At 40.3% G+C, this 72,089-nt stretch overlaps 1 protein-coding gene, 1 long non-coding RNA gene and 1 pseudogene across 2 annotated transcripts; 1 reads left to right on the forward strand and 2 right to left on the reverse strand.

Annotated features, from left to right (window-relative positions):
• Window positions 1-10,814: 10,814 nt before the first annotated feature.
• Window positions 10,815-30,084, reverse strand: GOT2 (glutamic-oxaloacetic transaminase 2). The gene is made up of 10 exons (XM_077132615.1): window positions 29,862-30,084; window positions 23,678-23,834; window positions 22,062-22,190; window positions 19,666-19,725; window positions 18,970-19,131; window positions 18,655-18,759; window positions 17,336-17,486; window positions 15,655-15,820; window positions 12,604-12,754; window positions 10,815-12,026 (listed from the first exon to the last, which is right to left on the reverse strand). The coding sequence occupies exons 1-10, from the start codon at window positions 29,948-29,950 to the stop codon at window positions 11,904-11,906; spliced, it is 1,293 nt and encodes a 430-aa protein (XP_076988730.1). The 5' UTR covers window positions 29,951-30,084; the 3' UTR covers window positions 10,815-11,903.
• LOC143659537 (uncharacterized) lies at window positions 29,633-47,728 on the forward strand. The gene is made up of 3 exons (XR_013163598.1): window positions 29,633-30,302; window positions 35,093-35,268; window positions 46,976-47,728. It is a non-coding gene; the product is annotated as an uncharacterized LOC143659537 (long non-coding RNA).
• Window positions 47,729-54,718: 6,990 nt separating this feature from the next.
• Window positions 54,719-55,980, reverse strand: LOC143658439 (Fanconi anemia group B protein pseudogene; annotated as a pseudogene).
• Window positions 55,981-72,089: the final 16,109 nt, after the last annotated feature.

Here is a 72,089-nt window from a genome sequence, read left to right on the forward strand (position 1 = left end):
AAGAACACTGGCAAAATTTTCCAAAATCAACTTTTTCAGAATCCTGGAAATCAAAAAAAAAAAAAAACCTTGGAACAATCTGATAAGCATTTATTAAAGAAAAATGATTGAATCTCAGAACAGTAAGCTTCATGGCATTTTAATTTGCCCTATTTTCATCCCCCTCCCCAGCTCTGTAGTATCCTTGGAAACAGCCTCATAACTACAGCATCTGTGTCAACTAACAGCCTCCAGCCACTAGAAGAGACAGAATGATTTTGTAACTTCCTTACAAGCCTCATTCCCAAAGAACTGTCATTATTTTACCTTGGAAATTGCCACTCTCGGGATCATCTTTGACAGAACTTACAGCTCCTTAACTGTGAATAGCCTTTTTCCTAGGATATTTGTTGAGAACAGTCAGCAGCAATTATGCATCGTTGCAGCCGCCTGAGGCAGGGATAACAGTTGGGACTAGAGAATGAGATGTCCATAGGGGGCTTTGAAAAGTTCTGACATATTGCTGGGAAGCTAGAAGGTCAAGCCCGCGTACAGGGTGTGCACATGCGCAGGAAAGACCTGAGAAGGCTGTAATTTCTCACTTCTGAATGTCCTCGAGGCTCTGCACAAACAGGAGATGAAGGCTAAGAGAGTTGTAAACTGCCTACCAGAACACAGAAATCATGCCCTGATACACAGAACTCTTCAGCAAATGTTGGGACACTTGATGGCTCAAGAAATCTCTATCTAATCATTAGCTGACATTTTAGTTTCCAAGATGCTAAAACAAATATCGTTAGGGTTGGCTTAACAACAGGTATTTATTAGCTTATGTTTCAGAGGCTAGAAGGCTTGCTTCCTCCTGAGGTCAGTATCTTCTGGCTGGACAGCCATCTTGCGGTTCCTTGGCTTTTCTGTCACATGGCAATGCTTATGGCAGCATCCTCTTTCTTTTCCAGCTTCTGGCTGCTCCCCATGACTTCTTTTCCATGTCTAATTTCCTTTGATTATAATGACTATAGATGGCTTTGGATTAAGATTGACCTACATTGAAAGTTTGGGCACACCTTAACTAATAACACCTTCAAAGGTCCTATGTACAAAAGGTTCTGCACCTACAGGACCAAGGGTTGGGATCTGAACATGTCTTTTGTAGGGAAAATGATTCAATTTCCAACGGCTGACCACTAAGCTAACCCAGTAGCCTTCACAGACAACATCAAAAAAGAATAGACATTTCACAAAATTAGTCCAAGAAAGTCATAGACTACAACAACAACAAGCAATAACAGCAACATCCTCTGGAAAGGTGAAAAATAGGACTTCCATAGTTACCACCTTACATTATTTTAAATGTCTAGTTTCAACAAAAAATTATGAGACATGAAAAGAAACAGGAAAGCATGGCACATATAGGAAGTGAACAGTCAATAGAATCTGTATCTGAGGAAACTGGGATGTTGGATTTCTTAGTCTAAATCAGCTACTTTATACACGCTCAAAGAATAGAAGGAAACCATGCCTAAAGAACTAAAGAAAAAAATGAGAATGTTGTCTCACCAAATAGTGAATATCAATAAGAAGAAATTATTTAAAAGAATCAGATAGACACTCTGTAGTTAAAAAGTAGGTTCTAGTTTGCTAGCTGTTGGAATGCAATATACCAGAAACAGAATGGTTTTTAAAAAGGGGAGTTTAATAAGTTGCTAGTTTACAGTTCTAAGGCTGAGAAAATGTCTCAATTAAAACAAATCTATCGAAATGCCCAATCTAAGGCATCCAGGGAAAGATACCTTGGTTCGACAAGGCCGATGAAGTTCAGGGTTTCTCTCTCAAGTGAGAAGGCACATGGCAAACACAGTCAGGGTTTCTCTCTCATTTGGAAAGGCACATGGTGAACACGATCAGGGTTTCTCTCTCATATGGAAGGACACATGGCAAGCAAGGCGTCATCTGCTAGCTTTCTCTCCTGGCTTCCTGTTTCATGAAGCTCCCTGGGAAGCATTTTCCTTCTTCATCTCCAAAGGCTATGTCATTCTTCTCTGCTCTCTCTGAATCTCTATCATTCTCCAAAATGTTTCCTCTTTTATAGGACTTCAGAGACTAATCAAGATGTACCCAAATGGGTGGAGACACATCATCACCTAATCCAGTTTAACAACCACTCTTGATTAAATCACATCTATAGGGAGATGATCTAATTACAGTTTCAGGCATACAATACTGAACAGGGACTAGAAGAAACAGCTGCCTTTACAAAAATGGGATTAGGATTAAAACATGGCTTTTCAAGGGTACCTACATCATTTCAAACCAACACAAAGTATAATAACAATAACTGAAATAAAAAATTCAATAGAAGAGCTCAACAGCATGTTTGATCTGGCAGAAAAGATCCAGTGAACTTGAGTGTAGGTCAGTAGAGACCATCCAGTCTGCAGAAGAGAAAGAAAAAGGATGAAGATAACTGAACAGAGCCTTAGACCTGTAGGACACCATCAAGCATGCCAATATATACATAATAAAGTCCCATAAGAAGAGTGAGAAAAAGCAGCAGAAAGAATATTTGAAGAAATAATGGCCCCAAACTTCTAGAACTTCATAGGTTAAATTGTGTCTCTCCCAAACAGACATGTTCAAATCCTAATCCCCAATCCTATGAATATGATCTTATTTGGAAATAGGGTCTTGAAGATGTTATTATTTAGGATGAGGTCAAAGGGGACTTGGGTGGGCCCTAATCCACTATGACTGTTATTTTAATTTGCTAAAGCTGTCAAAATGCAATATACCAGAAATGGACTGGCTTTTTAAAAAAAATTTATCTATTTATTAATTAAAAAAATTAAGAACAAACAAAAACATTAACATATCATTCTATTCTACATATATAATTAGTAATTCTCAATATCATCACATAGTTGCATATTCATCATTTCTTAGAACATTTGCATCAGTTCAGAAAAAGAAAGAAAAAGACAACAGAAAAAGAAATAAAATGATAACAGAGAAAAAAAAAAGATTATACATACCATACCCCTTACCCCTTGCTTTCATTTATCACTAGCATTTCAGACTAAATTTATTTTAACATTTGTTCCCCCTATTATTTGTTTTTTTTCCATATGTTCTACTCATCTGTTGATAAGGTAGATAAAAGGAGCATCAGACACAAGGTATTCACAATCACACAATCACATTGTGAAAGCTATATCATTATACAATCATCATCAAGAAACATGGCTACTGGAACATAGCTCTATATTTTCAGGCAGTTCCCTCCAGCCTCTCCATTACATCTTGGTTAACAAGGTGATATCTATTTAATGCGTAAGAATAACCTCCAGGATAACCTGTTGACTCTGTTTGGAATCTCTCAGCCATTGACACTTTGTCTCAATTCAGTCTTCCCCCTTTTGGTTGAGAAGGTTTTCTCAATCCCTTGATGCTGGGTCTCAGCTCATTCTAGAATTTTTCTCAAACCCTTGATGCTGAATCTCAGCTCATTCTGGGATTTCTGTCTCACGTTGCCAGGAAGATCCACACCCCTGGGAGTTATGTTCCATGTAGACAGGGGAAGGGTGGTGAGTTTGCTTGCTGTGTTGACTGGAGAGAGAGGCCACATCTGAGCAACAAAAGAGGTTCTCTTGGGGGTGACTCTTAGGCCTAATTTTAAGTAGGCTTGACCTATCCCCTGTGGGGTTAAGTTTCATATGAACAAACCCCAAGACTGGGGGCTAGACTGGCTTTTAACAATGGGGATTTGTTAGTTTACAAGCAGTTCTGAGATTGTGAAAATGTCCAAATCAAGGCATAATGAAGACAATACCTGGACTCTGAAGTGAGACTGCCAGTGATCCTCAGCTCCTCTGCCACATGGCAAAGGAGCATGGCAGGTCTGCCCTCTCCCTTCTCTCCTGGGTTTCGTTGCCTTCAGCTTCTGGCTTCTCTATCTGTGGGTTTCTTTCTCAGTTTCTGTGTGCTTCTCCGGATGTCATCTCTTATAAAAGACTCCAGTAAGAGGAGTAAATCCATCTGGGGCACACCTCAACAATGAAAAGGTTTCACTCAAAACAGGTCTACACATACAGTAATGGATTAGCTTTAAGAACATGGATCTTCTGGGGTCCATAAAACCACCAGACCATCACAACTGATGTCTTAGTTTCCTAGCTGGTAAAACAAATATGATACAACGGGTTGGCTTGAAAAACAGGAATTTTTTGTCTCACAGTTTTGAGGCTAGGAGAAGTCCAAAATTGAAGTGTCAGATAGGCAATGCTTTCTCCCCTAAAGACTATGGATTTCTGGGGCTGGCTGCTGGTGATCCTTCAGACCATGGCTTTTCTGTCACATGGCTAAGTCCTTTCCTTTCTCTTCCAGGTTCCACTGATTTCCAACATCTGCTCCTCCATTTGGCTTTTTCTTTATAGCCTCTAGTAATAGGACTGAGACTCAACCTCATTCAGTTGGGCTACAACTAAACTAAAAATAACATTTTCAAAAGTTCCTATTTACAATGAGTTTACACCCACAGGAATGGATTAAGATTATGAACATATCTTTTTCTGGGGCATATAATTCAAGCTGCACTTGGCATCATTATAAGAAGCAGAGAGAAGACAGACACAAGGGAGAACTCCATGTGATGACTGGGGCAGAGACATAAGCCCAACGACTTCCGCAAACTACCAGAAGCTAGGAAGATGCAAGAAAGGATCTTTTCTTCAGATTTTGGTCTTCTGGCCTCCAGAACTGTGGGACAACAAATTCCTGTTATTTTTAAGTCATCTAGTTTGTGGTACTTGTTATGGCAATTTTAGGAAACTACACCATATTTGATGAAAAACATTAATCTACACATCTAAGAAGTTCAACAAACTCAAATAAGGTAAACTCAAAGAGATCTACACTTAGAAACATCATCACCAAACTGTCAAAAGATAAAGTAAAAGAGAGAATATCGAAAATAGCAAGAGAGAGGCAGCTCATCACATACAAGGGATCTGCAGTAAGTTGACAGCTAAGCGCTCCTAAGGATACACATATATAGATCATAAAATACAAGTGAGAGTCCAGAAATAAACACTCACAATTACAGCCAATTGCTTCTTCAACAAGGGTCAGAAAAAATAATCTTTTCAACAAATGATGCTAGGACAAAAAACTCGCTGGGTCAAATTGGACCTTTATACACACCACATACAAAAATTAACCCTAAATTGGTCACAGACCTAAATGTGAGAGCAAAAACTATAAAACTCCTAGAAGAAAACATAGGCATAAATTTTCATAACCCTGGATTAAGTGATGATTCCTAGATTTAATACCAAAAGCCAAGTGATAAAAGAAAAATATAGATGAGACAATCAATTAATTTTTTTGGCTTTAAGGTATACTATCAAGAAAGTGAAAAAAAACAACCCACAGTATAGGAGAAAACATTTTCAAATCATATATATTATAAGGTACTTGTATGCAGAATATATATAGAACTCTAACAATTCAATAACTAAAAGACAAATAATGAAATCCAATCTCACCAGTCGTTTGAGATAGCAGCTTAAGACATTTCAGGGTGTCATTCTCCTGTAGAACCTTTGAACAACTTAGCAAAAACTGGCAGTGGCATTTTCCTTAAAACTCTGGAAGACGGTTAAAGAGTTGTAATAACTGTGAAAGAGCCAAATCAAGAAAAAGCAGTGTGAAAAAAGGTAGGCAGAGCTCGTAGTGACCTTGCTAGCCTCTTCTCCATCCCCTCCCCAGCATGGTGTGGAACCAGCCTGAGCCCCACCAAGGGTCCCTGGCCCTGTTCCACAGAAACAGAATCACCCCTGTGCATATAATTGTGCATAATAGTTGACTTTGTTTCAGTATCACTCTATCAGGTGGAAGCTTAATGAGTGACCCAGCAAATTTTTCTCTGGCTCACCCTCCCAGAATTTGTCCTGAAGGCAGAGAAGCAGCTTGCAGACAGCTAAAGCGATGTAACAAACAATTAAGTTGAAACAGCTTGGGCAAAGGACTACCTGCATTAATACAATAGAGCAGGCAGGAGGGAGTAAAAATCTGTTTCAAAGGGATTAGAGGGGGCATTGGAACGCCTGTAAACTGTAAATGGGGGAGCTCCTCAGGCTATAAGCAAGAACAAGCTGAGGAAAAGAAGCAGGCTCTATCCAGATGCAGATAAAACAGAGAGAAACCTGTACTTTTTATTTGCCTCAGGCTGATCTTTTTGATAGGGGGTAAAGATCTGAATAAAACTACCAGCAAAGCAGAGCAAATATGCAAAGAGGCCTCTTGTTTTCATTAGCTCTGGTACTCAAGGCAGTCTATCATATCATCAGCAGGATACAAACTTAAGGGACAGACAGTTCAGGGACTAAATCCCAGAGTTAACACTTTAAAATATCAAAAGGTACAGTATACAAAATGAAAAAAAAAATCACAAGAGAAAAAAAACAGGAAATTATGATCCATCCAAAAGAACAAAATAAAAATTCAGCAACCATCATGAAGACCAGACCTGGACATGCTGGGCAAAGACTGCTCCTCCCCAAGCTCCTCGTTCCTTTGGACTCATCACTGGATCTGTGCCTGTGTTGTGTTGGAGAGGACTAATGGCTTTGGTTTTTATTCTGTGAACACTTAAAAAAATTCCCTAGAGGGTTACAGCAGCAGATTTCAACTGGAGAAAGGAAGAATCAGTGAACTTGAATACAAGATGAGTGAAATGATTCAGGCTAAGGAGCAAAAAGAAAAAGGCATGAAAAGAAGTGAACAGACCTGAGAGATCTGTGGGATACCACTGGGCATACCAATATACCCATTATGGGAGTCTCAAATGAAGAAGAAAGGGACAGAAGGAATATTCAAAGAAATGATGGCAGAAAACTTCCCAAATTTAGCAAAAGATATACATATTCGAGAATCCTGGGAACCCCAAACAAAATCAACATAAAAGAAATATGTCTCGTCACATAGTAGTCAAATTGTTGAATGCCAAAGACATAGAGAGAGAGTTCTGAAAGCTGCAAGAGAAAAGCAATGTGTTATGTTCAAGTGAGCTTCAGTAATATTGAATGCCAATTTCTCATCAGAAACCATGGAGGCAAGGAGGCAATGGAACAAATATTTAAAGTGCTGAAAGAAAAAAATTGCCAGCCAAGAATTTTATGTCTAGTGAGACTGTCTTTCAAAAATGAGGGAGAGATTAAGACATTCCCAGATAAACAAAAGCTGAGGGAATTCATCACCATTAGACCTGTCCTACAAGCAATGTTAAAGGATGTTCTTCAGATTGAAGCAACATAAAGAAATAGAGATCTCTGGAAAAGGTAACCACATGAGAAATTATAAATGCTGTACTACGGTATTTTTTGACATGCAAATGAACCTTTTACTTCTTACAGATTCTAAAATGCAAATACATAAAATGATAAATCTAAGTTTTTGGATATATGGTTTTGCATTTTCTATAAACTTACATCTCTAATTTAAAAAATAGTGGTTGAGATGGCAGTTTATTTGTAAAAATTGTTCCACAAAAACAAAAAAAAAGAGCATAAAGAGATAATAATAATGAAATATAATACATGATCCTGGATAGAATCTAATAATGGAGGAGAAATGGCTCAAAAGGCCATTGTTTGGACACATAAAGAAATTAGAATATAGACTGTAAACTCTAGCTCAATATTAAATTTCTTGAATAACTGTTTAAGTGGTTAAAAGTGAAAATCCTTGTTCTTAGGAAATATACATGGCAATATTAAGTGCTTAAGAAGCATGATGTACATAACCTACTCTCAAAGATTCACAAGATAGATAGACAAATAAACAGATAGATGGATAGAATGATATGGAAAAGGTAGCAAAATGCTAAAATTGGTGGATCTGGGTATCTGGGGGAGGGGAGTGTTCTAGTTTGCCAGCTGCCAGAATGCAACACACCAGAGACGGATTGGCTTTTAATAAAAGGGGATTTATTTTGTTAGTTCTTCAGAGGAAAGGCAGCTAAACTTTCACCTGAGGTTCTTTCTTATGTGGGAAGGCACAGGATGATCTCTGCTGGCCTTCTCTCCAGGCCTCTGGGTTCCAACAACTTTCCCTGGGGTGACTTCTTTCTGCATCTCCAAAGGCCTGGGCTGAGCTGTGAGTGCTGAGATGAGGTATGGTGAGCTACTTGGGCTGTGCTACGTTGAGCTCTCTCATTTAAGCACCAGCCAATTAAGTCAAACATCATTCATTGCAGCAGGCACACCTCCTAGCAGACTGCAGATGTAAATCAGCAACAGATGAGGTTGACATACCATTGGCTCATGTCCGCAGCAACAGAACTAGGTGCCTTTACCTGGCCAAGTTGACAACTGAATCTAACTACCACATGTCCACCCCTTGTCAACTTGGCAACTACACGCATCACCTTAAACAATATTAAGGTACAAAAAATTCTCTTTTGGCTGCGGACCTGTGAATCTCAAAACAAGTTGTCTGGTGCCAATATGCAAAGGAGGATATTCACAGGATACAGGTTTTCATTTCCATAGGGAGAAATTGGAAGAACACAGATGTAAAACCTGCAGGGCAAACACCATTGGATTTCAAAGTCTGAAAGTCATTCATCCTTCAGCTTTAGAAAGTGGCAGTCCCTCCCTTTCCAAGGGCCTATGCAGTGGCATGCCTCTTTCCAAATCAACCTCGAGGAACATCGAGGAGACCACCTTTTCCTCGGCTCTACTCTCTCCAGGCATCAGACCCCTGGGCTCTCTGCCATTTCTGGGGCACATGCTCAACCCCTCCATGTGGTGGCAGCCAGGCTCTCCCCAGTCCCCCAAGGAACATGCTGCACCTTCTCCAAGGCCTGAGGCTGTACAACTCTTCCACTGCAACAAGGTGGGAGACACATTCTTGTCCTTCAGGGTATAAACTTACCCTCTCCACATATATGGGTGGGTCCACTCTCTTGGCTGAGGTGTCTTGGCTTCAGACCTGAGCTTCCAGGGCTCTCACTCTGCAAACTCCAATTTTTTCCCTTTTGTGTCCTCCTTTGTCAGGATTGGCAGTAGTTCTGTTTACATCAACAGTCTCTTCAAGCACTCCAGGACTTCTCCATCATTCTCTTCACAGTTCCTCCAAAATCTTCCCCATAGCCATCCAAAATTGTTCCAACATATCTGGTATTTGCAAACCGCAGCAGCACTCCACTTCTCTGGTACCAAATCTGTTCTAGTCTGCTAGCTGCCAGAACGCAACACACCAGAGACAGATTGACTTTTAATAAAAGGGGATTTATTTTGTTAGTTCCTCAGAGGAAAGGTAGCTAACTTTCACCTGAGGTTCTTTCTTACGTGGGAAGTCTCAGGGTAATCTCTGCTGGCCTTCTCTCCAGGCCTCTGGGTTCCAACAACTTTCCCTGGGGTGATTCCTTTCTGCATCACCAAAGGCCTGGGCTGAGCTTCAAGTGCTGAGATTAGGTATGCTGAGCTGCTTGGGCTGTGCTACGTTTTGTGCGCTCTCATTTAAGAACCAGCCAATTAAGTCAAACATCATTCGTTGCAGCAGGCACCCCTCCTAGCCAACTGCAGATGTAATCAGCAACAGATGAGGTCCATGTACCATTGGCTCATGTCCACAGCAACAAAACTAGGTGCCTTCACCTGGCCAAATTGACAACTGAATCTAACTACCACAGGGAGGTAGAGTGGAGTTCTCTGTATGAGGTTTGCAATTACTTTTGCAAATGTCCTTTAAGTTTTTTTTTTTTTTTTCAGGGGTTCTGAAGCTTGAGTTTACTTCAGACAGACTTCAGACAATTTTATTCTTAACCAGATCCTGGTTATATACCACAGGTTGACAATAGGCATGCATGCATTTCCTGAGGGAACAAAGTTCTTATCTTTCAGTGTTCTTCCTTCATACTTAATATAACCATTTGGGGTAAACAAACATTCTCTTCCTCCTAGACTGTCTTACATAAATCAGATAACATAAAGCAGCTTACTGCCGCCACCACCCTAATGCCATCTACTCCCAAGTAGTTCCACAGGTCTTATGTTAATCCTATTTTAAATAAAATTTTAAGGAAAAAACAGCCAGCCCTATGAATGTCTCTGGGCCTGTCCCCTGCTCCACTGCCTATCTGGCCAATAGCCATCCCATGTTCAGTGGCCCCTAGCACTAACCAGTGGGGGACAGAAAGGATTGGCAGGACTGACACCAAGCACCAAGTGGACTGGATGTCCACTAGAGTGCATCCTCTTATGCTAGAGGTCCCAGTCTAGCAATGTACTGTTCGCATCTTGCTTGTCAATCATTTCTCAAGAACACTGAGTATATTGCCAACTTTTAAGCATCGATAAACTCACTATAAAAATTAAGATTTCCATTTTTCTTAAAAATTTAAGACCTGCTATCATGGGCTTTCATTCCCACAGGGCCCACTATTTCACTAGTCCTTGACATTGTGGATGGGGATTGGTCCTCAATGATCATCTTAAATCCAGTTCATTTCAGTATTTTATTTTATTTTTTACTTTATATTCCCTTTTTACTTACATTACCAACTTGGCTCCTGTAAACATCTGAAGTTGTGAACCTCCTATCCTCTGCCTATGTCCAGAGGATCCTTTGTGGGCTCCCTGTGTCCTTCAGTCCTTTGGATTATACAAGCCGAATGGCGAGATGAATGAGTTAGGTGTTCACGTGTGCATTTGGAAAAGCCAACACATCTTCTGGCTATGGTCAGCTGAACATGATTCCAAATGTTTGGGATATACCTCCACTTCTTCCCCCTTCCTCCCTTTCAAAATAAAAGACTTCTTAGAAGACAGTGGTTGGGTCTACGGTAATTTTATTGTAACAGAGAAACCAAGCTGTAATCTTAACATGATTGGAGCAGATGGTGGTTATCTTTCCAACGGGTGAGGCCTGATTCTAGCTGGCAGCACACACAAGGTTATAGCCCAAGTTCAGAATATGCTCTTTCCTGGTACTGCCCAGCATTGCCTGACTCACACTGAATAAAAGAGGTCAACTGGACAGAGGCAACATCCCAACAGGAGACAAACAATCCTTAAAGAGGATAATGAAATTCAAGTGCAGTTATCTACTCTCCCCTATTCTTGACTGCAAAAGGTGAGGGACTGGGATGTGCATTAAATTATGCTCATCATTCTTATAACAAGTAAATCATGACAGGATGAGGCTGATGGTCAATCGAGCAGTAGAATGACAGGATAATTTATGGTTATTTTAGATCTTTGTGCTTAAGGAAAAGAAGGACAATAAGGATGAAGAGGGGAATGTTATAATGCCTGCAAGTGGTAAAAAGAAAAGCCTATTTCTTTTTTTCTTAAATAAGACTGGAAATAGCATCTTTTCCTTACTGTACAGGCAGCAGTAGCAGGCTCAATTGTTTTCATAAAACATGAGTCTTACGATATATTCCATTGATACCGGTGCTCAATAATGGAAGGACAAACAGAGGCCAACTATTAGTGTTAAACTAGTCTTCTCACAATAGCATAGTGCTATTTTTCATGTGAGATGAATAGAGGAACCCCTCACCATAGTAAGGTGTTTCAGTTAAAGCTTCTGAAATATTGCCATGGTTGTGATTGACAGTTTTTTTGGCTCTGAGTTTCTCGCACATGTAAAACTCTTTTGGAAAAGCTGGAGACAAAAGGATGGGGGAGAGTTTGGTTTTGAGCCACAAAGTTCCAGACACCAGCCACGGATTCCTCTGCCCTACTTCTCTACAAGTTCTTTTCTGAGAAACACATTTAGTGGCTCAATGTTAAGCATTGTGGTTGAAAGAAATGATCTTCTCATCACCATCTGCCCTTCTTCATCCCTCTTGTGGAGCTCACAACAGCAGAGGCTGAAGACAGAAAGGTTGTCTCTGTTCCCTCTCACCAGGGCAATTACTTGGTAACCTCATGAATGGCATGGGCAAGGTAGCCAACGTTGCCAGAGGTGACCCCTGCCACAGAGATTCGCCCGTCCTTTGTCATGTAGATGGAGAACTCCTTGGTCAGCCGCTCCACCTGCAGAGAGAAGAGAGCTCAGGCACGCGAGGGGGATTCCCCAGCCCTGACATGGCACACTAGTCAACTTGTTAAAACAGAAAAAGAACAGACGTTCTGTTTTCTACTTAAAACCCAGTCCCAGAGTTAGGTGTGCTACCTCTGAGAGACAGAAGAATAAAAAACTATTTTAAAGGAGGAAGATGAATTCGGAGGTCTGAAGAGGTAAAAAAAAAATCTTAAGAGTCAGCATCTGCAGAAAAATAGAACTGGAAGCTAGCTGTTTCTCCAATCAGTATTTGGGCCTCTATTTGACAAAGCTATTATTCTGCCATCTATTTGGAGAAGCAGTAGAGGTCATAAAAATGACCCACATGAACTGCTCTTCAGATATTTGCAGCCTCACGAAGGATACAGACAAGTAAACAACTAATAAAAAGCAAGACAAGATGAATTGTATGTACTACCTTTCGGATGTAAGGGATCTTAAAAAATCTGTTTTTAGGGTAACCCTGAGTGGAAGGTGACCTATGAAGAATTCTTCTGGTTTTCAAGCACTAAGTAATTGTCAGTCGTGGCAGAGTCAGAGTCTACCCACCTGTTCAGGTTTTAGCCCCGTGAAACAAAACATGCCAATCTGGTCAGTGATGTGCTGCCAACTGTGGGAGGAGCCCTCCTTCTTGAGGTTGGAGACCAGCTGAGTCCGCATGCTGATGATGCGGTCTGCCATGCCTTTCACTTCTTGTAACCTGTAAGAAACCCCCCAGATGCAGCTCAGGTCTGGCCTGGTACCATCAATAGGTAAGCCAGAACTCACAGGATTTTTAACTTCCTCAAATACTTTCCCAATTCTTGGTCCTGCTGAGTCACATGCTGTCATTGGGACTCAGGGGAGGCAAGTATTTTATAGCATTGTTCTATATCCTGCCTTCATAATTAAGACAAGGCACTGTGAACACACAAATGTGCAAAGCCATGAGCTGGGTGCCAAGGAGAAATGGAGGACGGAGACGTGGTCTTTGCCTCTAAAAGCTCACAATCAGTCTGGGCGTCAGACCTGTAAAGAGTTAACTGTGGAACAAGGCTAACAGAAGCTGCAGGGCTGTGCTACGAGAGCTTCAAGAAGAAAGGTGAATTCTGTCTGTCCAGGGAACCGGAGAAGGCTTGCTTGACTCTGAACCCAGTTTCCCCCTTCCTCAGACTCTACCCGTCCATTCCATTCCCATGGCTCCACTGGAGATCTTTGCTGGTTTTCACCAACTAGATCACTGTGAAAACATGTGCAATTTATCTTCCTGTTCTTATATGTTCACATACCTACACCATCTCTATGATGCTGTCATGTTCAGTTAGAAGAGAGTTGCAAACTGCCAATTAGAGGCCAAATAAGGGTTCGAGTCATGCTTTGCTTGACCCAATTAAACACTAAAAAATTGGGCACTTGCACATAAAAACTTGGATTTCTTGCTTCTCTTGAAAACTGAGAAGATGGCAATACTGAACCAACAGTTTGATTTCTGGCTGGAGTTGAAGAGCCCCTGGCCCCTCTGATTTCAAATTCCCTGCAGTTGCCACCCAGCCAGTGCCATCACTTTGAGGCCTGTACCCTAAAGGCTGAGTGTATGACACACAGCTGGATTCTATACTACCTTGGCAAAAGCACCCTGTGCTCTCTGTTGCCCACAGAATAAAGCTCTGACTTCTTGCAATATCAATCAAGTTACTTCATGATTTGCTCCCACCCTGCTTTTGTTGCCTTCTACATTCCTCCTCACAGCCAGTATTTTTGCCACAAAGACCACATGGGGCTCTCTACACTCTACATAGTGCAGTTTGCACGCCTGTGTCTTTTCATGTGCAGACCTCTGCCCAGTTTTCCCTCTCGCCTTCATTTCCTTTGGAAAAAAGCCATTCTCTCATTGAGCCATAGCTCAAATGCTGCTGTCTTGGTTACATCTTCCCCTGTTCCCCACCAGAATAGCTTTTTCTCTGTAAAACTTTTACTTCATTTTTGCCTTCTATCAATGTCGTATGTGTATCTGTCTCACTAGATTACAAACTCCCTGTGGGGTTCTTCATCATCTAGCATAGTACTTTGTACACTTTAGAACAAATGTGTATTGAAATGCACATATTTAAAAAAATAAACTCCCTAACCACCAGGGGACATGGACACACACACAAAAAACACTTGAACAAAACCAACCCTACACATACACGTATGATAGTATATCATACAGTAAGTTATAACTGTGGATCATAATGCGCAAATGAAAGAAACTGGGTTGCAGTGGCTAGACTAATGGCTAATTTTTTCCCTCTCACAAACTTCCTGAAATGTACCTAAACATTAATTTTTTAACGAAAAAAATAACTTATAATTTAAAAAATAATCAATTTTTGGTAAGCCAAACCGGAATCCATTGTAACTGAAAAAAATAGAAGTATTCTGAACTAGACTTACTTTTTTACTTCAATGTTCACAGGATTAATTTAAGGTAGGAAAAAAATTTGTTGACATTTGCCGAAGTTGAACTACATATGAAGTTCAAGTAGCTTTTCTACTCAAGTAGCTGCTCAGAAATCTGTCCCTTCAAACTAAACAGCGACATAGGACAAACTCATGCATAACTAACCAAATTGTTCCCAGGCATCTTGGTATTTATGAACTCTGAATTATCTAGAGTGGGCATCAGCAATCTTTCTGTAAAGGGCCAAATGGTAAATATTTTAGGCTTTATGGGTCATATGGTGTCTGATGCATCTGCTGGATTGCAGCAGGAAAGCAGCCACAAACGGCCCATAAACAACAAGCATGGCTGTATTCCCATACAACTTTATTTTTTGGGGGTGGGGTGGGGTGGGGTGGGGTGGGGCAGAATTTGACCTTCAGAACATAGTTTGCCAACCCTTGATCTAGAACAATGTTTCTAACTTGTGTGTCATGACCAGCAGGTAATAAGTTTGGTTTAGTAGAATGCAGCTGGCATTTAGAAAATATTGGACCATAGCACATGAAGAACCAAGTACTAATTTTTTGGGGGGGGAGGGGTATGCATGGACCGGGAATCAAACAGGGGTCTCCTGCATGGCAGACAAGAATGCTACCATTAAACTATCTATCCATGCACTCCCCAGTATTAACTTTAAAAATGGTTTCAGTTACATACAGGTATGTGTGTTGAATGATGTAAAATATACTTCTTACATGGATTGTGGTAAAAATATAAAAGGATTCAGTAACACCAATTCAGAGACAGGTACCAAGAGAGTCAGGTACTGTGATTAATAAAAAACAAAATAATGTAGAAACTAGGTATGATTAGGATAAAAACAAAAATATGATGTTCTTAAAGTTGTCCTTTGTAAGGTACTTATGAATTCAGGGCAAGTCAGGTTTTCCTTCACATGGAGATACTGGAATGAAAGGATTCGTTTTTTTCTGACAGTGCTTTGTCTCCTACATGGAAAGATGAACTTACCTGTTTTAAAGCGCAGACAAAGGGACACTCCTTTGCTCCCTCCTCCCTTCCCATGTCCTGTGGAAGCTGTATAGTACTAGGAGTGTCACTAGAGGCCAGTTATAAAAGCGCTTTGAAGGAGCATGGTAAGAACAGGCAGAACCCTGGGAGAAGAACTGAGCTTTTACCATTGTTTTCGCAAATCCGGGCTGGTCAGAATGGTGGCGGCAATCCGGGCCCCATTGAGAGGAGGGTTGGAATACATGGGACGGATCAAGATCTTCAACTGCGATTCCACCCTTTTGGCTTCATCAGCATCTTTGCAGACCACAGTGAAGGCTCCCACACGCTCACCTGAAAAGAAGGATGGAAATGTCTTTTAGTTCTGTTATCTAACGTAGCAGAGGAAAGCAGAGGATGAAATTTGCTAGATATGGTTTCTGAGCAGCAGCACCACAAAAATGACTCGTAGTGACAAATAAAAGTGTTCAATAACCAGAATGGTGAGTCGATACAACAGAAACTCTGAGTTCTCAGGAGTATTCAAGTGGGAGACAGCCAAAATGTCCATCAATAGATGAGTGGCTAAACAAACTGTGGTATATACATACAATGGAATATTATGCAGCTCTAAGACAGAATAAACTTATGAAGTATGCAACCACATGGATGGACCTAGAGAACATTATGCTGAGTGAGACTAGCCAAAAACTAAAGGACAAATACTGTATGGTCTCACTGATATGAACTGACATTAGTGAATAAACTTGGAATATTTCGCTGGTAACAGAGACCATCAGGAGATAGAAATAGGGTAAGATATTGGGTAATTGGAGCTGAAGGGATACAGACTGTGCAACAGGACTTGATACAAAAACTCAGAAATGGACAGCACAATACTACCTAACTGTAATACAATTACGTTAAAACACTGAATGAAGCTGCATGTGAGAATGATAGAGGGAGGAGGGCTAGGGACATAAATGAAATCAGAAAGAAACATAGATGTTAAAGATTGAGATGGTATAATCTAGGAATGCCTAGAGTGTATAATAATAGTGAAATGTACAATATACAATTTTAAAAATGTTTTTGCATGAGGAAGAACAAAGGAATGTCATTATTGCAGGGTGCTGAAAATAGATGGTAATTAATATTTTAAAATGTCACCTTATGTGTGAGACCAAAGCAAAAAATATTTATTTGTTACAAAATTTATATTTTGACAAGTGCATTTCCTAATATAACTTATGTAGATAGTTGGACGGAACACTGTAAGTACTTGGCATCTCAGGTAGGACATGAGATTTTGCTGGTTTGTCCAGAGTGATGCCCCGACGAATCCCAGAGTGATTTGATCAGTGAGTGGAAAAGTATTTGCAAAGCCCCCTTTGGGGAGAGAACGGGGAGAAATTCAACTTCCCCAAGTTGAATTCTCAATATTCTCATAAGCAGTGTGGACAGCCAAAGCTACAGGCTGAGCCCCAAGTCTTGGAGTTTGTTCATATGAAACTTAACCCTGCGAAGGATAGGTCAAGTCTACTTAAAAAAAAAAAATAAAAAAAAAAAGAGTGTTCAAGTCTCATTTTATTTATATTTTTGGCCCAAGGGTCAGTCACTTTTGTTTAGAGAGGCAGTAACCAGTTTTCTCTAGTGGAATTTGGGGACACTAAAGAAGATATGGTGAAGAAGATCGAAGATCGTTAAATCCACTATACCCATCTTTCCTCTTTGGGTAAAGGAGGGACAAGGACACACATAAATGTGCACACCAACCCCCCTGAACCTAGCCCTACATCTTTGTGCATCCCCTCCCAGCTCCTCTGCAAATTGATCAGAACTCGCATCATGCTGGGCCCATTAGCTCACCATATAAACCCATGTTCTTGGCGTATGACTGGCAGACACAGACGTCAATGCCTTGCTCGATGAAGTGGCGCACAGCCCAGGCATCCTTGTTCCCGTCACCACTGGCAAAGCCCTGGTAGGCCATGTCAAAAAACGCAAAGAGATTCCTTTTCTGGGAAGAAAAGAGAAGACACCAAGGCTTTAGGCAGTCGCTCTGAAGATGCCCATTTGGTTTCTAGTGCTTACTGGGACCACCATACCTGCTTAATACACACAGAGTCAATTAAGTTTTTGCCCCCAGTTGAGGAGATGTTTTAACTTCTCTAGAGTTTTTTTTGATGCAGGATGGAATTGTTTTTAGAAAAGCTGTGGGTTTACAGAACAATCACTCAAAAAACACAGGATTTCCATATACCATTCTATTATTAACACCTTGCATTGGTGTGGAACACTTGCTACCACTGATGACAGAACATTTTTATAATTGTACTATTATATTCCATGGTTTAACTTAGGGTTTACCGTTTGTGTGGTATAGTTGCACCAACATATGTTTTTTAACTTGAATGATGCTGGGTCAAAAAGGAAGTGCTTTTAAGGCCCATAATCTGGGTAATTACTTTGATCGAATTAACAGGAACAAGATGCTTTGAAGCTCAGCACCAACCTCTTGTAGGGCTAACATAACCCTGGCAGACTTCTCTTATAACCAAGGCTCAAGGGCCAGCTTCATTAGAGCCATCTCATCTTGAAAGTGCTCTCTGAATGCAGTTTATCTACCTCATTCTCTTTGCAGCTTAGATGTGACAAAAGGTGAAAAAGGGAAATAATCAAAAAGGGTAAAAATGGGGAAATGAAACAAGAGGAAAAATATTTTTGATTAGTTTCTTCTCTGGCAGCTGACTCTGCTACATGACTGATAATGGCAATGCTCCATTTGCCATTTCCTCCAGGACATAATTTCCTCCAGGACAGAGGTAAGGAAAGGAGGGGACATGAAAGTATATGAAGGGATGAACAACTAACCACTGTCTGGGGCAAATATAGGTACAAGAAGCAGACATCTGTGCCAATGGTTGCCTCTTGTGCAGGCCAGCCAACGACAACTTTTACATAGAATTTGTATGCTGAGGAATAAAAATCACTTTCAAATTGCTCATGTAGCTTCAATTATAGAACTGCTAATTACATAAGTGAGGAGCTCTTTCCTGGGAGTTTCCCATGCATGGAAATTACTGAAGGCTCAAGGTTAATTAATACTTACTGTTCAGTCTTTGTCAAGCTAAGCACCTAAACCCAGTTCCTAAACAAACTATCAGCAGCCAGATTATCTTCCTTACCTTTACCACTGTTGCTATTTCCTTCCACTGCTCAGGCCGAGGGTCCACTCCAGTAGGATTGTGGGCACAGGCGTGCAGGAGGAGAACACTTTGCTCTGGTATTTTCTAAGGAGAAACACAGTCAAGAGGTTACTTTGCTTTGCAGCTTTAAAGGAGATGACTTATCTGAAGTGCCAGGTAAGTAACAAAGATAAAGTCAAGGCCTAGGAATTAGCTTATCCCCAGTACTTTAAGTCAGATACTGGGATCCAGCTGGGAGAGGACAGATCTCCACAGGAGGTTTATTCCTTGTCTCACTCCGAAAGTCGCACTTACTGAAATGTCCTCCATAGCACCCGTGAAGTCAAAGCCGCAAGTCTTGGGGTCATAATATCGGTAACCATGGAGCTGCATGCCGGCGTCCCTGAAGATGGGTGTGTGATTTCCCCAGGTTGGTTTGGGAAGAAAGACATCTCGGCTGTACTTAAAGAATCTTTGCTAAAGATGAGAGGAAAGGGGATGAGAAAGTATAAAATGGAGAGGCAGAGAAAGTTGGTATTTTTTACCGAGAAGACAATTTTATCTACTGAAATCCAGCTTCTCTCTTTGGTTGAGAGTGTACTGATGCACTCAGTACATTGCCTGGTGACCAGGCTCTGACAGTTACACTGGCTGTGACCTCTCTGGGCTTCACTTTCTTCATCTGTGAAATGAAGATAAATGTACTTCCCTCCTAGGGTTATTCCAAGGATACATAAGTTAGAATACGAAAGTTCCTGGTAACAGTAAACACTCAATAAACGACAGCTATTATTATTGTATCTTCCATGTAATTTCTTCAAATAATTGTGTTTGTTCATATACTTTTTCCCAGACTCCATTTTTCAGAGAACTGGAAATCTGCCCACTTTCTGGGAAGAGGAAATACACTTCGTTGGGTGAGCAGCCAAACACACAATCAATAGGAAACCCCATCATCTTCAACTTAAAGACCATCTTAAAGCTCTTTCCTGAAGGAGTTTTCAGACTTACCAGGAAGCTGGCTCCGATCCGTAATGCCCCAGTTCCCGAAATGGTCTGCACAGTGGTGAACTAAGGAGAAACACCCGTGGTCAATGAGGTGCAACATTCTATATGTCTAGAACTTATTAACAAAACCAAGGCCACGCCCACGCCCACGCCCACAGGGTCGTTGTTCTGTACCCTACACGCCTTAGAAGCTGAAAACAATGTCCACATGAATATCTGGAAACAGAGAGAACAGAACTATTGTTTCACTTCCCTATTTGCTAAGAGACAGTTCCTCACCTGCTCCCCAAAGAGCTGTCTCTTCAGATTCCAACACCTTTGCTGGGGAAGAAGCTAATTCTTTATTGGCTATTATTAGCATCATGCCAATATGTGTGAAAAGTTTTCAGGATGCAAAAATTCCTTCTCCATGTGAGAAAGCAGTGATTTAGATAGAGAAAAAAAATACACTGAGAACAGACACTGCATTAAAATGTTATTCTGGAGTCACTGAAAACAGAAGGACTCTTGGAACAAAGTTCCTTGCAAAGCAAGTTGACATAATTAGGGTAATGTTACTATATATTTATTTATTTATTTAAATTAAAAAAAATACTTTTATTGAAAAATCTTTACAAACATACAGTCCATACATAGTATACTATATTTTAAAGGTTGTCTAACAGGTCCCTCTCTATGAGTTTCCATAACCTGAAAATATTCATACTTTGGGCAATAGGAAGATGCTAAAATAAACCTGTGTCTTCAAATCAATCAACTTCAGGGGATGAGTAAGCAACAAGAGTAGGTTAAGAGTTTTTTTTTTCTTAAAGACACCATACTAGTACAAGGTTTTTAATTCTGTACAAAACATAAACATATTTTCTGGCCTGGGGTGACAGTGGATTAAACTGGGATAAATCCAACTAACAAACCATTTACATTGGATTCTATAAAGTCTGGTGTGATAGAAATAAAAACCTAACCGTACAGACTATAGGTCTGATAATACCAATTACACAGAAAGGCACATAAATTTATAAAGGACATGCTGATGTTATTTTAAGATAGGCTGGACTTATACTCAGTTTATAAGTGGCTAGACTGACACAGACTGTGCAAAATCACAGAATGAATTAAAAATACAAAAATTTTTATATGAAACATCTAGCAGGAAATTTATAGAGACAGATGGTAGATCAGAGGTTACTGGGGCTGAGGGAAGTGGGGAATGGAGCACTAATGCTTAATGGGGTTTCTGTTTGGGGTGATGAAAAATTTTGGTAATATATAGTAGTGATGATAGCTCACCACTGGAAATGTAATTAAAACACTGAATTTTATACTTAAAAATGATTAAACTGGGTAATTTTGACTGATAATGTTATTAAAATAAGAATTAAAAAAAATACAGACGTCGTTACAAGGGGTTAACGGGCGTGTGGACTGAATGGCTATCAACAGAACCATATTCTTTCTGTCCCTGGCTTCGGGTAATTCCTGTATCACCCGGAGGCAGTGCACGCATGCTTTTCTCTGAGTTAATGAACTAAAATGTGGCTGTCATATCAGTTTTGTGATAAGCTGTATTTATTCTGACCTTATGAGGAGAATGTTGGCTTAATTTTGCTACTTTGTATGTTTTTACCAGATCTACCCAGAAAAGCAAATATTTATACATACAAATGTACCTATTACAGAACACATTTTATTTTTTTTTCAAAAGAAACTCAACCACAAGGCACAAGGCCCCCACGCTGGCTAGCTGCTCTCTCAGGTGGTCTGGCTGTGTCCCACCTGGGCTTGAGAGTGACAGGAGAAAGCAGCTACTCTGTGGACATGAATAGGAACTGGTTTGTAAAAAGCTGTGGTCTAGTGACACTTAGGGCTATCTTTCTCCCACAATAAAAAGGCCCTCCAGGTTGCTGAGCTGCCAGGAGAAGACCAACCAGGAGACACCATCAGGACCACTGAAGGAGGAAGCAGGAAGGAAGTGTGGTCGGCTCTTTCAGTGTTCAAACTGGCTGCAAAAGGGCAGCAGGGGAGTCCGCACTGGTCCTGACCAGGCCACCCGTGGTTTGTTTCCTGCCCGACTCCTCCATACAAGCCAGAAGCTTAGGACAGGAAGGTGGTGGCGAATTACATGCCTAAAACTAGGCATAGTTAAGCTGTTCTAAAGCATATTCGATATAAAATGAATAGATTAACAGCAAAAGCAGTGCCAAATACATCTGTCAGTGAAAGTACTACTCCAGTTTCAGGATTACTACTCTTATTTTTAGAATTAGTGTCATATGTAGTCTTTAATTAATGCCAGTTTACTACTGACTACACATGAAGTGAGCTATCTTCTCATATTTGCTTTAATTTGGTGATGTTAAAAACAGATCCCATATGATTCCAGAGTCGGTTCTGCTTACCCGGCCATTTTTCAATACTTCATTGTTTTCACCCAGCGCCAGTTCTGCAGATGCCTTACAAAATTCAGCCAAGCCAATGATGGGTAGGTATTCCTTGTCCAGGTTTTTTGCAGCAATCTGGACCTCTGCCTAGACCAGAGAAAATGCATCCATTTAGTTCCCCTTCTTTACCTGCAACTACCACGATTAATATTTTATGTCTTATAAGGTAAATTTTAGGAGCCTTGTTTTTCATTGGAAGTTACTGTCCAAGAAGGATAAGTCAAATTCTTAAATAAAACACCTTTTATTTTTTAATCCTTTTTTTTTAAGTTGGGATGGGTCTGTAGTATCTCTTGGTTACCATTTAACAGAACATGAAATATCTTGGTCATCATTCAACAGAAAATGGCATTTTTGGAATGGAATGAGCAAGAAGGAGTTTTTTTTTTTTAAAGGAGGAAATTTTAAGATCAACACAAAGTAGATATAAGATGACAATATCAAATTAAATCCATAAAAAAAGAAGCATTTCAAGGTATATGCTAGCCTAAGAGCATTGACAGGTTAATAGTAATAGAATTTATCCTCATCCTTTGACATCAGATCTGGCTCACTTAACCATCTCTGGGATCCCTGGACAAGTTATTTAAGTTCTGTGAGTCTGTAAAATGAGGAAACAACTACATCTACACCACACATGGTTGAGGTGAGGAGATAACGAGGTAATGTACAAAAAGTGCCCGGTGTGTTTCAGCTTGCAACAATACTTAATACTTTGAACTCAGTACTTGATTTACTGAGGTGGAAACCAATCCCTGCATGACCTGTGAGAGCCAGCTGGCAGTTTTTATTTTCTTTACTGCTTTCAACAGGCAAATATTAGGTGAGTCACTTCATCACAATTGTTTCTTGAGTCCCTTTTTCTACTCAGAGAATTGCAGAGTTTGAAGGAACCTAAGAGGATCCCTAATCTGCACTCCCACCCACTCAGAGATCTCTTACACATCTAGTCCACTGAGCCCCTGTCCTATTACTCCAGCGGCTCACAAGTTCTGTTGTGCAGAGGAACAACACATCAACACACCCACCCTGCTGGGAGTGACTAAGCAGCACCTATTTCATTAGAGGAGAGGCAGATGGAGAATAAGCACAAACCTTCTTTAAAAATAAAAAAAAAAACTATGCTAAGGGGGTTATATTACTTTAAATTATAATGATAACCAATAGAAAGATTATTAATAAAAATATAACAAAAATAGAAAAGAGGAAAAGTGAAAAAAAAATTTTGCCAATAAGACCAATAAGGAGAAAGGACAAAGCATGCCTCTGTACTGAAGTTTTATTAAGGTAATCAAAATGGGAGAAATGGAAAATAACAACAGTAACCCTCATCCACAAGGGTTATTCCTACTAGTCCTACTACCAAGAGACAATGTTTAAAATCTTGATCTTTTTTTTTGTGCACCTCAGGATTAAACATGTCTAATCCTGTTGTGATTAATGCAGTTAATGCCAGTACTGCTTCTGGAATCCAGGTCTTCTGACTCCCCGTCCAGTACCTTTCTGCCATCTTTCAGCAGCTCCCTTAAGTTTATTCATTGAAATTCAGCAAGATATGGACAGTAAAAGCTCACCTTCCGGACACTAGGGAGCACATAAGGTTTTCCATTATCATCCCGGTAAGCACCAACTCCAAGATTCATCTTTTTGCTACTGGTGTCTCTTTTAAAGGCTTCTGTGACTCCCAGGATGGGATCTGGGGGGCCCATTTCCACGTGGGCCCACCACGAGCTAAAATGAGAAACACAGGACATCAGTCAAGTTAGCTAGACCCCCTGGCTAGAGATGTCTCTGACTAGCCAAAGATCCATTTCAACAAATATTTGCATGTTTGCTATGCACAGGGCACAGCGATAGGCACCAATCATACAACAAGCATAAGGCTTCAAAGCACCCTGTTTAAATCAACTAAACTAATATAATGGGTTTGCTCAATTTTGATGGGCTAAGTTTTCTTGGTTTAGTGATTAATGATTCACCTACAATAAGAAAGTTTTTAAAAAACATTCTGTATAATCTGTCTAGAATAGCAAAGATTCTGTGTTTTACCAGAATGTTTTTCTAAGCTTTAGGTTGACACTATTATGTCCTTGATTATTTAAGGAAGAAACCAAAACAAACAGAAACGGTTCTCTACTTACAAAAGAGCCAAGGTTCTTTACAGTTGGGATATCTTCTATGTTTAATTTTTTTATTTTAATGCAATTCTATGGATTTATTATATATTCACATACTATGTAATCATCCAAAGTGTATAATCAATGATTCACATTATCATCATATGGCTGTGCATTCGTCATCACAATCAACTTTTTTTTCCTTTTTGTGAAAAATAACATATATACAAAAAGAGCAATCGATTTCAAAACATACTGTGGCAGTTTGTTGTAGAACAGACTTCAGAGTTTGGCATGGGTTACTGTTCCACGATTTTAGGTTTTTATTACTAGCTGCTCCAAGACACTGGGGACTAAAAGAAATATCAATATAATGATTCATAAATCACAGTCATTTGTTAAACCCTACCTTCTCTGTATAATTCCACCAACTCCTTTGATCTTTCTCCCACTCTTCAGGGTTATTTGAGCTATGCCCATTCTAACTTTTTCATGTTGAAAGGGGCTGTTGATAATATGGGATGGGGGATGGAACTAGTTGATGTTCTGGAGAGGCTATGTTTAATTATAATTATTCTATTGGCATTTTGATTAAATAGGTAACCAGTGATTATTTCTTATGCAATCACAATCCTATCATTAATCAAGTGATCAAATTTCCACTAACAACTTTTCCTATTTGGACTTCACAAAATTGGATCCTCAACATAGGAAACATAACATTTTTCAAGTTATCTTGTACACACCTAAAACTAAATTTCCTAGAAGGCCCTTTTCTTCCAATAACCACCCTCCTGGCAGAATGCATACACTGATGTATTAAAATGATGTTTTGCCTGTCCTTTTTCATTCAGGGGAAATAAGCAAGATGCTTTTTACACAGTTTCATATTATATAAAACAATAGTTTTTATATTACATCATATACAACAAAGTCCTTTCCACTGCCTAAATGAGTCACTGAGAAGCTACCTTGTGCTAAGAGCTAGGAATGTAAAGAAGAGTAAGACAAACCCCTCACTACAGAGGAGGACAGAGTGATAAAGACAGGTGCAGGGCATAGAATAATATTTATGGGAGTCCTGAGGAGAGGACCTGATAGGCTGGGATGGAAAAATTTAGGGTCAGGAAGGCTTCCAGAAAGTAACCTATGAGCTGTGAGCTAAGGCTGAAAGAAGGAGAAAAAGGACATTTCAAGCAGAGGCATAAGATGAAGAAGAACTGTGTGTTGTTGCAGAACAAAGTGGAAGTTAGGGAAGCAAGTTTCCAGCTTATTTAGGAGAAAAAGCCAAGTTCTCTTAGTTATCATTTAACCGATCTCCATCAATCAAATGTCTTAGCACTGCACAGCTAGGTTCTCCGTGATCACCATGAGGACCAACTTGATGAATTAGTTCTTTAGAATTTCTTTCCCCAACTATGGTTCTCTTGTTGAATTTGCTGCCCACTGGTACTCATATACATCACTCCTCCACGAGGCACGGATGGCAGATCTGACATGGTAATACAGAGTTAAATTTACAGTCTCCTGACAAGTTGAATAGTGCCTCTGTTTGAATAATTCTAATAGGTGCGTACCAGTTAATCCTCTTATTTAGGGGCAGATAATTCGTGTCGGATTTCCTAGCTTCTTACTTCTCTTAATGGTCTTTTTAAATAGCTTGCCTTGGACAACTTCAGCACCGGGTAAACTGCATGGATTCAAATTACAGCTCAGCGACCTACTAGCTGTAAGCACAGGCAAGTGACATTTCTCTAAGCCTCAATTTTCTTCATCTGTTAAATGGGGGCATAAGAGTACCTGTGTCACAGGGTTGTAATATGGCTGAAGTGAGTTATTAAATATAAAGGACTTAGCCTGGCATACAGCGAGTGCTGGATATTTGCTGGTATCTTTGTTACTCAATAATTTATTAGTACAATTTTAATTGTAAATACCCTGGACCCAGCATGGGGCCTGGTGAGGTGAGGAGGCAGAGTGGACTTCGGGAAGCAGATGGTCATAAGACCTTACAAAAGCAGGTCTTTTCTGCTTTTCAATGATTAGTAATGAGGTTTTTTTCCCTAGAATCCTGGGAGACATTATCACCCTTCCCCCGACTAGCCGGGATTCAAAATCCCTTCAAATGCCTTCTTTTTTGTTGCTCTAGGCTGCTTAGTCGTTCCAGTATCTAAGCAATAGTAAGAAACACATTTATCTCAAAGCAGCTTCCGAACAGGGCCCGAAGAAAACATTTGGCATTTCGTATTGCAGTTCAGACCCTGAAAACATGTAGCCACCTGCCTATCTATATCACTGTCATTAACTGCTGAGTCAAAGAAATACTTTGAATGTCAAGGTCATATTAGATTACAAAACAGAAAACTTCTAAGTAAGAAATTTTAATTTTTAAAAAGTCCCTCTAAGACCTTCCACCAATGATGACAAGCTATTTGTTCTGAATATAGTTCATCAAAGCTACTACCCCTAACCACAAGGACAGAAGGCACCGTTTTTTTTCACAATAAACTATGAAAAACACATTTGTCAAGTTCTTTAAAAAGCTATCTAGAGGGGGTACAAGGCTGGTTCAGTGGCAGAATTCTTGCCTGCCATGAAGGAGACCTGAGTTTGATTCCCTGCCCATGTACTTCCCCAAAACAAACAAGCAAGCAAACAAAAATTCAACAAGTGGTGCTGCAATAATGGGATACTCACATGGAAAAAGAACGAAATGTGACCCCTACCATACAGTATATATATATATTTTTAAAAAAACCCAAAACAAAACTATCTAGCAGTGAAATTCTCCCAGAGATCTTAGCCCTCAGTTTTCTGACAGCAATTTCACGCAGAAGAGTGGTACTGCTGAAGGCTCCTAAAAGCAATTTCAAAATATTGAATTTTGAACAATCTAACTATAAGAATAGGAGTACTCAATTTGATTAGTTCTACATTAGTATTCATGGTCAATGTCCTCTATCCCTTCATTTTTTCCATTCCTTAAGGTAAGGACTATAGACAAATCCTAAGACTGCTAATGTTTTAAAAGGGAAAGCATAAAGTGAAAGCAAGAGTGCACCAGGGACAAAATTAATACCGATAATGTGTGGCCTATCAATGTGATTCCTATCAGTGTACTTTGGACATAAACTCAAAGCCTGTGGGCCATTGAGCAATAGTGACTAGCTGACCAGAAGATGTTAGGTACAAAATATTCCAATAGCATTTCTAATTCAAAGGGTTTGCAACTTCTGCTGGGCTTCAGCCTCCCTGCAGCCTACCTAGTGATTTATGGTTTTAAAAATGCTTTCCTACACGTGCTTCTCATTTTGAAGTAAGGAGAGGTTAGTTAACTTGCCCAAAGTTACAGAGGCAAGGATGGCTAACATATTTTTAGACAATACTGCAACTTTGATCTAATCACTAGTTATTACACTGTGATGGCTCATTGCCTTCCCATGGTTCTACCATACTTCTTCAGTTATTTCACTGAATTAAATACTTAAAACCAGATTATAAATTAAAACACTTCAGCATAGATATTTTTCTTTCTTCATTGACCAGTGACCACATCTGATAATATGTCACTACATTTTTATAGCACAGTTCAACAAGAAAAGGTTAAATGTTCAGTGTTTTCTGTTTAAAATATCGTAGCTAAAAGAAATAAATTTAGAAAGAGTTCCTTTTAAATGACTCAGGTATGAAAATGAAAGTATTCCATAGAATAAATTCTCAGTTTTTCAGAATACCAATTTCCAAGGTTTTATTGTATTGGCATGAGCTATGGAAAAAAAAAAAAAAGAAAGAAATGAAACCTCAATGGACTGAGTTTACTTTAAAAGTTTCAAGCTTGCTCTCAGTAAAGATCACGTATCATTGCTTGCATCTGAATACCAGTTCCTCACCAGCAGACACTCAAACATCTTAAAACTTTTACTTTTTCATACACATTTTGTAACCTATTTGTTCAGACTCTGATCTAAGATACACTAAAATGTCATATTTGTTTCTCTTACATTAATTTAAAAATTAGAGCTTACAATAAAAACATTCCATTTGAAAGACATGCCAGGCATCCATTCTAAGTGCTGAGACACAACAATGAACAAAGGAACTAAGGTCTCTGCTCCCGTGGAGCTAACATTCCAATGAGCAAGAGACAAAAAATAAAAATGAGTCAGGCTCTCATATTGAAGGAATGACTGAAAGGTCACACCCATAGGTATCTTCACCAAGTACTTTGAGTCGGGCTTCAGGCCCATCCAGCCAAATCCATAATATATGGAATTATTTTAAGATTACTACAACGGGGAAACAGACTTTCTCTTTCCCACAGTCTTTGGGTATCCCTTTCTTTTCTACAAATTTGCTGAATAAATAGTCAGCCTCTAATTCTGGCCTCAATATGTAAGATGGCTTAAAGAGCAACCCCCTGATAGTGGGCCAAGGAGACAGATCAGGGAATGGAGGAAGTGTGACAGCATGGGCAAACCAATGCTGCCAAGATTTTGGAGTTTTGGGAAGGACAGTCTGTTCTGCTGCTCTGTCGGGCTTTAAAGGCATTATGTGTGCATTCAAATGAGAGACCAAGGCAGCAGCATTAGAGGCCAAGGCTTTGCTCTTTGTAGCTGAAATCTGTTTGGAGAGTTGGTCCCTCTCTAGGTGATGCTTACCGGCACTGCCCTAAATAGACTTACTGAGTGAATTAATGGACTGGTCCAGGCCTCCATGAAGAGGGGATTACTAGCGCTCCTTATGCTTAGTAATTTTTCTCCCTAACACTTGTCACAGTTTGAAATTATACATTTGTAATTCCAATCTTGTTCACCAATGTGTTATCAGCAACTGGTCCAGTGCCTGACTCTGAGATACCGGGGTTACGAAATATTTATTGCAAGAGCAGAGCCAATTTGTGGGTGAAGAGGAAGAATGGAAACTTCCCTACAACCCGACATCCTAAGGGTTTTAAAATAAAGAAGGCGCACTACACCTCGACCTTTCCCACTCGAAGGCCAAAAAACCCGGGGGCGATAACACGCACAGGTGGATGCGGTGTGCCAAGGTCACGGATGCCCACGGGAAAGTGGGGCCTGAACGCCGGCGCCAAGGGAACCCTCCTCCCGCGCGCTTCCCTTCCCCAGGCTCATTTGCCACACGGGTCTCCGCGCCGCCGCCCCCTGCCCAGGCCCGAGGGAGGCCCGGAGTAGCATATTCCGCTGACCCCAGGACGCCCGGTCAAGGGCATGCGAGGCCCAAGGCACCGCAGCCAATCCGTGTGAGGCCGGCCCGGCATTAGAGCACACGTGCTCTCCCCCCGCCACCGCGACTCCCCACGTTCCCATCGCGACGACTCTGCGCTCGGGGATACACGATTCGCGTCCCCCATCCCCGCCCTTGAATGGGAGACCGAGTGCAGCCGAGGGCCACCCTTCCGTCCCTTGGGGTGGGGGGTGGGGTGGGAGAGGAGGGACGTGGGATCCCGAGGGTCACTGGGAGGGGCAGACGCTCAATTCTCAGCCCGCCAGTGAAGGAAAGGAGAGGTGGTGGCAGAGAAGGTGGAGGTGTGCAGGGGTGTGTGCGCGCGCGTGTCCTGGAAGCCCGGAGCTCCGCTGGGCAGGCCCGTCCTCCCACTCCATCTTCGCATTCTCAGGCTTACCTGGCTCTGGCAGAGGCCGCGGCGGCGAGGCCTGGGTGGAAAGCCGCGGCGACCCCGGAGAGGATGCGGCCGGAGTGCAGCAGGGCCATGGTGCGAGGCAGAATAGTGAATAGCTGCAGGACGAATCCGGGAACAAGAGGGTGCCGACACCGAGGCGCAGGGTCCTGCTGAAGGTAAGGACAGCGACTTCCCCGGACGAGGCTAGAGCGGCCGCCCCCTCTCCCCGCACCTAGGCCATAACCGCTTCACAGCGTCCCCTGGCGGCCGGGAGCAGAACCAGGCGGAGTTCAGCGGAGCCGCCTGTGCCGGCGGGAGCCAGCACCGCCGGAGCCACGCGGTTCGGGGAATGACAGCGCCGTCTATCGCCCACTGCTGAGCCCCAGGACCCCTGCTCTGGGCACTTGACAAGTTTCACTCACTTAACCACTACGGACGGAACAGGTAGCTGTCGACTTGAAAGAATGGAAAATGCGGTCTCAGATAGGTGAAGTAGTTTGCCCACGGTGGCCGACTCTAAATCTCCACCCTGTTTCCTTAAGTGCAAGTTAATTCTTGCACTTCTTCCTGGATATGTCCTTATTCCTATTATGGAGAAGATAATGGTGCTATCACATAGAGCTGCTGTGAGGTTGAAGTGACATTAGCAAATTATGTCGTAAAGATTATCAATAAATCAGGGCCTGATTTAGTGTGCTCAAAATAGCTCATGGTTGTTAATGACAGACTCCTGACTGTGGGGTCCTCACAAGGGGATTGATCAGTTTTAAGGCAAAAGGCCAATGAACTTGAGACCTCATAAATCAATTGAATCGAACAAGTTTTACTTCAAACAGGTGCTATTCCTTTGACATTTTTCTCTAAAACCCAAATAGAATTATGTCCTTTGCTGGTTTAATTTATCCTCAGTGGCTCCATGCTGCCTGAATTATAAAGTCCAGCCCCTTCCTGGGGTGAAATTCTAGTCCCTTTACTTCCAGCCCCAATTTGCTGTCTCAGACTCATCCACTGTCTCTTTGACCTTGACCTATGCCCTAGCCACAGGTCACATGTGTTTCCACCATTAACTCAAGACTCAGGAATTACACGGCCTGGAATAGACCCTAGAGACACCCCTCTCCCTCTACACACACACACACACATCCATAAGGATGTCAGTGAAGCATTATTTATAAAAGCAAAGCACGAGGAAAAGCCCAGTTGCCCATCTGTGGAGGAATAGATACACGTGTTCCAGTTATGTGATGGATTGCTGTAGTTGCTGAAACAAAATCATCTTGGATACACTTCAAAAACACAAAAAAGCAAATTGCAGAACTGTACTTAAATGCAGCACCCTTTAAGTAAAACTCTAAAATACATAAAACCAATAAACCATACTATACAATCATTCATTTGTGCATGTAAAAGCTAAAAAAAGAAACCTGAAGTAGTCGATATTCCAAGGATACAGTTCAATACCCACGAGGGTACGGAAGAATATTACCATTGTGGAGAGGAATGAGGCAACGTAATCATATTTCCTTCATAAAAAATATAGATATGTTAATTGTCATTCTAGAGAGTGGATAGATAAGGGTGTTTGCTATAGGGATCTCTCTCTCTCTCTCCCTCTCTCTCTATATATCTATATCTATATCTCTATATAGGTATATATATAGTTTCCTCATAAGAAAGCTGTATCAGTCAGGGTTTCTCTAGAGTAACAGAACCAACAGGAGATATATGTAAATATGAGATTTATAAAGCTGTCAACACAACCATGGGAATGAAAGAGTCCAAAATTCATAGGGCAGGCTGTGAAGCTGGCAGCTCTGATGAGGGTCTGGACAAACTCCACAGGAGAGGCTCACTGGCTCAAGAAGCAGTGAAAGAGTCTCTTCTCCCTTAAAATCCTTCAATTGATTGGATTATCTCCGTGGGAGGCATACCTTCATTGATCGCAGATGTAATCAGCCACAGATGCAGTCTGACTGCATGATTTAATGATTTAATACACCAGCCTTTCTGTCTTTCCACCCAGCCACGAAATATCCTTGCAGCAACAGTCAGGTCATTGCTTGCCTGACTGGACAACTGGGCATAGTCAGTTGGCCAAGTTGATGCCAAAACTGAATCATTACAGTCCACTCCTTGTCAACTTGGCAGTTAGACACATCACCTTGAAACACGCTTAATTTCCAAATAGAACACAATAACACACATTTCACCTAACAATACTCAGCTGTCCTACGTACAACCAGTAATGCACTACGTCTCTCCAGAACAGGGTGCAAGTTCTTAGGTAACATTCACTCTTAAACTTCATATCCTATGGCTTAAGTACTATAACATGAACAATGCAACTTATGTCATATGAGAAGAGGAAAACAAGATATTTGCTTAGGTACAAATGCAAACAAACTCTAACAAAACAGGGAAGAAATATTCATACAATCATTTCTGTGGTCATAGTTCATATTTATCACTACATTCCACGACCCATTCCAGATTCCCTTTACCCTTAGCAAGCACTTCAGCTGGCCGTGGTTCTTTCCTAGGTGAGATGACCTAAACCTTCATTCCCTAAGTGTCTGGGCCATTGGTAGTCCTGCCTGGATTGGATTGTTGCAGTTTTCCAATGACTTTTTTATTTTTAATTTTTGGGGGGTGAGGATGTATGGCAGGCAAGCATTCTACCACTGAACTATCCATGCACCTAGTTTTCCATTGACTTTAATCACAGGGTATGGTCATACTAAGAGATGCCCTAGGGAATCTCTTGTACTCCAGGAAAACTCTTCTTTACCTCCATTGTGTAGTTGCAGTCCTAGTTCCCCTTGATAGTCAGGATCACCCCAGACAGAACAGTAATCCCCTTTTGTGCCTGTTGATTCAGTGGCATAAGAAGCCCAAAGGGAGAAAGAGCACCCTAAGGTGGATGCTAATTTGGAGCATACATAGTCTCCTGGAGAACAGTGTGCAAGGTACTGACGCCTAATTGGCACCATAATTGGGTCTTCAAAAGGCCATTCCACCATTCTGTCAACCCAGTTTCCTCTGGATGATGGGGAATATGGTAAGACCAGAGAATTCCATGAGCATGTGACCATTCCCACACTTCATTTGTCATGAAGTAGGTTCCTTGATCTGAAGCAATGCTGTATGGAATACCACGAGGGTGGATAAGGCATTCCGTAAGTCCACGGAAGGTAGTTTTTTTTCAAATTTATTTTAAAAATATTTTTTAATGTTAACCATAAGACATAAACAAAGAAAAGAAAGAAAAAGCAATTATTTTCAAAGTACACTTTAACAAGTAGTTACAGAACAGATTTTGGAGTTTGTTATGGTTTACCATTCCTCTATTTCAGATTTTTCCTTCTAGCTGCTCCAAAGCACTGGAGGCTAGAAGAAATATATATTTTTATTTTTTTGTGTGAAAAATAACTTAAATACAAAAAAGCAATACATTTCAAAGCACACTGCACAGTTAGTTGTAGAACAGAGTTCAGAATTTGATATGGGTTATAATTCCACAATTTTAGGTTCTTACTTCTAGCTGCCCCAACATACTGGAGACTAAAAGAATTATCAATATAATAGTTCAGCAATCATACTTGTTTGTTAAACTCTACCATTTCTTTATATCTCCACCATCACCTTTGATCTTTCTCCCATTTTTTAGGGTTATTTGGGCTATGCCCATTCTAACTTTTTCATGTTGGAAGGAGCTGTCAGTAATATGGGATAAGGGGATGGAACTAGTTGATGTTCTGGAGGGGCTAGTCCCTCTGCATTTCAGGACTTTTCTGGTCCAGGGACCCATCTGGAAGTTGTAGGTTTCTAGAAAGTTACCCTAGTGCATGGAACCTTTGTAGAATCTTATATTCTACAAAGAAAATAGGTGTTCTTTAGGATTGGCAGAAATGGTTTTGGTTGGGGTTTGGCAGGCAATGTCTCATTGGAATTTGCATAAGGGTGGCCTCCAGGGTAACCTCTCTACTCTGCTTGAATTCTCTCAGCCACTGTTACCTTATTTGTTACACTTCTTTTCCCTTGGATGGTAGTTTGTGCGGAAGCATTACATGCAGGGAAGGAAAACCCATATCCGGAGTATGTGCCTATTCCAGTCAGACCAAATCACTGCCCCTTCCATGATGGAAGTGGTCTAATGTAATCAACCTGCTACCATGTAGCAGACTGATCACCTTGGGGAATGGTGCCATATCGGGGACTGAGTGTGGGTTTCTGCTGCTGGCAGATTGAGCACTCAGCAGTGGCCATAGTCAGGTCAGCCTTGGTGAGTGGAAGTCATTGTTGCTGAGCGCATGTATAACCTCCATCCCTACCACCATGCCCACTTTGTTCATGAACCCATTGGACAATGACAGGAGTAGCTGAGGAAAGAGGATGACTTGTATCCATAGAACAAAGTCATCTTATCCATTTGATTATTAAAATCTTTCTCTGCTAAAGTCACCTTCTGGTGAGGATTCACATGGGACACAAATATCTTCATGTTCTTTGCCCACTCAGAAAGGTCTATCCACATACCTCTTCCCAAGACCTCTTTGTCACCAGTTTTCCAATCATGCTCCTTCTAAGTCCCTGACCATCCAGCCAAATCATTAGCAACAGCCCATGAGTCTGTATACAAAAGCACCTCTGGCCAGTTCTTCTTCCAAGCAAAATATACAGCTAGGTGTACTGCTCAAGTTTCTGCCCACTGGGAGGATTTCCCCTTACCACTGTCCTTCAGGGACATCCAGGAAAGAGGTTGTAGTGCTGCAGATGTCCACTTCTGGGTGGTCCCTGCATATTGTGCATGCCCGAGTTTTCTCTTCCTCAGTCAACTGATTATGTGAAACTCCCCAAGAGGCCTTAGCTCTGGCCTAAGAAAGAGAAGGTTAAGTGGCAGGAGTGGGGGCCATGGGCATTTGGGCCTCTTCCTCTTGAACTTATTTGTGCTTTCAGGACCTGCTTGAGCCCTGTGTCTAGTACACCATTTATATTTTCTGATGGCGTGCTGCTGCACATGCCCAACTTTATGGCTTGGTGGTCAGACAACACCCAGCTCATGATAGACAACTCAGGTCTCATGGTAACTTGGTGGCCCATGGTTAAATGTTCAGTCTCTACTAAGGCTCAGTAGCAGGCTAAAAGCTGTTTTGCAAAAGGATTGTAGTTACCTGTAATGGATGGTAAGGCTTTGCTCCAAAATACTAAGGGTCTGCATTGTGATTCTCCTACAGGGGCCTGCCAAAGGTTCCAGACAGCATCCCTATTTGCCACTGACACTTCCAGCACCATTGAATCTGCTGGATCATATGGCTCAAGTGGCAGAGCTGCTTGCACAGCAGCCTGGACATGTGCAGAGCCTCCTCTTGTTCTGGTCCCCAATCAAAACTAGCAGCTTTTCTGGTCATTGGTAAGTGGACTGGCGTAGCACACCCAAACGAGAAATATGTTGTCTCCAAATCCAAAGAGGGCAACTAAACATTGTGTCTCTTTTTGGTCATAAGAAGGGCCAGACGCAACAGTTTATCTTTCACCTTAGAAGGGATATCTCAACATGCCCCATGCCACTGGATACCTAGAAATTTCACTGAGGTAGAAGGGCCCTGTATTTTTGTTGAATTTATCTCCCATTCTCTGACATGTAAATGCCTTACCAATAAGTCTAGAGTAGTTGCTACTTTTTGCTCACTAGGTCCAATCAGAATGATATCATCAATATAATGGACCAATGTGATGTCTTGTGGTAGGGAAAAATGATCACTGTCCCTGAGGACAAGATTGTGAAATAAGGCTGGAGAGATGATATACCCCTGAGGCAGAACAGTGAAGGTATATTGCTGGCCTTGCCAGCTGAATACAAACTGTTTCTGGTGGTCCTTACTGACAGCTATTGAGAAAACAGCATTTGCCAGATCAATAGCTCTGATACTAGGTACCTGGTGCTGTGTTTATTTGCTCAAGCAATGATATTGCATGTGAAACAGCAGATGCAATTGGAGTCACCACGTGTTTAAGCTTATGATAACCCACTGTCATCTTCCAAGTCCCATCTGTTTTTTGCGCAGGCCAGATAGGAGAGTTGAATGGGGATGTGGTGGGAATCACCACCTCTGCATCCTTCAAGTCCTTAAAGTGGCACTAATCTCTGCAGGTCCTCCAGGAATACAGTATTGCTTCTTGTGCTGGTGTGAAGCTATTATGTACCCCAGAAAATCCATGTCCTTTAACCCTCATTCAATATCACCGGATGGGATATTTGTGATTGTTTCTTTTTGACTGTTACCAATTGTGGGTGGTAACTTTTGATTAGATGCTTTCCCATGGAGATGTGTCTTCATCCATTCACGCTGGGGTAGCTTACTGGCACTGTTTAAGAGGGAACCATTTTGGAAAAAGCTTTAGAAACATGAGAACCACCAGAATTGACAAAGCCAACAGAATGGACAGAGCCCAGGGGAAGACACTGAGGAGAAAGCTAGCAAATCTCTCCATGTGCCTTTCCAGCTAAGCGAGAAACCCTGAATGTCATCAGCTTTCTTGAACCCAGGTATCTTTCCCTGGATGCCTTAGATTGGACATTTTCATAGCCTTGCCTTAATTTGGACATTTTCACAGCCTTAGAACTGTCAACTTTTACACATTCCCCTTTGAGGTTCTTTCTTACATGGGAAGGCACAGGGTGATCTCTGCTGGCCTTCTCTCCAGGCCTCTGGGTTCCAACAACTTTCCCTGAGGTGATTCCTTTCTGCATCTCCAAAGGCCTGGACTGAGCTGTGAGTGCTGTGATGAGGTATACTGAGCTGCTTGTGCTGTGCTATGTTGTGCTCTCTCATTTAAGCACCAGCCAATTAAATCCAGCATCATTCGTGGCAGCAGGCACGCCTCCTAGCCGACTGCAGATGTAATGAGCAATAGATGAGGTTCACGTACCATTGGCTTATGTCCACAGCAACGAACTAGGTGCCTTCACCTGGCCAAGTTGACAACTGAATCTAACTACCACACTACTGATTCACTATTTTGCTGGGTAGCTTCCATTTGGCCTTTTCTACCATCACCAGCCTGTGAGTCAAGAAAAACATCCTAGAGTAGAAAACACTGGAGTTGAGTTTAGAAGAATGAGGGGACATTTATTCAACAAAAAAGGGAAAGATGTCACCAGGAGAAGGAGCCCCGGTGGTGGAGGCTAGAAGTCATCAGAGAATGAGTGACAGTTAGAAGAAAGCCAGGATGTTCTCAGACGTTGTGGAACAAGTTGAAGAGGGGCTGGAGACATCTCCCTGGGGAGCTTGTGAAGTTCCCAGGCAGGGTTATGAGCCCCAGTTTACAGAGAAGGAACCTATTCAAGAACCAGAGAGGTCAAATGACTGGCTCAAGGTCACAAATAAGTAAAGTCACAGAGCTAACCAGACACCTGACTCAGGTCTTTGCTGTTTCTCTGGCCTCCAGTGTGCAGCGCTGAGGGGCTAACTGAGGGGATCTGGGTCAGCCCAGGGCTTCGGTCAGCTGGTGGAGTGTGGAGGGTGGGGGGAAGGGCACAGACAGTAAATGACCTCATGGTCCAAGCTTGAAGCTTTACTGAGGTAGAGATTCCCTGTGATCCGTAGTTAAGGAGATTTGAGCTCTTCCTGAGCACAATTTGGAGAAATAGAAGCCAAAAGACACACCCACAGGATTTAGTTCTCCCAACTCAGTTATGCTTAAATCATGTTAAGGGCTTGACAGAGCCACAAAAGAAAAAACTAACTTTAACCTTAAAACTGAAGCTATGGGGGGTGCGAGGGTAGTTCACTGGTAGAATTCTCGCCTACCATGTGGGAGATCTGGGTTCGATTCTCTGCCCATGCACTTCCCAGAAACAAAGAAGCAAACAAAAGAAAGAAAAGACAAACAAACAAAAATTCAACAAATGGTGCTCCAATAACGGGTTATGCACCTGGAAAAAGAATGAAGTGTGACCCCCACCATACAGCATAAAAACAAAAAACAAACCAAGAAAGCTGAAGCTATGTTCTTCCCGTATCCTCTAATTGAGCATTCCTAGCACCCAGTTCTGGGACTGTGTGTGCCTTCTCTGGAGTGAGGCATGGGAGATAAGCTGGAGAGGGAGGGGAGAACATTCAGTGGGCGAGTGATTCTGATCCCTTCGAGCAGCAGACGTGCGTGGCTGGAAGGGAGGCCCAGGCTGGCCCGACCACAGGCCCCTCCCACCTCTGGCCACCTGGGAGGGCCAGCCACAGAGTTCCAGGCCTTGGAGGCTCAGGGTATAACAGACAGGAGTATGCTTTCTCTAGACGTGAGTCCAGAGGGTGGATTCTAAAATTAGGAGCTCTGCCCAGCAAGGGGCAGAGAAAGCAAAATCCAGTAACCTGGATTCTGTGATCAGGGACAGCCCAGAGGTATCAGCAGCCACACCCCCTCCAGCCTCTGCTTGGAAGCACCCACTAGGCACCCTGAGAGCTGGCTGTGCTGAGGACCTCCACGTGTGAGCAAGAGTCCAAAATCCAAGGGAGTGAAATGAAGCAGGGCCTTTCGGTTTTCCTGAGCCCCATGACCCCCCTGGCTGGCCAGTGGCAGCCTGAGGCTCTTGGGCGTTTTGTGCCAGTGATGAATGAGAAGGGTTGGGACTCAAAGGGGGCTGCAGATTCTCTGCCATAGCCTCTCTTCGGCAGCCTGTTCCTGCGGATTTTTGCCTAAATTGGTTTATTTTCAAATTTTTGACATTAAAATTCACATTAAAAAAAATTGAGGGTGGGTCACGATGGCTCAGCAGGCAGAGTTCTTGTCTGCCATGCCGGAGGCCTGGGTTCAATTCCCGGTGCCTGCCCATGCAAAAAAAATAATAATAAAAATAAAAAATTGAAGCTATACTCCTGTTGTCTTAATCCAAGTCATTGTGTCTGGCCTGACTTCCAGGCTGAGGTCTGGTTCTCACTGCTTTTGTGGATTGAAGTAAACTCCTTTACATGCCTTAAATAGGGTTCTTGTCAATGGTTTTTAAAATTATAGTATTCAAAACAGAAGGTATCAGAATAGTAGCAGCCCCAGGCATTGATGTCGTGGACACTGGCTGTTCTGATAACTGGAAAGAGCATTTTCCCAAAGGGCGAGGGTGACCTCAGTGTGGGCGTTGACATGTGAGGGGAAGTGCAGCTGCCTTAAAGATGCCTGGATGGGCTTAGGCTGTTCCCATGTCCGGCTATTGCTTGTTGGTATAGGGAGGAAACGTGACAAACCCTGGGGTGCTGGGTCAAAAGCCGCTTTGGATGCCATTTATTCAGAATGAAACAACCTTCTTGTGCTGAATGAGAACACAGAGACCATCTCACTCAATTCCCTCATTGTCCAGATGGAAAATGCTTGCAAATCATAGATAGGTAAGTTCATGGAAGAGGCAAAATTGGAATCCAGATCTTCCAGATTCCAGACTCTTAATTAGCTTACCTTATCAGGGGCAACAGAAGGCTACAAATTTTTCTTTTCATCTGAGTGAGAAGAAATTGCATTTGATTAGATTCCTAAAGAAAAGTCTTCCCAGGACCAGTGAAAACACAGAGCATTGGCAGCAACAAAAATGTGATATTCACTTTAAAAACCACAGGAAGAAACACTAAATGTAGATGGTGATGGCAAAGAGAAACAAGAATGTCAAAATTGGAAAGACTCCGGAGTTCACCCAGTTCAGCACAGTCTACAGTATAATTCATGAGATGTTAATTTGCTGCTTTGAAGAAAGAAGGTTCTATGGTTGAATGGCTTTGGGAAATTTTGGCTTAATTGAAATCGAACGAGTTTCTTTTCTGCACACATTCTCAGAGTTGTTAGTATGATAATATGCGTTATAAATTTCTAGGATACTGTTTTAAATCCAATACACCAGAGATGGATTGGCTTTTAATAAAAGGGGATTTATTTAGTTAAAAACTTATAGTTCTTCAGAGGAAAGGCAGATAATTTTCATCTGAGATTCTCTCTTACACGAAAAGGCACAGGGCCATGTCTGCTGGCCTTCTCTCCTGGCTTCGGGGTTCCAACAGCTTTCCCTGGAGCGATTCCTATTGGCAGCTCCAAATGTCTGGTGCTGAGATGAGATATGCTGAGCTGCTTGGGCTGTACTGCATCGAGCCCTCTTCTGACCTCTCTCTTCTAAGCCTCCAGCTAATTAATTTAACATCACTCTTTGCAGAAGGCACTCCCCTTAGCTGACTGCAAATGAAATCAGCCATAGGTAAATTTTGCACGCTAATGGTTCAAGTCCACAGCAACAGAGCTAGGCACCATCACCTGGCCAAGTTGACATCTGAACCTAACTACCACAATAGATATAGATGTAAAGTTTTCTAGAGCCCCTTTTCTGTTGAAGGATAATCTCATGAGTTGAATGTTCCTTGGAATCGACCCGTTAAGTGTTGACCTCTTCCCGTATCCAACACAACTAGTTGATGGCAGAACCGGCACTCGAATGTAAATGATCTGCTCTCCAGACAGAAACTAAAGAACGAAATCCCTTTCTTGTTTCCATGCTGTGTCCCTAGCACTTAACTTTGTGTACTCCAGTAAAATTATTAATAAGGATAGTAAGGCACAGTGACTGACAAATAATAGCTAAGTGCTTCATATGCATTAATTCACATGGTCTTAATTAAACCCCAGGGGATAGGACTGTTATCCATTTTATGAAATGTTGTCAGAAATTGTAAAAGGTTTGAACTTTTACCTTGCTTGCTAGCTAACAAGTTAGACTGTCAGAGTTTATATACATATACTTAATGAAGATAGAAGACACTTAGGTGAGAGACAAAGATGACTGATTACAGAAAACCCAGCAGCATTGGCTCCTCGTGTCCAGTTCTACAGTTCCTGCCACGTGAGCTTTGTGTTACCTGCACTGCTGTAGGGGCACCATGGGAGAGGAACCCTGAAACTGCTCATTCCCTGGACTGTAAGCACATCTCCGAGGGACACTACCCTGTCACATCTACGGGAGGTGCATTCCATATCTCTGCAGAGGGATGCACCATCTTTAGCTTCCATGACTGCTTGCTATTCAAACATATCCTTGACTCAGATGGGCTGGCTCCTGTGGAAATGTGAGAAATCCAAGGAGACTTGTCTCCCAACACAGATATGGAAATGGAAGCTTAATGCACAAATGATTTGACCTTGGGCAAGGGGAGGTACTAGGAAAATAAATAAATAAATGAATGACCTAGATTAAGACACTTTTTCTACAGATGTAAATGACCACCTTTATGTACTTGCCTGAAAATATGTAGAGATGGAGAAAAACGGAGGAATAATGAAATTTGGGTGTATCATATAACACATGATCTTGGACTAGATCTAATAATGGAGGAGAAAATTCCCGGAAGGACATTATTGGGGCATATGAAAAAAAATAAAAATTTAGACTGTAAGCTTTGTAACAATGTTAAATTATCTGAATGTTTTAACTGCACTTTGGCTGGTTACAGCAGTGAATATCCTTGTTCTTAGGAAAAGAACATGAAGTAGTAGACATTCAGGGAGTATGATGTATTCCACCTACTCTCACATGTTTAGAAAATAGACAAGCAGATCGATAGTGTGGTGGATTGAATTATGTTCTCCACTTTAGAAATGTTCTTGAGCCTGATTTGCATTCCCATGGGTGTTAAAGATCCCACTCTAACCAGGACCTCTCTCTTTTTTTTAATTTTTAAATTTATTTTTATTTTTTAAAAAAATACCAAAAAACACCAAACAAATGCAAACATTCTTAACTTATGATCATTCTGTTCTACATATATAATCAGTAATTCACAATATCATCACATAGTTGCATATTCATCATCATGATAATTTCTTGAAACATTTGCATCTATTCAGAAAAAGAAATAAAAAGAAAACAGAAAAAAATTCATGCATACCATACCCCTTACCCCTCCCTTTCACTGATCACTAGCATTTCAATCTAAATTTATTTTAACACATTTGTTCCCCCTATTATTTATTTTTATTCCATATGTTTTACTCGTCTGTTGATAAGGTAGATAAAAGGAGCATCAGACACAAGGTTTTCACAATCACACAGCCACAGTGTGAAAGCTATATCATTATACAATCATCTTCAAGAAGCATGGCTACTGGAACACAACTCTACATTTTCAGGCAGTTCCCTCCAGCCTCTCCATTACATCTTGACTAGCAAGGTGATATCTACTTAATGCGTAAGAATAACCTCCAGGATAACCTCTCCACTCTGTTTGGAATCTCTCAGCCATTGACACTTTATTTTGTATCATTTCACTCTTCCCCCTTTTGGTCGAGAAGGTTTTCTCAATCCCCTGATGTTGAGTCTCAGCTCATTCTTGGGGTTTTCTCAATCCCTTGATGCTGAGTCTCAGGTCATTCTAGGATTTCTGTCCCACGTTGCCAAGAAGGTCCACACCCCTGAACCAGGATCTCTTGAAGGTATTGTTTTTTGTTAAGGATTAGCCCAATTGAATAAGCTTGGGTCTTAATTCAACTATTGGAGTCCTTGGTAAAAGGAAGAAATTCAGACATAGAGAGAGCATAGAGAGGAGCTGGAAGTCATGGAAGATGAGGTCAACAGACCCGGAAGAGAAAGGAGAGGACATCACCATGTGATGGGAAGCGCGGGGAGCCCCTGGAATTGCAGGCAGCCAGCACCAGAATGTTGTAGTCGTTGGGGAGAAAGCATGCCTTGAATTTGGGCTTTTCCTAGCCTCAAAACTGTGGGCCAATAAATTCCCATTGTTTAAGCAATCCATTGTATGGTATTTGTCGAGAAAAAGGTGATGTATGAAAAAGAAGCTAAACAACTAAAAGAAAATGTTGAGAAAATGAGAGCTGATGATCCCAGATTGCCAGTGCAGGTTGGAAGCTGCATACGCCTATTTTCTGCAGGTTAATTATGGAGAGAAAAAGACTTGGAAGAAGCTGAGGAATATAAAGAAGCATGTTCAGTACTGGATTCAGTAAAGTTAGAAGCTGGAAATTTATCCATACAGGGTGTTTTGGGCATTAAATTCTGGTATCCATTCCACAATTATTACATTTGATCACTATGCATGTGTAAGTGGTATGATAATATGATTCTTTTTATGCCATTGCGTGTATTTTTCTTAGCCTAATTTCACGTGTCGAATAAATGAGCTAACCTAATAAAATTGTTTGACTCATACTTCACAGCATATGTTCAGCTAACTTTTATTATTAAATTACATAGACATTTTTGACAGAGAATTAAAATCTGTTAGGTTCTATTGGAAGTCAGGATATTTTGCTTGATAAGCATGGTTGGAGTTAAAAATAGGGTACCATTTTTTTTAAGTTAAAAATCCAAATGTTACCCTGGACAAATTGTTTGAGGGTTAAGAGAATCATTAACAGAGTTATCATTATCATCCTTATTTTCATCATGTATTGACTATTTTTATGAACTTTATACAACTTTACCATCTTTAAGTTTCATACCAAAGCTATGGGGCAGCTGTAATTATTGTCTCCATTTTATAGATAAGGAAATGTGGTGCAGAGAGACTAAACTTTTTACATTTGTGGCTTTTATCAGATGGCAGGGCTGGGGATTTGAACCCAAGCTGTCTGACTTCAGTGGGCATAGTTTAAAACCACTTGCTAAATTCTTTTGAGGTGCCAGACTTCTTTCTCTCTCTTTGCCTCTATGTGTATGTAAATAAATTCTCTTCTATTGCCCACAAGCCTATGAGAGAAGCATTGTAATTGTCATTATAAAGATGAGGAAACTGAGACTTAGAGATGTTAAAACTTGCCCAAGGTCACAGGGCCAATAAGTCATAAGGTGTAAAACTTGCCCAAAGTCACAGGGCTAATAAGTCATATTAATGGCATTTGAACCAAGAGCTGTATTTCTGCAAAAGTCCAAACCCTATCTATCCATTCTGATGTTTCTGGACCTCAGTTTCCTCCTGTGCAAATGTATGTAATACTAACCCTTCCCTAACAATGTCTGAGGGGAATGTGTTTTCATAAAAGGTATGCTCAATAATGGTTGCCAAAGCCCATCTTTGTCTGCAAACAACAAAGAGTAGTCTTCTCTGGCAAGGTGCCATCTTGTTGACTGTGGGCTCAAGCATTGGCTGGATGTTAGAGTCATTCATCTAATATTTTAGGGCATTGTACAATATAGAAGGTAATTTGTATTCCTTAGAAACAACAATTTAGTGACGAATGCACCCTGCAGCATAATTAGCCCCAGACCTGTGCATCCCAGAGCAGTTCTTTCCTATCTTAGCAAAACAGCAACCTGAAGCCCTAAGTGCATGACATTTCAGAGTCCACCTAATCTAATACAAACTACATGGAATCAATAGGTCTTTATTCCTACCACTTCCAAGAGACTCTATGTCTCCCTGCAAGACAAAACAAAGGAGTAGTTTTTTGCCAGCATTAAGGTTAATTGAATAATGTAAATTCCAATGGAAAATTATTAAAGTTGTTGGATTTTTGACCTGCAATTCTGCAGATACTCCCCTTTGGGCTAAGCAAACAAAGGGCACACATTAGGAAGCCAAAGACATTTAGTACATTTGTTTTTGCCTTGAGAACATGTCTGTGCCAGTTTGAAAGAATGTATGTACCCTAGAAAAGCCATGTTTTAATCCTAATTCCATTTCGTAAAGGCAGCTATTTCTTCTAATCCCTATTCAGTACTGTATGCTTGAAACTGTAATTCGATCATCTCCCTGGAGATGTGACTCAATCAAGAGTGGTTGTTAAACTGGATTAGGTGGAGACATGTCTCCACCCATTCAGGTGGGTCTTAATTAGTTTACTGGAATCCTGTAAAAGAGGAAACATTTTGGAGTATGTGGGAGATTCTGAGAGAGCAGAGAAGAATAACAGCCACAAGAAGCAGAGTCCACCAGCCAGTGACCTTTGAAGATGAAGAAGGAAAATGCCTCCTGGAGAGCTTCATGAAAGAGGAAGCTAGGAGAGAAAGCTAGCGGACGATGCCGTGTTCACCGTGTGCCCTTTCAGATGAGAGAGAAACCCTGGCTGTGTTCTCCATGTGTCTTTCCACTTGAGAGAGAAACCCGGAACTTCACCTTCTTGAATCAAGGTATTTTTTCCTGGATACCTTAGATTAGGCATTTCTATAGACTTGCTTTAATTGGGTCATTTCCATGGCCTAAAAATTGTTAACTTGCAACTTATAAACTCCCCTTTTTGAAAGCTGTTCTGTTTCTGGGATATTGCATTCTGGCAGCTAGCAAACTAGAACAATGTCTCTACTTGATTTTGAAAAGGTTTTCTGAGCACAGACCTTGGATTACTGGATGGTTGCCGGTCTGTTTTGCTAGAAAAGGATTTGCTAGAAGAGACAGTTTGTGTTTTAATTTTATTTGAGGGGAGGGAGAGGATAGTTTTATTGAGATATAATTCACATACCATACAATTCACCATTTAAAATATATAATTCATGGTTTTAATATATCCATATAGTTGTGCAATCATCACCACAATCAATTTTAGAAGTTTTAATTACCTCCTAAAGAAATCCTCCGTTCTTCCCCACATCTGTTTCTGTAGATTTGCCTATTTTGGACATTTCATATAAATGGAATTGTATAACCCATGATCATTTGTGACTGCTCTTTAATTGTGAATCATGTTATTTCTGCCGACAGAACAACTGCAAATGTGAGGAAATGTTTACTACCTGTTCCTAGTGACAGGGATCATTTGGCCCATCACCTCCCTCTTGGCTTTGCTAAAATTGATAAGGTCCTGAATCTCCCTCACTTTTTTTTCTCTCTCTTCTGCCTTTTAATAATAAAATGTTATCTTCGTACTGATGAAGGGTAAACGGAAAAAAATATCCTATGGAAATTCAACTGTAGGGGAATCATGTGCATTTTCTTAGATGGCATTTGAACCAAGAGCTGTATTTCTGCAAAGGTCCAAGCCCTACCCATCCATTCTGATGTTTCTGGATTCATATCTGTTTTCAGTGGTTCTGAGAGTCTCTGGTTTTAGTGTCCATCATAACATAAGATGGAGCCTGTGTGATAAAGAATTTAGCCTTGCCTCCAAAATACCTGATCTTTGCTCTCACCTTCTGGGAGGAAATCTCTGAACCCTTGGAATGTTGTGCATGATAGGAGTGATTTTGTTTCCCTGGGGGCCTTGGGTTACACTGGACAGTCTAGCAGTGTGGTTTAGGGTGGGGGTTTTGGGTCAGTGGTATCAGCTCCACCGTGGAGGGTTGGAGACTGAGATCAGCCATGTGAGCAGTCAACCATGTTGACATGATGTAGCCTCAATAAAAACTCTGGAAACCAAGGCTGGGATGAGCTTCATTGGTTGGCAATGCTCTGTGTGTGTATTGCCGTACTTCGTTACCAGGAAAATAATGCTGCCCATGACCTCACAGGGTGAGGACAATCAGAAGCTTTACATTTAGAGCTCCCTTGGTTCTGCCCTATGCACTTTTCCTCTTGCCTCATTTGAATCTGTATCCTTCAGCCGTAATGAACCATAACCATGAGTACAGTAACTTTCAGTGAGTTCTGTGAGTCCTTCTAGTGAATTATTGAACCTCAGGATGGTCTTGGGGACCCCTAAACTTGCAATTGGTGTTGGAAATGAGGGTGTTCTCGTGCGGGCTATTCCTCTAATTTTGCAGGGTCTTTGCAACTCGCTAATAATACTTTACATCTCCTTCACTCTGAGTGAATTGATGTGATCAAAACAAGGAATTAGAATTTACACAGAAGATCAATCAAGTCAGGGGGCAAAGGAAGTACAGATAATTAGAATTTTGATCAAATTCACAGGAATAAAATAGGGTGGGTGCTACTTGACACAGTGTCTGTGAAATGAGACTTCAGACATGCATGGAAAAAATCTCATTGCCTAACTCCCCTGATAAAATTTTTCTCTTCTACATTTATCACGAAGGCCTTTGTTATCTTGTCCTTGAATGGATGCAGTCAATATTTATTGCCTCATAAGCAGCCAAATACATCATGGGGCTTTACTTGGTATGATGGTGTTCTTTTGTTGTATCTTCTCCCACAATTTTGTCCCTGGATCCTTTGAGGCTAATACCCATGTCCTTCTCCAAACAGGTCAACCGTGCTGACACCTGCAAGCCATTGTGTATTGTATATACTGTGCTCTCCTCAACAAATCTTACTCATCCTTCAAGACTGAGCTCAAGCTCCATTTCTTCTCCAGGGTCTGATCTATTTTCCACCAGTTTGGGTTTTCACTGTATGCTTGTGGTAGGCTGAAAAACCTGACCATAATATTTTGCTGCTGCTCCTATCAAAAGGAGGAGTCTTCCGGGGATGAGCCTAGCCCTGGCATCGTGCAAATGAGAATGACTTCTTGACTAAAAGGAGGAAAAGAAATGAAACAAAATAAAGTTTTAGTGACTGAGAGATTTCAAATAGAGTCAAAGTGGTCATTCTGGAGGTTATTCTTATGCATTATATACATATTCCTTTTTAGTTTCTAGAGTATTAGAAAAGTTAGAAGGAAATTCCTGAAACAGTTGAATTGTAATCCAGTGGACTAGATTTTTGATGATGATCATATAACTATATAGTTTTTGTCATGTGACCGTGTGATTCTGAAAACCTTGTGACTGACACTCCCTTTATCCAATGTATGGGCAGATGAGTAATAAAATAAAAGCAAAATTAAATAAATAAGTAAGAGGGTGGGGGATAAGTATTGTGGGATTTTTTGGTGTTCTTTATTCTTTTTCCTTTTTTTTTCTTGGAGTAATGAAAATGTTCTAAATTTGTGGTGATGAATGCACAAATATGTGATGATACTGTGAGCCATTGATTTTATATGTTAGATGGATTATTTGGTATGTGAATATGTCGCAATAAAATTGCATTTTTTTTTTAAAAGAAGTCATCTGTCTTCCCATTCCTTGAATCCACACTGGACTTAAGACCTGCTTTGTCCAACAAAATGTGGCAGAATGGGAGTGTATAGGCTCATGATGGGCGTGCATAGCTCCCAGATGCCTTTAACCCTCTTGGAATGATGCTTTGAAACCACTATATAAAGCTCAGCCTAGCCTGCTGAAAGATGAGAAGCATGTGGGTGTGTGTACGGGGGTGAGGTGGGGAAGGGAAGTGAGGTGCCCCAGCGAATGCCAGCACCAACTGCCAGAGGTGTGAGATTATATGGACCACTCACTCCAGGTGAGTTTTCAGATGACTGCAGCCACGTTAGTGACTCCAGGAAAGTCAGCAGACCAAGTCCCCGGCTGAGCCCAGTCAAAATGCAAAACAATGAACAAATAAACAGTTGGGGATTTAATGCCACAAAATTTGGGGTTTGTCATGCAGCAGTACATAAGTGATTTGAGGGAGCATTGTGTGTGTGTGTGTATGTGTGTGATTGAGATCACAAGAAACTCTGTCTTTGGAAAAGGGCATCATTTTTAGGGCAAAATCCTTTCTTTCACCTGTCTTCTTTACTCAGTTATCTCCCATTCACTATTTAGGTCTTAAATTAGATAATCTTTCTCTGGGAATCCTTCTCTGACATCCAAGACACCAGGATAGGTGTTCCTCCAACAGCTTCCTTTGTACTTTACTCTTAGTATAATGTATTTCACACTTTATATAATTCCCTGTTTTCTTTTTTTTTCCCACTATGCTGAAGGATGTGGGAGGGCAGAGAAGGAACCACCTCAAACATAATTGTCCATCCAGAATCTGGTATAGCACATCACATATATGACAGCATTTCTCTTAGTGAATCTCATCAGTTCATCACATATTTATTGACCTCCTCATCAGGCCATCTGTTCCTTATTGGGACAGTGCTAGCATGACAGTGCTTTCCTTAGGGTGATATAAACGTGTGTCTGGGTAACTTCTATAGATAGACCTACATTTAATCACTAGGGTTGAAAAAAATACCCTTTATATTTGAGTATTGGTGCTATGCGTCCCTTAAATCATCTCATTTCAAGCCCACGGAAAAAGTAACAGATGAGGACCCTGGAGTGCCTGGCCTGGGCCTCTGACCAGCCTGATCTCACTTTTCTGGTTCATCAACACCCATCTTAACAAGAACTTTGCATCAAAAATCATTCTTAAGCGTAGCAAAACCCATACTAAAATGTCGTAACTACCAGAAGGGGACCAAGGCAGAGTAGAGTGCATTCTCATTGTTTGCAACTTTAATTCTTTTATTCATGCAATTTAAGCATCTGTGGATTTACTAATTCTGATGGCCCTGTGGTCCGTAGTAGCATATGTAAAAAAAGGCTTCTGGGTCAGAGCTACTGAATATCCAATCTCAAACTGAGAGTGGCCAGTTTATTTTATTTAACATTTTTGAGGACATGTGTGACAATTTTTATATGACTTTAAAAAAACTTCATATGGTGAGTATACACTTTAGTGCTATTGTGATGGTAGGAAACCACCTTTGTATGCTGTACTGGAGAATTCAAGTTAAGCTAGAATTCCAATTCACCTTTCATTTAATGAGACCTTATGTTTGGTAGGAAAATTTCAATTTAGCACTTGGAAAAATTCTTTGTTTAATTCAGCTGGACTCTATTTGTAAAAGGGGGAAAAAAAGGAAAGTGACAGGAAATTCTTCTCAGAGAACTGCATATTCTCGTTCCAGATTTGTAGGAACACTGAGACGTTTCAATCTCTTCTCCGATGTTCGAATCTCTTTTCCATCGCCAGGTAGTTGTATAACAATGGAGAAGTGACTGAATTGCACAGAAAATCAGTTGCCTAAAGTGAGAAAGGGATTCCTTCACCGTGCCAGGCAGGAAGAAGTGCTCAATAAACCTCAGATGCTCATTTGTTTGTGGTTCCCTCCCCTTCCTACTAGATATGCACAGAACCAACGCTGCCCACCGTGCCCAGGGCGACACCGGGGGCTAATACCACTGCCACTGAAATGGGTAATGTCTTCACCTCCATTGACCCCTGATGCTTAAAATAGGCAGTAAGAACAGATGCAGGATCCCTCTGGGCCTTGAGATTTCCTGGCTCAGGGACTTTTTCTTCTCTAGGACAGCTTGTTTGGGGTGGCGCATGAGTGCTTGCATCGAGGGTGTTTAAAATAGCCACAGTCATAGGACTCTCTAAGTGAACAAATGCGCGAGTGTGTGTGTGTGTGTGTGTCTGGGTGAGAGAGACAGAGGGAGGGAGAGAGGGAGGGAATGAAGAAGGGGAGGGGGAGAGGGAGGGGAAGAGGCGGGGGAAGAGAGGGAGGCCTTTCTGAATCAGCCTCCTACTCATCCCGCGACGTCCGCCCCGCCGGCCCGGCTTCTCCCCAGCAAACTGGTGGCGCGCCTTGAGCCCTCTAGCGGGTTTTAAGTGTGTTCCCAGGTGGTGAGGGCTGCTTGGAGCGTCTGTGGGCAGATGCTGCCATCTCCTGGTACAAGTCTCCGAATTCTCCAGGTAAGACGCTGCAAAAGCCTGCGTCTTTTTACTTGGATGCTCAGCACTCCCGACTTGCTTTTGGAAGAGAATTAAGCGATTTTACTAGAAAGTAATTTTAAAAGGTTATAAATTGAAACAAAAATGGATGGATTCTGGAGTAAGCTGCATTATTTATTTATTTTTAGTTTTTTGAAATTTATTTTATTTTTGAATAATAAACTTTATTTTTAGAGTAGTTTTAGGTTCACAGAATGTACTATGAATTTCTAATTTTATAGAAACTTTACAAAATGCCAAGCTACTTATGGCCACCGACCCAGCCTCCTACCAAAAGCCCTTTTGCTCTGCTCTGCATTGTGTATGCTTAAGGAAACCCAATTTAAAAATACAGACTTGTATAAACATTAAAACACAAATGGCTCACAATCCACTCTCCTGTTTACATTTGTTCTTTGAAAATTCTCATTTGAGAGGACTTAAGACATGCATAAACTGTAAGGAAGAATAAGTCCCTCTTCATGTCCTGTCTCTCTCCCCTAAGGAAAGTAGTCTAAATTGTTCCTTGTAGATTAAATATTCGTACACATTATGCATCTATGTAGAAAGTGTGAATGTCAGCCCACAAACTGTTTAATTTTATTTTCATAACTAACTTATTTTCTATATTGAGCCCACCTCTTGACAAGTTGGTGGTAATTGTAACCCCTACTGCCAAGGGTTGTGTTGCAGGCTATACTTTTGGGTTTGCTGGGGGTCATTTGGCCTTTGGTCATCCATTCTCCCAGGTGATCTATGAGATTCCATGTTTCTGGACCCTTGTGGTGGTCCCTGGCTGCTTGTGTGGCATGCTAAGGATGCTCGGCTCTGCCAATCCTGGCCACGCACCTGTCTGCAGAGATGTGTCACGAGACCTGGCTTCTCCCAGGTGGTGCAACCTCTTTGGCAGCACAGCTGGAGTGCTGGTTGCCTCTGCTTCAATTCTCACCTCCTTTCCCTTTTTCTCTGCTCCTCAACCCAGAGGAATCTCTTTGTAGTCTGGGAGGAAGCTTCTCTCTTCTGTCCTACTTCTAGCCAACAAGCCCTTATTTGTTCATATATGTGAATCTTCTTTCTGTGGCTCGAAAAATTTAGACAGAAATGTCAGGAGGAGATCTCTGATTTTTATTTTGCCTTGTTTTTCTTCTGAGGCAATGATAATATGACCAATTACTTACTTGTTTCCAAGAGAAACTGGAAAAGCACCTTATAGAGATTAAATATCTCAAAATATTATTCTGTTAAATTTATCCTTCTGGTAAATCTTTGTGGCAAAGGTGGTGGCCTAAATATGTATGTGTATGCTGACTTTTAAATATATGTATATTTATTTATATATATATAAATATGTATTATACATAAATATATAAATATATATAATATATATTTATATATAATATATACATATATTTAAAATCAGAGCAGTTGTAGATTTACAGAAAACTCATGCAGGAAGTACAGAGTTCTCATATCCCCCCTCCTTTCCTATTATTAACATTTTGCATTAGTGCATGGTAACTTAGTCACAATTTTTGGAATATTATTATTAAAATTAGAGGATTCACTCTCTGGAATGTACAATTCTATTCTGGTTAACATATATACAACCGAAAATGAACCATTTTAGCCACTTTGAGGTATACAGCAGAGTGGAGTTAATTACATTCAAAATGTTGTGATACCATCACCACCATCCATTACCAAAACTTTTCATCACTCCAAAAAGAAACACTGCAACCATTAAGCAATAGCACCCCATTCTCCCTCTCCCTGGCCCTGGTAATCTGTAATCTAATTTCTGTCCCCAAGATACTGCTTATTCTAGATAGTTGATATACATGTAAGTATACAATATTTGTCCTTTGTGTCTGGCTTATTTCACTCAGCACAGTATTTTCAAGGTTCATCATGGTGTGGCACATATCAGAACTTCATTCCTTTTTTTTTTGACAGATGAATTTTTTCGCATTTACTGGGGATGATTAAGTAAGTAACTTAATTAGATCTTTTCCTTTATGATATGGGGAAGATATTGAGTAGTCAATTCTATATGGTATGCAGAGTTGTTATAAGGACAACATAAAGTTCACTGTGTACATAATCAGAAATTTTAAAAGTTCTGCTTTTTTTTTCTTTTTTAAATTGCAACTAGGGTACAGAATCAGAGTGTTTTCAGGCATTCCCTTAATTTAATTTTAACTTTTTTTTCATGTTGGGAACAACATTAATTACTACACCTCATGTGTTGCTATGAAGGATTAAACTATATATATATATACGGATGGATAAGTAGATGAATGTATATATATATGTGTGTGCTTGTAGGTACGCATGTTTCAAGTTCATTGCTTGTCATGGAATCGGTAGTCAATAATGTTACATTCCTTCCTTCTTATCCAAAGCTGGTCACTGAAGTGAATAATATCAGGTCTAAACTGGCTTGTACACATTTCCTAGTGAACAGATCAGGGTGCCAACAGAAAGTTTTTTGTCTGAGAACTACGGAGGGCTTGGTTCCAAAACCAAACAAGTTTCCAGTTAGCAGTGAGGATTTGGAAGGACCCTGTTTTTGAGGGAGCCTGGGATTAGTGGCCAGTGTTGTGAGTAGAGGAATATGTTTAGAGATGCAAACAGATACTGTATCCTGAGAGCAGCCTGTGCTGTCCTTTTCACAAACTCTGGCATTTCTAGTTTCTAGCAAGTAGAGAAATTAAACTGGAGTACAAAACTAATCTATAAAGAGGATATTAGGCATAAATACATTAATACCTTTTGGTTGCATTTATAAGTAAATAATAACATGCTAATTTTTAATATCCTAATTTATTTCCCTACCAATAAACGATTCCAGTGAATTCCTGCTTAGTTTTATTCTTTTGACAGCCTCCATTTTACAATGGAGTTTTTGTATTCTATAATTGGTTGTTCTTTTAGAACATGTTATGGACAATTTTAATAGATAGCCCATGAAACATACTGTTTCCAGATTTCCACAAGTAATCCTAATTAAACAAAAAGTCTGAAATATTCTCCATTGACATTTCATAGAGATAGAACTGTAGAGTTCTTAATCTGCAGTGGATTACGAAGATAAAAGTAGCACATTAAATGGACAGTCATAAAAACTGAGACCAGAACCTAATAACCTATCTTCTCTAAAAACCTTTTATTTCACCAGATCATTAGGTACAAACGCTTCTGAGGCACAGGAAGAATTAGCACTTCATAGTTGCAAGCATGAAGTGCCACTTTCTATAATCATCTCTATTTCTTTCAACTGCCCCTAGATGAAAGAGGAAACTTCCATCTCATTTAAGGATTTTAGAGCAAAAATGATCAAGAAACTCTCTTTTGGCCTATGGCATTTGGTATCTTTTTTCCCCTCTCCTGAGACTCTTGTTAACTCCAGAATTATCATTTTACCAAAAAAGGAATATGGTGCATCTTTTTGTCTCCTTGAAATGTCTCTCATTGGATCTTGTATAATTTCCACACACACAAACTGTTTCAGTCCCTAAGGAGGCCGTATTTTAAAAGTCATTTAAGCTAGAATTTTACATTTCACATTTGCCTAGAGTTGGAACCTCAGATGGCTTAAAAGTATTTTCAATAAAAAAAAATAATGGCCTGTGAGATATGCTTAGCCTTTTGAAAGAGATAGATAGGCTTTTCAGAGAAATACCCCGAACATGTCAAGGAATCACATTTCTATAAACTTACATGATTTCACGGACACTTTCTAATAAAATTTAAATAAACAAGGATTTCAAACACTTTCACCTTCATATTTGCCCCCTGACACTGTCATTTCAATTTCCATGGAAGCTTGATGTTTACAGAAACTTTTGTGAATCCTGACAACCTTAATTTATCTGTTTGAAGTTGATTTTTTTATATGCTAGGTTTTACTAAGTAGAATAAAATAAAAGGACTGCTTACGCTTTTCCAAGATTTAGACCAAAGTACTGTCATATCACTGTCTTCATTTAAGTGCTGACTCTAAGTCAGGGTTTCTCATTACTGGCACTACTGACATTTTGGACTGGATACATCTTTTTTTGTCAGGAGCTGTTCTGTGCCCAGTAGGATGGTTAGCAGTACCCTTGGCCTCCACCCACCAGATGCCAATAGCACACTCCCCTCAACCCCTCTCCCCCACCACATCTGACAATCCAAATGTCTGCAGACATTGTCAAATGCCTGATGCAGGACGGTGGGGCTGGGGGTAGCAAAAATCACCCCTAGTTGAGAACCACTTGTCTAAGTCATACTATTTTGTGCATCATCAAAACCCAAGATTGTACTACAAAGGTAACATGAAATGAAAAAACAGCAGAATCTAAATTGTCTGGAAGTAAAAATCTATTTAACGATATAATCAAATTTAGATTGTAATTACAAACTGGTCAGTTTCTGTGCAACTAGGTCAGATTTCACCTGAACTTCAGTTACTTTTAAAGTAATGTCTCTCTAAAGGGCACCACCCACTTTTAAGTTCATTCTCAATGTGATTTGCTCCTTTTCTCTCTGGAGTTCTTTTCTCTATTGGTGTATTTCTCCCTCTCTGTCTGATAAAGTAGCCATAATGACACTGCTCCACAACTCTGCACAGTTGCTTTCAGCCTCAGCTAAGGCAGAAGAAAGAGAGCTAAGGGTAACCAGTTCCTTCTCCAAAGTTAATGCCAAATGACCAATTAGGGTGTCCTTACTTCCTAATTTTAGTTTTTTGAAGAAGTAGTTTATAGGGAGACCTCTGATGACATTACGAAGGCATTGGAACAAAATTGTTTGATTCCTGCAATAGATGATTAAAATTCCTTTCAATTGTGTGCTTTGCTTTCAACTAAAGAGTGTCCCAGAGAAACTCCTTGGCCTTTTACAAAGCCAAATTTCTAGAAATTCTTTGATCACTTCACATTTCATGTGTTCTAAGAGCCATGTCTTCAACGAAGGCAAAGTATGGACAGGTGATGTGATATGAAAGCGAAATTTGTGTAATGCAGCGAGAAGGACTAAAAGATCTTCCGTGTACCCTATAGGTTTATCTTTTGGAAATGTAACCATGGATTTCCCTCTTGAAATTTCTTCTAAACTTAAACAAAGTCTGCCACAAGGAATATAATGATCTTTGGTGTGGTTACAATTTTTTTCCCTCTCTAGTTTGTAGCACCACATTGCAAAAAAAATTAAAGTGCTAAAAGTGAAAGATGCTATAGCTGTAATTATCTGTACACAGTCTTTCTTAGATGGTTGTTCACAAATATAACTTTTCTCTTCCTTGCTATAAAGAGTCAACTCGATCTTTTTATCTCTAATCCTACTTCATATGGCACAGAGGGTGGTGCTGGAAAGAATCCATGCCCAACTTAATCACACTTAATAAGCAGAAAGCTGGAGCTACAGGCTTGATCCAGTGACAGCGATAGAGCTACACCATTTAGGGGTGGTTCCAAAGAAGGTGTGGTTTTTACTCCAACAACCAAGCTATCATCTATTATATGGTACCACATCTTCCCTATTAAGTGCTCTGAATCTTGAAAATTGTCTAAGTTTTCACCAATATTATGGACAAGATTTTCTTTTTCACCACAAAGAAAAACAAGCCCTTCCTCCTCTTCACTTGAGATACAGAAGAGATACAGATGACGTTTTGGCATGTCTCCACAAAACTAAAGGGCCGTTATGGACCCTTATGCTATCCTTCAACTCATAGCCTGGTTTACAATCCAGTCGCTTTCAAAATTTACTGGAACTGTGAAGCAATAGTAGAAAATATTTGAAAACGATGCTCTTTTTATTGCTTTGTGTCATAATATCAGGGAGGTCAATTCCAGTTCTGAAGTCTGACACAGCTGCAAAAACACTTTTAAAATTAGTGTGCTCTTCCCTCCTGTGGAACAATCCAGTGGACTTCGGAACAAAGGTCCATTCTTCTGACCTGTAACATGGGTATTTTTCTGCTCCTTTATCTGTAAAATTTCCTTTAGACACTGAAAAAGTAGGACTTCCCTGTTATATCACAAGAGCCTTTCTTGTTGGTTAGATGGCATTGCTTATTTGCTCTTCATTCACGATTGATAGCCTTTTGTGTTGATCCGATTTTTTTCTCAAGATATTATTTTTATTGCAATCAAAGCAGAATGTACTTGACATTTTCTAGCCCTTTTTAAAAAATTTTTTAACTACAAGAAAACCCAAATAAACGCACACAGTCCTGTTTTGATCATTCCGTTCTGCATGTATCATCCGTAATTCACAGTTTGATCCGATTTTTGAACGCAAGTCGACTCGAATTGGCGATTTCAGCCCCAGCCGCCGCCCCTTTCACTGGCTGAGTGGTATTACATCGTACAGATAGGCCACGTTTTGTTTCTTCATTCACCCGTTGATGGTTTGTTGACTTTTAATCCATATTCCAAAATGACTACCGATACCTCTCCAGAGGGGAGTAGATGCTCTGTCAGAAAACAGCGTGACCACTGGAAGACGCGTGCATGAGTTTGTGTGTGTCTTTTGCAGGTGGAGGGCAGTTGGAGTCGGTCACAATCGGCTGGAGAGCGGAAGCACACAGCGCTGCGCCTCTCTGATCTGTAGGAGACTGGGGATTAGTGCTCGAGAATCCTGGAAGTGAGGATGCTGGGGTCTTTTTGCCGTGGCTGCCTGCTAGAGTGGGCCTGTGGAAGGAAGTTCTTCAGTCTCCTGCCTTCTGAAAATACTGGAAAGTGACAGTCAAGCTTTTACCTGTGGTGCTCGGTTCTCATCTGCCTGATGGAATCAGCCATCACTCTCTGGGATGAGGTTCAGTTCTTTTCGAAATGTGCATGAGTCAGGATCTCTACAGACATCTAGATAAACCCCACTCCCATGTTTGGATATTTTGGGAATTTCAGATAATTGAACTTTCTCCCTTACATTCTAACAAGGCTTCATTTGCACTTTCTTCCCATCATGTCCCAAAGGTTTTAAACCACTGGATAGTATTTTTTTTAAACCTTGGTTTCAACCTAATATATGGCTCCGTCATCATGGTGACCCGTGAGAGTGCATTAGTTTGCACACAAGTTGCCCATTGATCACGGGCACTCTAATAAATGCTCGGGATCCAGACGTGATCTGTATAATGATCTTCGGCAACCGGGAACACTGGTGGCCACAGAAAGCAGGTATAAGTCTCAAATCTAGGTACGAAAGAGATGGAATTGAATAATATTCACCAGGACTGCCATGGGAGCACGAGAAATGGGACTAAGGCCAGGAGAGGGATCGGAGGGTGAAGAAGCGTCCCACTTCCTCCCTATTCGAAGCTCGTTTTCTGTGCTCTTAGAATGTGATTAGGGCTCCCCCTATAGGTTGAAAGCTGGGACTCACTCAGGAGTCGCAAACTGCCTTTCTCTCAGCTAGAGATTCTGTATGTTACCAAGCCCTGCTAATTTTACTTTCTCAAACTTTCAGTTTTGTATGCATTTTTCAACTCTATGAAAGCATAATTTGCAAAAATAAAGTGCATCCATTTTTAGTGCAACAACTTAATGATTTTTGACGAATGTGCAAACATGTAACCACCATCCCAATCAAGACAGAGTATTTTCATCCCCTCCAAAAGTTCACTCATGGCCGTTTGTGATATATCTCCCCAAACCTCACCCCAAGCTGCTACTGATCTGATTTCTCTCACTTTATTTATTATTATTATTTAAAAATTTTTTTTTGCATGGGCAGGCACCAGGAATCGAACCCGAGTCTCTGGCGTGGCAGGTGAGAACTCTGTCTGCTGAGAACATCCTGGCCCGCCCTCTCTCACTTTAGATTAATTTTCTTTGGTTTAAAATTTCATATATCCTGGCTCACGCACTCCATCCTCCCAAAAACAAACAAGCAAAAAACGTTGTGAACAAAATTCCCTATGATATACATATCACATATCTGCATGTATGTATAGATGTAGATGCACATATATGTTGGGAGACATTTAAAAAAGTTTCATATTAATTTGATCATGCACTGTGTAGTCTTTTGTGGTTGGCTTCTTACAATCAGCATATTTTTGAAATTCAACCATGTTGTTGTATGTATCAGAAGTTCATCCTTTTTGCTATTCAGCAATTCATTGTACCGATATGCACAGTTATCTATTGATTTACCTGTTGATGAGATTTTGTTTTTATTTTTTAAAGGTTTTGGCTACTATGAATAAAGTAATGTGCTACAATTTTGCTTGGGTAAATATCTAGAAGAGAAATTCTGGATCATATGGTAAGTTATGTTTAATTTTAGAATAAAATATCAAGCTGTTTTCCAAATTTGTTGTACCTTTTCTGTATTTCTGTTAGCAATTTGGTTGTTCTACATCCATACCAACACTTGGTATTATCAGTATGTTTAATTGTAGCAATCTTAGTGGGTCCTTAGTGGTATCTCATCGTGTTTATTTAGTATTAGTTAATATGGTAAAGTCTGTTTCTTTAGTAAAGGAAAATATCTCACTGCATTAAAAAAAAGATAAGAAGAAAAAAAGAAAGGAAAAACTTGGTCATCGTTCTTTCAAAAGATACCTTTAAACATTTTGTGAATTTTTTGTTATGTTTGCATAAACATTGTTGGGTTTTGCTGAATGTATTCTTCTTGGTTGATGTTTTTTTTTTTTTTCCCTTTAAATATACCATCCCATTATCTTCTGCCCTCCATGGTTTCAGATGAGAAACCTGTTGCTAATCTTATTGGGGATCCCTTGTATGTGTCAAATTGCTTCTCTTGCTTGTTTGAAAATCTTTTCTTAGTCTTTGGATTTTGGCTATTTCACTGTAATGTGTCTTGATGTAGAACTGTTAGAATCTAGTTGTTTGGAGTTGAGATTCCTTGATGTGTGTATTGATGTCTTTCACCAGATTGCGGAAGTATTTAGCCATAATTTCTCCAAATACTTTTTCTGCCTGTTTCTGTCTTGTCATTCTGGACTCCAGTGATTTACATGATGGTGTGCTTGATGGTGTCCTACAAGTCCCTCAGGCTCTGTGTGTTTTTCTTCATTCTTTTTCTTTCCCCTGCTCACACTGGATAATTACAATGGTCTTTTCTTCAAGTTTGCTGATTCTTTCTTCTGTTTGTTAAAATCTGCTGTTGAATCTATCTAATGTACTTATTTTGCAGCACCAAAATTTCTGTTTGATTCCTTTTTATAATTTCCATCTCTTTATTTTGTTTGGACAATGTTTTCCTAATTTCCTTTACATATGCATTCCTTTAGCTCATTAAACATATTTAAGATTGCTGACTTAAATTCTTTTACTAATAATTCCAATGTATGGGTTTCCTCGGGGATAGTTTCTGACAATTTTTTTTTCTGTGAATGGGCCATATCTTCCTGTTTCTTTGTGTGTTTTGTAATTTTTTTGTTGTCATTATTCTGATAATCTAGTTCTTGCCCTCCTCAGGGAGTGCTTGGTGTTTTATTCCATTGAGGGCTGGAGCCACTGATCTGTGACCTTTCCAAAGTATTTTTGGTCCCAAATGCAGAATAGAAAGAGAAAGGAGAGAAAAAATTAGCTACTGCCTCTTTAAATCTCCCCTTCTGCTTTGCTTGAGGGGGACTGGAGCAGACAGCTTCAGAGCTGGCCACCCAGTGATCTTAAGTAGTTGATCAAAAGCAATGAACAGACTTCCGGGTCAAGATGGCGGCTTAACAACGTGTGCGTTTTAGTTTGTCCTCCAGAACAACTACTAAATAACCAGAAACAGTACAGAACAGCTCCTGGGGCCACGTCAGTGACCGGACACACAGTATACCCCAGTCTGGACCAGCTAGACCGGCTGCGAGCACCCCCCTGAACCGTGAGTTCCCAAAGCTGCGGTGGCCAGCTCCCCTACAGGCCACTTCCCAGAGGGGAAAGGAAAGGACTTTACCAGCATCAGGGACTGGGCACAATCAAACTCCAATTGTGGAACTAATTAACAAATTCTGACTACTAAAAATAGGCCCCCAGCTCAGGTGAACCTGGTCAAAGCGGAGGTTGCTCATTTTTGCCCCGGCGCCAAGGGGGCAGGGCTGACAGAAAAAGGGGGAAAAAAAGAGAAGGAAACAGAAGTTTTTGTGGCTGTGTATCTACAAAGGCTTGACTGCCTCTGGATACAGCGGCAGGGCTTTTCAGGCTGCAACTTCCCCAGGCATAGGCAGAAATGAGCTCTTTTGGGGGCTTCTCTGGAGCCTGTTCCTTCCCCAGGGGAGGGGTGAAGCCCAACTCAGGTGGAATCCCTCCCTCAAAGAATTCAGACACCAGGGTTTGGTAATTTGAAGCCATTAAAACCAGCCTACAACCTCTCCTCTGTCTCCACCAGCCCCCAGCAGGGAGAGTCTGCCAAAGTTAAAGGTACAACATCATCTTATGCTGGTGGGACCTGCAGTCAGACAAGCGCCACACACAAGGCAGGATAAGAAAAACAGAGTCCAGAGACTTCACAGGAAAGTCTTTCAACCTGCTGGGTCTCACCCTCAGGGAAAACCGATGCAGGTGACTCTTTCCTCCTGATAGGAAGCCAGTTTGGTCTGGGAAAATCTGACTAGGGTCTATAATATCTAAGTAGACCTTCCTAAGTGTGTGTGTGGGGAAAAGGCACCACACAAGCAGGGCAAGAAACAAGAAAACAAGAACTGAAAAATTCTCCTCTGTTAAACAAAACTTAAGCTGGGGGTCCAGGTAAAGCTGAACGGAACGTCAAAGAACAGATAGACCACAAATTCATCCAGCAAGAAAACCCTAGATAAAAGAAGTGAAAGCAATCTCCAGAATAAGCTAATTAAGGTAATTAAATGCCTAGACGCCAGCAAAAAATAACAAATCACACTAGGAAAATTGAAGATATGGCCCAGTCAAAGGAACAAACCAACAATTCAAATGACATACAGGAGTTGAAACAATTAATTCAGAATGTACGAACAGACATGGAAAACCTCATCAAAAACCAAATCAATGAATTGAGGGAGGATATAAAGAAGGCAAGGAAAGAACAAAAGAAGAAACTGAAAGTCTGAAAAAACAAATCACAGAACTTATGGGAATGAAAGACACAGTAGAAGAGATGAAAAACACAATGGAAACATACAATGGTAGATTTCGAGAGACAGAACATAGGATTTCAAAACTGGAGGGCAGAACATCTGAAATCCAACAAGAAACAGAAACTATAGGAAAAAAAATGGAAAAATATGAGCAGGGACTCAGGGAACTGAAAGACAATATGAAGCGCATGAATATACATGTTGTGGGTTTCCCAGAAGGAGAAGAGAAGGGAAAAGGAGGAGAAAAACTAATGGAGGAAATTACCACTGAAAATTTCCCAACTCTTATGAAAGACTTAAAATTACAGATCCAAGAAGTGCAGCACACCCCAAAGAGAATAGATCCAAATAGACATACTCCAAGACATTTAATAATCAGAATGTCAGAGGTCAAAGAGAAAGAGAGGATCTTGAAAGCAGCAAGAGAAAAGCAATCCATCACATACAAGGGAAGCCCAATAAGACTATCTGCAGATCTCTCAGCAGAAACCATGGAGGCGAGAAGACAGTGGGATAAGATATTTAAATTATTAAAAGAGAAAAACTGCCAACCAAGAATTCTATATCCAGCAAAACTGTCCTTCAAAAATGAGGGAGAAATGAAAACATTTTCAGACAAAAAATCACTGAGAGAATTTGTGACCAAAAGACCAGCTCTGCAAGAAATACTAAAGGGAACACTAGAGACAGATAGGAAGACAGAAGAGAGAGGTGTGGAGAAGAGTGCAGAAAGGAAGACTATGAGTAAAGGTAAAAAGAAGGAAAATTAGATAGGACATATAAAATCCAGAAGGCAAAATAGTAGAAGAAAGTACTACCCATGCAGTAATAACACTGAATGTTAATGGACTAAACTCTCCAATCAAAAGACATAGTTTGGCAGAATGGATTAAAAAACAGGACCCATTTATATGCTGTCTCTACTCAAAGGACACAAGGCCAAGGACACAAATGGACATTTACACACCAATGTTTACAGCAGCATTATTAATGATTACCAAGAGATGGAAACAGCCAAAATATCCATCAACAGACAGTTGACTAAACAAACTGTGACATTTACATAAGATGGAATATTATGCAGCTGTAAGACAGAATAAAGTTATGAAGTATGTAACAACATGGATGGACCTTAAGGACATTATGCTGAGTGTGATTAGCCAGAAACAAAAAGACAAATACTGTATGGTCTCACTGAAATGAACTGACATTAGTGAATAAACTTGGAATATTTCCTTGGTAACAGAGACCATCAGGAGATAGAAATAGGGTAAGATATTGGGTAATTGGAGCTGAAGGGATACAGATTGTGCAACAGAACTGAATATAAAAACTCAGAAATGGACAGCACAACACTACCTAACTGTAATGTAATTACGTTAAAACACTGAATGAAGCTGCATGTGAGAATGAGAGAGGGAGGAGGGCTGGGGACATAAATGAAATCAGAAAGAAAGATAGATGGTAAATATCCAGATGGTATAGTCTAGGAATGCCTAGAGCGTATAATAACAGTGAAATGTACAATGTACAAATTTTAAAAATGTTCTTGCATGAGGAAGAACAAAGGAATGTCATTATTGCAGGGTGCTGAAAATAGATGATAATTAATACTTTAAAATGTCACCTTATGTGTGAGACTAAAGCAAAAAATGTTTATTTGTCACAAAATTTATATTTTGACTAGAGCACTTCCTAATATAACTCATGTAGATAGTTTGATTGAATGTCATAAGTACTTGGAATCTCAGGTTGGACATGAGATTTTGTTGGTTTGTCCAGAGTGATGCCCCGATGAATCCCAGAGTGATTTGATCAGTGACTGGAAAAGTATTTGCAAGGCCCCTTTGGGGAATGGTGAGAGTGGGGAGAAATTCAACTTCCCCAAGTTGAATTCTTGATATTCTCACAAACAGTGTGGACAACCGAAGCTATAGGCTGAGCCTATAGCTCCCAGTTTTGGGGTTTGTTCATATGAAACTTAACCCCACAAAGGATAGGTCAAGTCTACTTAAAATTTAGGCCTAACAGTCACCCCCAAGAGAGCCTCTTTTGTTGCTCAGATGTGGCCTCTCTCTCCAGCCCTCATGACGAGCAGTCTCACCACCCTCCCCCTCTCTGCATGGGACATGACTCCCAGGGGTGTGGACCTTCCTGGCAATGTGGGACAAAGATCCTGGAATGAGCTGAGACTCAGCATCAAGGGACTGAGAAAAACCCTAGAATGAGCTGATAATTAACATCAAGGGATTGAGAGAACCTTCTCGACCAAAGGGGGAAGAGTGAAATGAGACAAAGTGTCAATGGCTGAGAGATTCCAAACAGAGTTGAGAGGTTATCCTGGAGGTTATTCTTACGCATTAAGTAGATATCACCTTGTTGTTCAAGATGTAGCAGAGAACTGCTAAATAACCAGAAACAGTACAGAACAGCTCCTGGGGCCACGTCAGTGACCAGACACACAGCGTACCCCAGTCTGGACCAGCTGGACCGGCTGCGAGCACCCCCCAAAACCGTGAGTTTCCAAAGCTGCGGCAGCCAGCGCCCCTCCCCCACAGGCCGCTCCCCAGAGGGGAAAGGAAAGGACTTTACCAGCAGCAGTGACTGGGCACAATCAAAGGCCAATTGTGGAACTAATTAACAAATTCTGACTACTAAAAATAGGCCCCCAACTTAGGTGAACCCGATCAAAGCGGAGGTTGCTCATTTTTGCCCTGGCACCAAGGGGGCAGGACTGACAGAAAAAGGGGGAAAATAAAGAAGGAAACAGGTTTTTGTGGCTGTGTATCTACAAAGGCTTGACTGCCTCTGGATACAGCGGCAGGACTTTTCAGGCTGCAACTGCCCCAGGCATAGACAGAAGTGAGCTCTTTTGGGGGCTTATCTGGAGACTGTGCCTTCCCCAGGGGAGGGGTGAAGGCCCACCCAGGTGGAATCCCTTCATGAAGGAATTCAGACACCAGTGCTTGGTAATTTGAAGCCATTAAAACCAGCCTACAACCTCTCCTCTGTCTCCAACAACCCCCCAGCCAAAGTTAAAGGTACCACATCATCTTATGCTGGTGGGACCTGCAGTCAGACAAGCACCACATTCTGGGCAGGATAAGAAAAACAGAGTCCAGAGACTTCACAGGAAAGTCTTTCAACCTGCTGGGTCTCATGCTCAGGGAAAACCGACACAGGTGACTCTTTCCTCCTGATAGGAGGCCAGTTTGGTCTGGGAAAATCTGGCTGGGGTCTATAGTATCTAAGCAGACCCTCCTAAGTGTGGTGGGAGGAAAGGTACCACACAAGCAGGGCAAGAAACAAGAAAATAAGAACTGAAAAATTCTCCTCTGTTAAACAAAACCTAAGCTAAAGGTTCAGATAAAGCTGAACAGAATGTCAAAGAACAGATAGACAACAAATTCATCCAGCAAGAAAACCCTAGATAAAAGAAGTGAAAGCAATCTCCAGAATAAACTAATTAAGGTAATTAAATGCCTAGACGCCAGCAAAAAATAACAAATCACACTAAGGAAATTGAAGATATGGCCCAGTCAAAGGAACAAACCAACATTTCAAATGACATACAGGAGCTGAAACAACTAATTCAGAATATACGAACAGACATGGAAAACCTCATCAAAAACCAAATCAATGAATTGAGGGAGGATATAAAAGAGGCAAGGAAGGAACAAAAAGAAGAAACTGAAAATCTGAAAAATCAAATCACAGAACTTATGGGAATGAAAGACACAGTAGAAGAGATGAAAAAAACAATGGAAACATACAATGGTAGATTTCGAGAGGCAGAACATAGGATTAATGAACCGGAGGACAGAACATCTGAAATCCAACAAGAAACAGAAACTATAGGAAAAAAAATGGAAAAATATGAGCAGGGACTCAGGGAATTGAAAGACAATATGAAGTGCATGAATATACGTGTTGTGGGTGTCCCAGAAGGAGAAGAGAATGGAAAAGGAGGAGAAAAACTAATGGAGGAAATTATCACTGAAAATTTCCCAACTCTTATGAAAGACTTAAAATTACAGATCCAAGAAGTGCAGCGTACCCCAAAGAGAACAGATCCAAATAGACATACTCCAAGACATTTAATAATCAGAATGTCAGAGGTCAAAGAGACAGAGAGAATCTTGAAAGCAGCAAGAGAAACGCAATCCATCACATACAAGGGAAGCCCAATAAGACTATGCGCAGATCTCTCAGCAGAAACCATGGAGGCAAGAAGACAGTGGGATAATATATTTAAATTATTAAAAGAGAAAAACTGCCAACCAAGAATTCTATATCCAGCAAAATTGTCCTTCAAAAATGAGGGAGAAATGAAAACATTTTCAGACAAAAAATCACTGAGAGAATTTGTGACCAAAAGACCAGCTCTGCAAGAAATACTAAAGGGAACACTAGAGACAGATACGAAGACAGAAGAGAGAGGTGTGGAGAAGAGTGTAGAAAGGAAGACTATGAGTAAAGGTAAAAGGAAGGAAAATTAGATATGACATATAAAATCCAGAAGGCAAAATAGTAGAAGAAAGTACTACCCATACAGTAATAACACTGAATGTTAATGGATTAAACTCTCCAATCAAAAGACATAGTCTGGCAGAATGGTTTAAAAAACAGGACCCATGTATATGCTGTCTCTACTCAAAGGTCATGAGGCCATGGATGGACCTAGAGAACATTATGCTGAGTGAGTCTAGCCAAAAACTAAAAGACAAATACTGTATGGTCCCAATGATGTGAATCGACACTCGAGAATAAACTTGGAATATGTCATTGGTAACAGAGTTCAGCAGGAGTTAGAAACAGGGTAAGATAATGGGTAATTGGAGCTGATGGAATACAGACTGGGCAATAGGACTAGATACAAAAACTCAAAAATGGACAGCACAATAATACCTAATTGTAAAGTAATCATGTTAAAATACTGAACGAAGCTGCATCCGAGCGATAGGTTCTTGTTTTGTTTTGTTTTGTTTGTTTTGTTCTTATTATTATTATTACTTTTATTTTTTTCTCTACATTAACATTCTATATTTTTTTCTGTTATACTGCTAGTTCTTCTAAACCGACGCAAATGTACTAAGAAACGATGATCATGCATTTATGTGATGATGTTAAGAATTACTGATTGCATATGTAGAATGGTATGATGTCTAAAAAAAAAAAAAAAAAAATGGTCAGCACAATACTGCCTAACTGTAATGTAATTATGTTGGAACGCTGAATGAAGCTGCATCTGATCTATAGTTTTTTTTTTTTTTCTCTTTCTCTTATATATTTTTGTACTTTTTATTTTTATTTGTGTTTTCTCTGTGTTATCACTTTATTTCTTTTTCTGTTGTCGTGCTATTTCTTTCTCTAAATCGATGCATATGTACTGAGAAATGATGACCATACACCTATGTGATGATATTAAGAATTACTGATTGCATATGTAGAATGGATTGATTTCTAATGTTGTGTTAGTTAATTTTTTTTTAATTAATAAAAAAAAAAAAGCATCAAAAAAAAGGTCATGAGGCCAAGGACACAAATGGACATTTACATGTTTATAGCAGCATTATTAACAATTACCAAGTGATGGAAACAGCCAAAATGTCCGTCAACAGACAGCTGACTAAACAAACTGTGACATTTACATAAGATGGAATATTATGCAGCTGTAAGACAGAATAAAGTTATGAAGTATGTAACAACATGGATGGACCTTAAGGACATTATGCTGAGTGTGATTAGCCAGAAACAAAAGGACAAATACTGTGTGGTCTCACTGACATGAACTGACGTTAGTGAATAAACTTAGAATATTTCCTTGGTAACAGAGACCATCAGGAGATAGAAATAGGGTGAGATATTGGGTGATTGGAGCTGAAGGGATACAGATTGTGCAACAGGACTGAATATAAAATCTCAGATATGGACAGCACAATACTACCTAATAGTAATGTAATTATGTTAAAACACTGAATGAAGCTGCATGTGAGAATGATAGAGGGAGGAGGACTGGGGACATAAATGAAATCAGAAAGAAAGATAGATGGTAAAGATCGAGATGGTATAATCTAGGAATGCCTAGAGTGTATAATAATAGTGAAATGTACAATGTACAAATTTAAGAAGTGTTTTTGCCTGAGGAAGAACAAAGGAATGTCATTATTGCAGGGTGTTGAAAATAGATGCTAATTAATACTTTAAAATGTCACCTTATGTGTGAGACTAAAGCAAAAAATGTTTATTTGTTACAAAATTTATATTTTTACCAGAGCATTTCCTAATATAACTCATGTAGACAGTTTGATTGAATGTCATAAGTACTTGGAATCTCAGGTAGCACATGAGATTTTGTTGGTTTGTCCAGAGTGATGCCCCGATGAATCCCAGAGTGATTTGATCAGTGACTGGAAAAGTGTTTGTAAGCCCCCTTCAGGGAATGGTGAGAGTGGGGAGAAATTCGACTTCCCCAAGTTGAATTCTTGATATTCTCACAAGCAGTGTGGACAACCAAAGCTATAGGCTGAGCCCCCAGGCTTGGGGTTTGTTCACATGAAACTTAACCCCACAAAGGATAGGTCAAGTCTACTTAAAATTTAGGCCTAAGAGTCACCCCCAAGAGAGCCTCTTTTGTTGCTCAGATGTGGCCTCTCTCTCCAGCCAACATGACGAGCAGTCTCACCACCCTTCCCCTCTCTGCGTGGGACATGACTCCCAGGGGTGTGGACCTTCCTGGCAACGTGGGACAGAGATCCTGGAATGAGCTGAGACTCAGCATCAAGGGACTGAGAAAAAACCCTAGAATGAGCTGATAATTAACATCAAGGGATTGAGAGAACCTTCTTGACCAAAGGGGGAAGAGTGAAATGAGACAAAGTGTCAATGGCTGAGAGATTCCAAACAGAGTTGAGAGGTTATCCTGGAGGTTATTCTTATGCATTAAGTAGATATCACCTTGTTGTTCAAGATGTAGTGGAGAGGCTGGAGGGAACTGCCTGAAAATGCAGAGCTGTGTTCCAGTAGCCATGTTTCTTGATGATGATTGAACAATGATATAGCTTTCACAGTGAGACTCTGCGAATGTGAAAACCTTGTGTCTGATGCTCCTTTTAGCTACTATATCAGCAGAAGAGTAGAACATATGGAATAAAAATAAATAATAGGGGGAACAAATGTTAAAATAAATTTAGTTTGAAATGCTAGTGGTAAATGAAAGCGAGGGGTAAGGGGTATGGTATGTATAATCTTTTTTTTCTCTGTTATCGTTTTATTTCTTTTTCTGTTGTCTTTTTATTTCTTTTTCTAAATTGATGCAAATGTTCTAAGAAATGATGAATATGCAACTATGTGATGATATTAAGAATTACCGATTGTATATGGAGAATGGAATGATCTCTTAATGTTTTGTTTGTTAATTTTTTAATTAATAAAAAAAAGTTTATTGAAAAAAAAAAAAAAAAGATGTAGCAGAGACGCTGGAGGGAACTGCCTGAAAATGTAGAGCTGTGTTCCAGTAGCCATGTTTCTTGATGATGATTGAACAATGATATAGCTTTCACAATGAGACTCTGTGAATGTGAAAACCTTGTGTCTGATGCTCCTTTTAGCCACTATATCAACAGAAGAGTAGAACATATGGAATAAAAATAAATAATAGGGGGAACAAATGTTAAAATAAATTTAGTTTGAAATGCTAGTGGTAAATGAAAGAGAGGGGTAAGGGGTATGGTATGTATAATCTTTTTTTTTCTCTGTTATTGTTTTATTTTTTTTCTGTTGTCTTTTTATTTCTTTTTCTGAATCGATGCAAATGTACTAAGAAATGATGAATATGCAACTATGTGATGCTATTAAGAATTACTGATTGTATATATAGAATGGAATGATATCTAAATGTTTTGTTTGTTAATTTTTTTAATTAATAAAAAAGTTTAAAAAAATAAAATTAAAAAAAAAAGCAATGAACAGTGATTAGACTGCACACCCTCTAATTTTGGAGGACTCTGTCCTTAGAGCTTATCCTGGCACCATTAAACTGCACCAGGAGTCCAGGCTCCTGTCCCCACTGATGCCTGTCATACAGTGGGGAATGGGGAATGGTAGCTAATACATGAAGGACAAAATTCCCATTATTTACTTCAATTTACTAGCATCTTTGTTCAGGTTTGCTAGCTGCTGGAATGCAATATACCAGAAACAGAATGGCATTCAAAAGGGGGAATTAAATGAGTTGCTACTTTACAGTTCTAAGGCCGAGAAAATGTCCCAATTAAAACAAATCTATAGAAATGTCCAATCTAAGGCATCCAAGGAAAGATACCTTGGTTCAAGAAGGCCGATGAAGTTCAGGGTTTCTCTCTCAAGTGGAAGGCACATGGCGAACATGGCGTCAGCTGCTACCTTCTTCTCCTGACTTCCTGTTTCATGAAGCTCCCTGGGAGACATTTTCCTTCTTCATCTCCAAAGGTCACTGACTGGTGGACTCTGCTTCTTGTGGTTATGTCGTTCTGCTCTGCTCTCTCTGAACCTCCTATCATTCTTCGAAATGTTTCCTTTTTTATAGGACTTCAGAAACTAATCAAGACCCACCCAAATGGATGGAGACATGTCATTACCTAATCCACTTTAACAACCACTCTTGATTAAATCACATCTCCAGGGAGATGATCTAATTACAGTTTCAGGCATACAATACTGAATAGGGATTAGAAGAAATGGCTGCCTTTACAAAATGGGATTAGGATTAAAACATGGCTTTTCTAGGGTACATACATCATTTTAAACCAGCACATTCCACCCTCTGGACCCTAAAAAAGACATGCTTTCCCCATATACAAAATACATTCATTCCATAACAATATCAGAGAACCTTAAACCATTCCAGTAACATTTCAAATACCAGATCAATACAAGATTAAAATCAGTACAAAGTCTCATCAAAGTTAGTTAAAGGCATGGACAGTCCTAAGGCAAAATTTTCTCCATTTGCTCTGGACGTTCGAAAACTCATAGCAAGTTTTTGCTGCCAACATACAAAGGAGGAACAGTCTTTGCAGTATACCAGAAACAGAATGGCTTTTAAAAAGGGGAATTTAATAAGTTGCTAATTTACAGTTCTAGGGCTAAGAAAATGTCCCAGTTAAAACAAGTCTATAGAAATGTCCAATCAAAGGCATCCATTCAGGGAAAGATACCTTAGTTCAAGAAGGCTGATGAAGTTCAGGGTTTCTCTCTCAAGTGAGAAGGCATATGGCAAACAGTGTCAGGGTTTCTCTCTCATCTGGAAAGGCATGTTGCGAACACGGCATCATCTGCTAGCTTTTTCTCCTGGCTTTCCTTCACGAAGCACCCCAGGAGACATTTTCCTTCTTCATTCCCAAAGGTTGCTGCCTTTCTTGTGGCTATGTCATTTTCCACTCTCTCAGAATCTCCAGCTTTCTCCAAAATGTTTCCCCTTTTATAGGATTCCAGTAAACCAGTCAAGACCCACCCAAATGGGTGGAGACACACTTCTCCTAATCCACCTTAACAACCACTCTTGATTGGGTTACATGTCCAAGGAGATGATCTAATTACAGATTCAAACATACAGTATTGAAAAGGGATTATTCTGCCATTACAAAATGGGATTTTGATTAAAACATGGCTTTTCTAGGGTCCATACATCCTTTTAAACCAGCACAAGGAGGGATATTATTTCTTATCATGTTTTTCTTTGGCTTTTCTATCCAGGTAATGCCAACCTCATATTTTTTGGAAAAATTTGTACAGAATTGATATTAATCCTTCCTTATATATTTGATAGAATGCGCTATGAAATCCTCCTGGAGTTTTCTTTGTAGGAGTGCTTTTAACTGCAATTTCAATTGTTTCATAGAGATGGGGCTATTCAAGTTATCTAGTCTTCAATAAGCTTTGGTAATTTGTAATTTCAAGAATTTTGTCTATTTGATTTAAGTTGTTGAATCTATTGGCATAAAGTTGTTCATAATATTTCATTTTTAATATGTGTAGAAATTGCAGTGATGTAACTTCTCTCACTCCTGATATTGGTAATTTGTATCTTTTCTCACTAGAGTTTTATTAATTTTATTGATCTTCTCATAGGACCAGCTTTTGTTTCATTGATTTTTCTCTATTACCTTTCTGTTTTCTATTTCATTTGTTTTACTTTGATCTTTATTATTTCCTTTCTTCAGCTTAATTTGGGTTTAATGTGCTGTTCTTTCTCTAATTTCTTAACATGAAAGCTGAGGTTATTGATTTGAGACCTTTCTTCTTTTCTATTGTAGGCATTTAGTGCAATAAATTTTCTCTTTAGTTTGGCTTTACTGGCAGCACATAAATGTAAGAAGATGAGAAAGGAGGGAAGAAGAGGAAAAAAGAAGAGAGTAGATGGTAAAAGGATAAACTCAACCCTGGGTGATACATGAATGAGAAATCCACAGTGGTGGGGTGGACTTTTTAAAGTCACAAGTGTCTAATTTTTAAGTTGTTTGCTGTATGGTGCTGCAATGAAAGTACTTCCTAGTAAATGACAAAACCTCAGTGAAAGTTCTGTGTCATGTAGTTTCTTTGCATTTTTATATTTACTTGTATTTATATATTATTTATATTATACATTTTTATATTCTGCTTGCTTGCTCATTTGCTTATTTACTTAATTTTTTATTTTATAGAGTGTTTTGGGCAGGTACAAGGGAGAAAAAA

The sequence above is a fragment of the Tamandua tetradactyla genome, chromosome 16 (genome assembly GCF_023851605.1).
Source record: "Tamandua tetradactyla isolate mTamTet1 chromosome 16, mTamTet1.pri, whole genome shotgun sequence".
NCBI lineage: Eukaryota > Metazoa > Chordata > Mammalia > Pilosa > Myrmecophagidae > Tamandua > Tamandua tetradactyla.

Excerpts from the sequence above, each read along its gene's own strand:
- GOT2 (XM_077132615.1), bottom strand. The coding sequence starts at position 29,950 with ATGGCCCTGCTGCACTCCGGCCGCATCCTCTCCGGGGTCGCCGCGGCT. Across the intron at positions 19,726-22,061 it reads AAGTATTGAAAAATGGCCGG|TTCACCACTGTGCAGACCAT; the intron begins GTAAGCAGAACC and ends GTTTCTCCTTAG. Across the intron at positions 19,132-19,665 it reads GGATCGGAGCCAGCTTCCTG|CAAAGATTCTTTAAGTACAG; the intron begins GTAAGTCTGAAA and ends TCTCATCTTTAG.